Source organism: Eleutherodactylus coqui, chromosome 1, assembly GCF_035609145.1.
Source record: "Eleutherodactylus coqui strain aEleCoq1 chromosome 1, aEleCoq1.hap1, whole genome shotgun sequence".
Lineage (NCBI taxonomy): Eukaryota > Metazoa > Chordata > Amphibia > Anura > Eleutherodactylidae > Eleutherodactylus > Eleutherodactylus coqui.
In genome coordinates, this window is record NC_089837.1 from 60,301,010 (window position 1) to 60,363,251 (window position 62,242).

The 62,242-nt window shown below is 45.7% G+C and overlaps 1 protein-coding gene across 1 annotated transcript; it reads right to left on the minus strand.

The window, feature by feature from the left end:
• Positions 1-1,644: 1,644 nt before the first annotated feature.
• On the minus strand, positions 1,645-53,723 carry MFSD2B (MFSD2 lysolipid transporter B, sphingolipid). Its single transcript, XM_066596714.1, has 14 exons — positions 53,617-53,723; positions 45,402-45,524; positions 38,522-38,646; positions 32,461-32,584; positions 30,416-30,494; positions 27,884-28,071; positions 27,487-27,577; positions 26,514-26,635; positions 18,677-18,763; positions 16,467-16,547; positions 15,637-15,746; positions 8,274-8,417; positions 5,619-5,795; positions 1,645-2,713 (listed from the first exon to the last, which is right to left on the minus strand). Exons 1-14 carry the CDS (start codon positions 53,686-53,688, stop codon positions 2,677-2,679), a joined length of 1,560 nt encoding a protein of 519 aa, XP_066452811.1. The 5' UTR covers positions 53,689-53,723; the 3' UTR covers positions 1,645-2,676.
• Positions 53,724-62,242: the final 8,519 nt, after the last annotated feature.

Here is a 62,242-nt window from a genome sequence, read left to right on the forward strand (position 1 = left end):
TTTCGCGGCAGAATTTAACCCCTTCATAACGCGGCCCTTTTTTCCCCCCATTTTTGTTTTTTCTTCCCCCCCCTTTAAAAATTCATAACTCCTTTATTTATCCATCGCCGTCGCTGTATGAGGGCTTGTTTTTTGCGGGATGAGTTGTATTTTTCAATGGTGCTATATAATGTACCATATAATGTACTGAAAAACTTTAAAAAAATTCTAAGTGGAGTAAAATGAAAAAAAAAACGACATTCCGCCATCTTTCAGTGCGTCTTGTTTCTACGGCGAACAAACTGCAACAAAAAGGACATGATAACTTTATTCTATGGGTCGGTACGATTACTACGATATCAAACGTGTATAGTTTTTTTTTTTTACTATACTACTCTTTTTTTTTTTCAAAGACATTTAATTTTTTTCAATTATTTTCTGTGGTCATCTTGTGCGCGCAATAGCTTTTTTATTTTTCCGTCGACGTAGTTAAGCGATGGCTCATTTTTTGCGGGATGTCCTGTAGTTTCCGTTACTGCCAATTTGGAATGCATATGACTTTTTGATCGCTTTTTAGGGTGACTACCCACTACAGTTTTTTTTTACCGCGAAATTCGCAGCGTTTTTTTTTTCTGCATGGGTCTATGGGCTATGGGATAAATCGTGATTTTAACATTACAAGTCCCATAGACCCCTGCAGAAAAAAAAAAACGCTCCGAATTTCGCGGTAAAATAAAACTGTAGTGGGTAGTCACCCTTATTGCGTTTTTTCGGAGAGACAGGGTGACTGAAAAAGTGCATTTCTGGCGTTATTTTTTTTTTCAGACGACTTTCACTGTCTAGGGTAAATAATGTGCTACTTTGATAGATCAGACTTTTACGGACACGGCGATACCAAAATTGTATTTTTTTTTTTATATTTGCACTTTTTAATTACAAATATGGCAAAAGGAGGGGGGGGGTGATTTAAACTTTTATTACTTTTTTTTTTTTTACAATTAAAAAAACTTTATTGCTCTTTTTTTCACTTTACTTTTAAGTCCCCCTGGGGGACTACAATATGCGATACTTTGATCGCTCCTGCAGTATACGCTGTAGCATTACGTCATACTGCATTCTGACAGGCAGCCTATCAAACCACCCCACGGGGATGGCTTAAAGGGGTTGTCCCGCGGCAGCAAGTGGGTCTATACACTTCTGTATGGCCATATTAATGCACTTTGTAATGTACATTGTGCATTAATTATGAGCCATACAGAAGTTATAAAAAGTTTTATACTTACCTGCTCCGTTGCTAGCGTCCTCGTTCCCATGGAGCCGACTAATTTTCGCCCTCCGATGGCCAAATTAGCCGCGCTTGCGCAGTCCGGGTCTTCTCCTGTCTTCAATGGAGCCGCTTGTGCAGAATGCCGGCTCCGTGTAGCTCCGCCCCGTCACGTGCCGATTCCAGCCAATCAGGAGGCTGGAATCGGCAATGGACCGCACAGAAGAGCTGCGGTCCACGGAGGGAGCAGACCCCGGCGGCCATCTTCAGCAGGTAAGTATGAAGACGCCGGACCGCCGGGATTCAGGTAAGCGCTGAGCGGTTTGTTTTTTTAACCCCTGCATCGGGGTTGTCTCGCGCCGAACGGGGGGGGGGGGTTAAAAAAAAAAAAAAAACCGTTTCGGCGCGGGACAACCCCTTTAATAGGCAGTCTCCCAAGGCAGCCCTGAGGCCTTTCAGCCGGCAGCCATGACATCTGCACGGCTCCACCCATCTCACCACGGGGGGGGGGGGCTGTATGGGACACCCGAACAGTGTTCGGGGGCTTTAAATGCCGCTGTCAGAATTGACAGAGTCATTTAAAGGGTTAATAGCCGCGATCAGCTCTAGTAAACAGCTGATGCCCGCGCTGTATGCAGAGAGGTCGCCTCGTGACCTGTCTGCATACATTCCCTGACATTTACGTCCTGGAGCGGGAAGAGTTTAATCTTGCTATTCTGAAGTAAACATGCGTAGATTTTTAACACTTGCGCAATTCAAGCCCCAGAGGGATAACATTGTGACGCTGAAATGTCCACCCAAATTAATTCCATCCCGTGTATCAGCGATAAGCTGCCGCTACCCATGTCTTCACGGTATAAAAACGCTTGGATGCTGGTGGCGCCATTTTCAGCAGATGCTCAGGGCAACATACAAAGAACATTCTGATTAATTCTCATAGGGAACCAGACAGAACACGATATTGAGCAATGTTTGGGCTTCCTAGAGAGAGAATCGCCCCATATAACTCCTATTACATCTTAGAACAACGAAAGACCGCACAAGTAAAAATAAATCCTAGAAATCGAACAGCTTTGTGTCTTTGATAAAAATATATATTTGCGCTCATATTGTGGGAAGAACATAGCGATACGGAGCCACAGTGTTAGATACAATATATGGCTTCTCCAAAGCTTCTCTTCATGCTTCTTACGGCTGGACCAGAAGGGCAACGATAGCACGTGCCTGCTGCTGATGGTTTCCACACTCCATGGATGGCGATGAAGGTTTTACGTCTTCCTGTGTTGTAGACTCATCCCTCCAAAGTTGGACATTCGGCTTAGCTGACAATAGCACGCGGCTGCTGCTGACGGTTTCCATACTCCATAGATGGCGATGAAGATTTTACGTCTTTTTATGTTGTACATTCATCCCTCCAAAGTTGGACATTCAGCTTAGATAACAATAAGGGTCGAGCGTCGAGTCTGCAACCTGAGAAAATGCATTGTGTGAAATTACGGAAGTGACGTTACTTTACAAAACAGAGCAACAGGCCTCCTAACCGCGGTACAGTTCAAGGATCGGGAGGCTATGGAGATGGAGGCGGCCATATTGGCAATCCCACACAAGGAAGCAGCTGTCATTTGACAACTGCTCTATGGCTGTTATGCAACGGCGAGGCTGTGATATGACGAGACGCCTTGTTCTCTCTTTAGGGCTCATTCACACAGGCGTATTTTCTGTCCGTTTTTTTACTGACTAAATATGGAAAGCACACAGACCAAGTGAATTAATTTGGTGTATTCATACGTGTGTTTTTTATGCACACTGATGTAGCACGTTAAAAAATAAATCGCAACAAGTCCTCTTTTGGTTGTGTATTTATACACCAAAAACGCTCGTAAAAAAATAATACTGTGTTAACAGTTTTTTTTGCACACCCTGTTTTCTGTGGGTTGTGACAAAAGCAACATCACTGGGCGCTTTTTGTGGGTTTTTTGCGTGCGCGAAAAATGGTTGACACGCGGAAGCGACACGGATGTAAAAACCCACATATGCAGCAAATATACATGCAACACGCAGTGGAAATGGTGAGTTTTTTATGGACTAAAATTGCCCGTGTGAATGAGCCTTTACAGCAAGAGAGGAACAACAAGCTTCAGAAGAGAGATGTATAGGAACAAGCAGACAGAAAGGTGCGGCGATACCAAATAGTCCGCCCGTTCTAATTTTATAATGGGCGGTCTACTTAGCAGCGCTGTTCAGCAGGGGAATGATGGGAAAGGGAAGTACAACACAAACGTCCCGGGACTCCACGGGTCACCTACTTTCAGACCTTAAGCTTGGCTTATAGGGCTAAACGTGCAGATAGTAAAGTGCCGGAACTCAGCTATTAGAGATGAGCGATTATACTCGCTAAGGCACATTACTCGAGCGAGTAGTGCCTTAGCCGAGTATCTCCCCGCTCGTCTCTAAAGATTCGGGAGCCGGCGGGGGAGAGTGGGGAGGAATGGATGGGAGATCTCTCTCTCCCTCTCTCCTCTCCGCCGCTCCCCGGCCCCCGAATCTTTAAAGACGAACGGGGAGATACTCGGCTAAGGAACTACTGGCTCGAGTAATGTGCCTTAGCGAGTATACTCGCTCATCTCTATCAGCTATCTCTGGTGGTCCCAGGCTTGTATGAGGATCCTCCACTGCACACTGTGGAATATGATAGGGCTGAATTCTTGGGGTCAGTGGGGTCCCAGCAGTCAGACCCCCACTGATCAGCAAGTTATTCTCTACCTGGTGGTTCTGGTGGGATAACCTCTTTAAAGGGGTTCTGACATGAATAATGTTTTTATGCTTTAGCAGCCATTGTTCCCTGGTGTGCCTAATGGACCCAGGGAACCCACGATTTAATGGCTGCTAAAGCATAAAAAGATAACACTTACCTTGTCTTCTGTTGTTGTTGACATCGGGGGGTCAGCTCCCGGCAGGCAGTCTTCTTCCTCCAGCAGCCGCGCCGCTCTGGGATCGCGCGCATGCGCAGTGGAGAGGTGCCCTCTGACAGGAGTCAGGACGGGCTGCGTCTCCACTGCGCATGCGCAGCACTCCGGAGTTCAGCCGGACGGACGGGCCGCCCACAGCAAGCACTGCTTGTGACGTGCTTGCTGTGAGCGGTCCGTCCGTTGACCTCGGAAGTGCCTGACGGACGGACCAGAGCAGGAAGCGGTCATTTTGACCGCTCCTGCTCTGCTTTAAAGGCACAGAAGAAGATGCCGGCTGGAGGGGACATGCCTGACGATCGGGCCAGGCCAGGCAAGGTGAGTACAATTTTTTTTTTTTCATGTCAGAACCCCTTTAAGGGCCTTCTACAAGGCCCAGTTGTCAGGCACGAATGTTTCTACAGCTGATACCCGGGCTGCATTAAAGGTACAGCGATCAGCCTAAGAACGCTCGTTCATCATCCGATTGTTAACTTTCACTAAGCATAAAATGCTCACAAAATGTCCGTACATCTTCTGATGTGAACGGGGAAATGTACAGCTGGCCTATGGGGACAAATAGTTGTAGTTATGATTGTTCGTCCCCATAAACAATTCTCAGCCAGTGTAAAGAAAAAAGGAAACATGCTTGTTGATCAGCGCATATTACATTGGGCCAAGAATTTAGCCTTGTAAAAGCACCCTTACTTACAGGCAATGCTCTATGGATAAAAGGAAGAGACACCCATCTACCCTATCTATAGACAGTTGTTTTAGAGTTCTTGATAGTACAGTCAGGCCGGATGAAGGCCAATTTACATGCAAAGACAATCTTTCAAACAACAGTTTTAGCGATCATTTTGCATAAAGTGTTAATGGGCACTACTGTCCATTTACACTTTATCAGAATCATTTGCGTGTAAAAGGGCCCTGAGAGCTGTTCGCAGAGCACAGCATGTGGTCTGAGCTCTGCACACAGCTCCATTGTTCTCATAAGGCAGAATACAATGTAATCTCCGACTCAGAGCGCAGCTTGTGGTCCCTGTTATCTCTCTCCGGCTGAACGATGGATTTTAAGCTCACCTTAAAATCATTGTTCAGCTGAAGAGTGAATGATGGCACTGTTTACACGCAACGATTGTCGCTCATATGCCATCAGTGAACAAATTTTGAGCGACAATCGTTGCGTGTAAATGTTCCTTGAAGTAGACTTCCACAATCACCATGATGCTTGCTGAGTTATTACTTGGTCACTATGAAGGGAATTTATTTACACTAGTTTTCTAGTGTACAAAAGTCATACATTTTCATCAGTTTTCAACCTTTAACCCTTCTCAACACTTTTGAAAAGTGATGAGAAAGGGGACCGGACATGCATCTTACACCAATCTGGTGTATGAAATACAAGTTGGGTTGCTTTAGCCTATTACCTTATGTTATTGAGTGCAAGCTCTGTTTCCCTCCTTGAGTCTTCTGTGATTGGGTAGAAGATAAAGATGATCAGTCCTAGGATAATGAGGACTGCTGGGACTGCACCAATGAGTATCTTTAGTGTCAGCACCACGGGGTAGGATTGCCTGCATGCTCCACTGCTGTAACCTGCAAATCTGTCAACAGTTCGAGTCAGTATCTAAAGTATCCCAGGCAAAGAGTACATGGCATCACACAGCTTAACCCCTCCCCGCTCCAGGAAGTATATGTATGCCCCGGGTGGTTCACGAGAAATTGCGTATATTGAGCCCGCGCCATCCACAATGGGAGCTGCGATTAACAGTTGACCTTCCACTGCAAGAGCGTGGATCAATGAGAACACAGATTTCCACCATTAATCAACGTCCATCACGGTATGTACAAGATTATCAGAGAGAGGTCGCTCCTTCGTTATGTCCGTTCGCCATGAAATCGCGGTAAGACAATGGATTGCCATGGAACAAGACACCAGTCAATGGCAGCTGGGTTAGCCATGGCAGGTCATATACAGATATGGTAAAAAATACACTACTGGGAGATGTCTTATATGTATTTAATCTAAGCGATAAAAATACATAAAAGTCATTTATGAATATGGGGGAAAGAAAACCCTATTTTGTGCATTTTTGGGTTTGGGTTTGCCATGGCATGTTGTATACAAATATAGTGAAAATATACTGCAGTACTTCTGTACTGCAGTGTATTATCTGAGCGATAAAAAGACATAATATACATAAAAATAGTAAAACCCGTACAATAAATTGAACACACTTTTTACTCTGCATGGCAAACGCTATTTTAAAAAAAAGCAATAAAATAAAATTGAGCCAAAATACTTTTTTGTTCATTTCGCCTCCCCAAAAAGGCAATAAAACTGATTAAACAGTATCAATTAAAAAAGTTTAGGTCCAAAATAGGCTGTGTTATTAAAGGGTTAAAGAGGAACTCTATACTTACCCACAATAATCTCACTTTGTCCTGTTCATTGCTCTTAACAATATGTGGCATCACATCCCATGATCCCATCCTCCAACAGTATTAGACTACGGGTACATATTCAACTGTTGGAACATGCTGACTATGGCTGCTATTGGAAGAAGCTGCCATGTGACATGACATCACATGTACAAAGCATCAAGGTGGATGAAAGTGTACACAGGAGCCAAGGGTGCATCCATGAATTGGTACACTTATCCTTGTCATCAAGCTGGATCCTCTCTGAACTGTTATCTGTCAGCGCTAGGTGTTAATTTTGGGGTCTGAAGCCCAACTTAATTAATTCTAGGGTCTGTGTGTAGTAATATAGCTCGACCCCATTGACTACAATTGGAGCTGATCTGCAATAACGGGCATAGTCCATAGTCAGTGTGCTGCACTTTCTGAAAGGAAGCAACCATATTTTTCCAATCATGTACAACCCGCTAATCTTTAGGCCGCCTGCAGACAGGCGGAAATTCCGTGGCGGGATTTCCTGCGGAATTTGCGTCCTTAGAAGCTGCCATAGGATTGCGTTAGCAAACGCAATCATAGGCAGAAGGCTGCGGTTTGTCCGCGCGAAATCTTGCGCGGCAAACAAACCACAGCATGTTCTATTTCTGTGCGGGGCTAGAAACGTCACTCACCGGCCGCCGGCTCCCGTCTGTGCTGGCACATGAAAGATCCGGAGCTGCGGGGCGCGGGTGAGTACGCGCTGCTCTCTGCGGGCGCTCGGGTCGGGTCCCGCGGCGAGAATTCTCGCTGCCGGATCCGACCCGGCCGTCTGCAGGCGGCCTGAGAGTCTGATGTTAAGAGTCTGCCTTAATTTTGGGGTCTCAGATCTGCCTGAATTATTGGCTGATGGAGGGGTCTTCTGCACTGCAGTATTGGTGATTCACAGTAAATAGACTGATGGTTTCTCTGGGGTGTGGACTATATAAAGATGTGGGGCATGTATTTGTAAAGATTTTCGATTGTCCATGCCTTTTGCCTCAGTTGTCAAAAAAACAGAACAGGAAGTTGGCAATCCTGCCAAGAGCGCCAGAGCCGGGCGGTGAAAGATCCCACCAATTTCTTGGGAAGGGTGATGGGATAAGGGACTATTTTGTGTTCTCTTTGGGCCTCCTGCACACGGGCGGAAATTCCGTGGCAGGATTACCCGCAGAATTTCCGCCCGTGGAAGCTGCCATAGGATTGCGTTAGCAAACGCAATCCTAGGACGATGGCCGTGATTTGTCCACGCGAAATCTCGCGCAGCAAACAAATTGCGGCATGCTCTATTTCTGCCGGAGCCGCAGAAGCAGGTGAGTACGTGCTGGTCCCTGCAGGGGCACGGGACGGGTCCCGCTGCCAGAATTCTCGCAGCTGGATCTGACCCGGCCGTCGGCAGGCGGCCATAGGCTCCTCCTTTGCAGATGCTGCTCTGAAGACTTATAGTTGCCTCCATTATAATGTATTTCCAGATGGCAGATGCAGGCTCCTATATTCACTATGAAAGAAACATCAGTGGAGCAATGCATCATGGGACACACATGACCGTTAAGGGCATCATAAAAAGACCTTGAAAAAAGTAATACATTTCCATTGTGTGGGCCTAAATCACCCATTGGCAGTGGCTCCGTAAAACAGATATCACTTACTCCAGACTCATAGTAGAAATTCCGAGTGCGATGCCCGCTGACAGCTTGGTGAAGAAGACAAATGAGGAGTAGAAAATGGCCTCCAGTCCATTTACACGAGGATTCATTTGACGGAAATTATCCACAACGTCAGGAAGCATCGACCTGCAGGGATCAGACAAGACAAATCGTCCCGCGCACAACTGACAGTATTATTTGTACAATCAGATCTTGTGTGACACAGTAGAGCAGAGTATGTCATTTCGCACAGCACGTCAGGATAATAGTTTGCAGTATACAGGACTTTGGGTGCGTGTATTGTATTATCAGTCAGCTATTAAAATGTACCCAAGATCCAGCACTGCAGTTGGCACATTCAGCTCTGCAACCGCCTGATAATTTTAAACATCTAATGCGAAAAACATTTAGGCATTGCTATGGAAAGCGCCGGCCCCTGTCCACGAGCGGAGAATCATTGCAGTTCTCCGCTCGCGGCGGGCAATTCGCAGCATGCTGCGAATTGCCCCGATTCTCCGCGGCCAGCCTATCTATCAAATAGGGCTGACCGGCGGAGATTCGGTGGTGGCTCCTGCACCCGGGCGGCGGCTCCCGCGGTGGAGATCTGCCGAGGGACTTCGCAACACCCATGGACAGGGATCACTTTGAGCTCCGAGTGGGGTATACAGAAGATAAGCGGGGCTTCTTGTCTTCTGCATCCAGCTGTTCTCTTCTCGGAGCGCACAGCTATTATACAGCTGAGCGCTCTGAGCTGGGTATGCAGAACACAGCTGGACCGCTGTGTTCTTCATACCCCGGCTGTGTTAACGGAGCGGGATACCAGCTAAAACAATAGCATCAGCGGTACCCCGCTATGAACTCCTGATAAGGCTGATCGTTGTCTTTCAGCATGCTGAAAGGCAATGATCAGCGACTGGTTAACGAAAACTGCAGAATGTCAGTGCAGTTAGACCCAAAGATTCTTGCTCAAAAGACGGCTTTGAGAGATTTTTGAGCGAGAATCGTTGTGTCTAAACCAGTTTTTAGACATAATGGCACTCGAACTGGTCATCTGCTGCTATAGCCCATCCGTCCTACAGAATGATGAGTTGTATATTTGGACATGTTAGTTTGAGCACCAGCATTGTATTCAGTTGCAATTTGACTGTGCACTGCCTCTTCGTCAGAACGATTCTTGACATCCTCCTCTGACCACTTTTGTTAAGGAGTTGTTTCTGTCCACAGGATCTCTTTCCCCTGGATGTCCTTCCTCCATCAACCATTGGTATACTCTTCATACCGCTGCATGAGAAAACCCCACAAGTTTGCCAGTGAAATCTTAGCCATGGCTAGTCTAGCCCCGATGACCGGGCCTCGTTGGAAATCGCTCAGATCACTGGATTTTCCGATCTAATGTGGATTCACACTGAAACTGATCCGCGGAAAACTTTTCACATGCTTTTAAGCTGCACTCTGGGATCAATTTCCATATAGGCAAGGGCTGTCGTCTATAATACAGCAGCCATTCAGTGCAGACAAAGTGTTTACAAAGCTACTTTTCGTGACACGTAGACTACAGGGTACTTTACATGGGGCGATTATCACCCAAATTCTTGGTGGAAACAGCGAAGTTGATGATAATGGTCCAGTGTACACACGGAAATCACTCACTTGTTGGAGCCGCTTAGTGTTTAGTAGAGATGAGCGAGCACCAAAATACTCGGGTGCTCGTTACTCGAGTCGAACTTTTCGCGATGCTCGAGGGTTCGTTTCGAGTAACGAACCCCATTGAAGTCAATGGGCGACTCGAGCATTTTTGTATATCGCCGATGCTCGCTAAGGTTTTCATTTGTGAAAATCTGGGCAATTCAAGAACGTGATGGGAACGACACAGAAACGGATAGGGCAGGCGAGGGGCTACATGTTGGGCTGCATCTCAAGTTCACAGGTCCCACTATTAAGCCACAATAGCGGCAAGAGTGGGCCCCCCCCCCTCCCAACAATTTTTACTTCTGAAAAACCCTCATTAGCAAGGCATACCTTAGCTAAGCACCACACTACCTCCAACTAAGCACAATCACTGCCTGCATGACACTCCGCTGCCACTTCTCCTGGGTTACATGCTGCCCAACCCCCCCCTGCACGACCCAGTGTCCACAGCGCACACCAAAGTGTCCCTGCGCAGCCTTCAGCTGCCCTCATGCCACACCACCCTCATGTCTATTTATAAGTGCGTCTGCCATGAGGAGGAACCGCAGGCACACACTGCAGAGGGTTGGCACGGCTAGGCAGCGACCCTCTTTAAAAGGGGCGGGGCGATAGTCCACAATGCTGTACAGAAGCAATGAGAAATCCAATCCAGTGCCACCTCCGTCAGGAGCTGCAAACGTGGGCATAGCAATGGGGAATCCATGTGCCACACAGTATTCATTCTGTCAAGGTGTCGCATAGCTCAATCCACACTGCAAGAGGAAAGCTGTCTGCGCTCTGCCCCCTACCCAAGTCAGTCAGTGCCTTTGTGCCAGACAGGTCAAACACCGCGATGGGAGCTAAGTTTGCACCAACAGCATAGGGGGGTCCTAGGAAACCCAAGACATGAACCAAAAATTGATCTGACCGGCCAAACATGGCAGACTTGCACCGCGGCCACGACATAGGCCTCGGCCCCCAGCTTCAGCAATCCTAGGCAGGAAGCGGACTTTCACTGCACCCAGGACATAGGCCTCTGCACAAACCCTCAGCAATTGCGGGCCTACAGCGGACTCCAATGCTAGCGTAGCTGTGCACGTCTCATTAGCGCTGTATTGCTCCTGTAGTTTGTCCCAATGCAGTGCCCCAGATAGTAGAGCTAACGTCAGATGAAATGCAGGTGGGCTTCGGCCCACACTGCATGCCCCAGTCAGACTGGGGTTCTTTATAAGTAGACACATGCAGTTACAACTTCGTGTGGACCGACAGCATGGGTGGCTCCCAGGAAGCCACCGGCGGTACATAAATATATCCCATTGCAGTGCCCTGGACAGCAAAGCTAACGTCAGATTAAATGCAGGTGGGCTTCGGCCCACACTGCATGCCCCAGTCAGACTGGGGTTCTTTATAAGTAGACACAAGCAGGTACAACTCCCTATTGTGAAGTCCGTGTGGACCGACAGCATGGGTGGCTCCCTGGAACCCATCGGCGGTACATAAATGTATCCCATTGCAGTGCCCAGCACAGCTGAGGTAACGTCAGGTTTAATGCAGGTGGGCTTCGGCCCACACTGCATTCCCCAGTCAGACTGGGGTTTTTAATACATAGACACTGGCAGGTACAAATCCCTAATGTGAAGTCCCTGTGGACCCACAGCATGGGTGGCTCCCTGGAACCCATCGGCGGTACATAAATGTATCCCATTGCAGTGCCCTGCTCAGCAGAGCTAACGTCACATACAATACAGGTGGGCTTCGGCCCACAGTGCATGCCCCAGTCAAAGTGGTAATATGTACCTTAACAGTAATCGCGTTGGTGGGAATGTGGTGGCGACTGCGGACCTAGTAGCGCGGTTTTATTTAGTTGGTTTTCGGAATGTGGCCAGGATTAAGTGGGCCGTGGCGGGGGGAAGGTGGGTGGGCTGTCTTGTTGTGTCGGTAAAGGTGAAATTCTTGGACTGCCACCAGACGGACCAATGCAAAGGTATTTGCCAAGAATGTTTTCATTGTTGGAGGACGGGGGGGATGTTTTTGAGGCACTACGTGTCCTCTCCACGTGTCCGTGGTTATATGCACCTTAACAGTAACCGCGTTGGTGGGAAATGGCCTCGCCACCATCATGTCTTTGGGAAGCCTCCATTTCCACACCCCAGTGACATAGCATTAGCAGCGGTATAGGCAGAGCCCAGAATTAGTAACATTTCAGCGGTAGCATTAGGGACAGGCCCCAGTAACATATCACTAGCAGCATTATAGGGGGAGCACAGTATTAGTTCCATTTCAGTAGTAGTAGCACTCAAGACAGGCCCCAGTAACAATTCCGAAGCAGCAGTATAGGGGGAGCACAGTCTTAGTTCCATTTCAGTAATAGTAGCACTGAAGACAGGCCCCAGTAACAATTCTGAAGCAGCAGTATAGGGGGAGCACAGTATTAGTTCCATTTCAGTAGTAGTAGCAGTCAAGACAGGCCACAGTAACATTCCCGTTGCAGCAGTTTAGGGAGATAACAGTCTCTTTCACATTTCAGTAGTTGCAGTATAGACAAGGCCCCAGTTACATTTATGTAGCAAAAGTGTAGGCCAACCCCACACACCTTGCTGTAGCATGAGTGCAGGCGAAGCCCATAAAAATTACTAGGATTACACTGTAGGCGAGGGCCCAAACAAATTGGTGTACCAACAGTACTAATGTACCTCAGAAAAATTGCCCGTGCCCAACCAAGAGGGCAGGTGAAACCCATTAATCGCTTTGGTTAATGTGGCTTAATTTGTAACTAGGCCTGGAGGCAGCCCAGTTAAAATAAAAATTGGTGGATGGGGCCGAGGACAGCGGAGGTGAGGGTCTGGGTGCAGGCCGGGAGACAGTCGTGCCTGTGTCCTGAGAGGGGGGGTTGGATCTCAGTGGCAGGTTGGGGCACAGGGGGAGAGGCAGTGGTGCAAACCAGAGGCGGTGAATGGCCTTCGTCCCACCTTGTGGGGTGCTTGGCCATCATATGCCTGCGCATGCTGGTGGTGGTGGTGGTGGCTCCCTGGCTTATCTTGGCGCGACAAACCTTGCACACCACAGTTCGTCGGTCGTCTGCACTCAGTGAAAAACTGCCACACCTTTGAGCACCTCGGCCTCTGCAGGGTGGCATGGCGCGAGGGGGCGCTTTGGGAAACAGTTGGTGGATTATTCGGTCTGGCCCTGCCTCTACCCCTGGCAACCGCACTGCCTCTTCCAACCTGCCCTGCTGCTGCACTTGCCTCCCCCTCTGAAGACCTGTCCTCAGTAGGCTTAGCAAACCAGGTGGGGTCAGTCACCTCATCGTCCAGCTGCTCTTCCTCCGAATCCTCTGTGCGCTCCTCCCTCGGACTTACTGCCCTTACTACTACCTCACTGAGAGACAACTGTGTCTCATTGTCATCGTCCTCCTCACCCACTGAAAGCTCTTGAGACAGTTGCCGGAAGTCCCCAGCCTCATCCCCCGAACCCCGGGAACTTTCCAAAGGTTGGGCATCGGTCACGATAAACTCCTCCGGTGGGAGAGGAACCATTGCTGCCCAATCTCGGCAGGGGCCCGAGAACAGTTCCTGGGAGTCTGCCTGCTCCTCAGAATGTGTCATTTTAATGGCGTGAGGAGGCTGGGAGGAAGGAGGAGCAGCAGCCAGAGGATTCAGAGTTGCAGCAGTGGACGGCGCAGAGCTCTGGGTGGACGATAGATTGCTGGATGCACTTTCTGCCATCCACGACAGGACCTGCTCACACTGCTCATTTTCTAATAAAGGTCTACCGTGTGGACCCATTAATTGTGAGATGAATCTGGGGACACCAGAAACTTGCCTCTCTCCTAATCCCGCAGCAGTCGGCTGCGATACACCTGGATCAGGAGCTCGGCCTGTGCCCACACCCTGACTTGGGCCTCCGCGTCCTCGCCCCCGTCCACGTCCTCTAGGCCTACCCCTACCCCTCAGCATGGTGTATTACAAGATTAGCAGAAACAGAACACTGTAATTAAATGTGCCGCTTATTGGCCTGTGGTTGGAGGCTGACTTCGCGTACGTAACGCACTGCAGAGGCAGGAAACAATTATGTGCAAGGCTGGGTATTAATTCACCAACTACTACACCCAGCAGAGACGCTGTAAATGGAAGGCAGTGACAGGCAGGCCAAATCTTGTATATTTTTTAACTTTGTGGGAACAACCACACTGCCTATATAGCCAGTATACCACTGTCCCTGCCTCACCAGTACTGCCCCTATACTCTGTAAAATGACTGCAGACTGAGGACGCTATGGTCTGCAACCCCGATATACAAAAAAAAAAAATTGTGCAACACTGCTCCCAGTAGCCTCAACAGTACTGCACATGGTCAGATGTGGCCCTAAGAAGGACCGTTGGGGTTCTTGAAGACTAAAATAACACCTAACACTCTCCCTATAGCAGCTACAGCAAGACTGAACTTTCCCTGATCTCTGTCAGAATGCATCTGTGGTGAGCCGCGGGTGGGGCTGATTTATATACTCCGGTGACACCTGATCTCCCCAGCCACTCACTGCAGGGGGGTGATATAGGGCTGGAACGTCACAGGAGGACGTTGTAATACCTTCCCTGTCTTTCTATTGGCCAGAAAAGCGCACAAATTTCTCAGAGAAGAAAGTGAAAGTAACTCGAACATCGCGTGGTGCTCGCCTCTAGTAACGAGCATCTCGAACACGCTAATACTCGAACGAGCATCAAGCTCGGACGAGTACGCTCGCTCATCTCTAGTGTTTAGCGAAACTAAAAAGCAAGTGATTAACCGGCCGTGTAAACACGAGCCGCTGACTGATTAAGCGGCACCTGCTTACTGTGAATGGAGGTGGGTGGATTTGAATGATCCCAGCCTGCTCCGCCTCCATTCACTTGAATGACTATTGCCCCTGTGTAGGAGCAATAGTCGAGTGGCCGTCCATGGGACAGATGTAAGGAACTCATCCTGTGTAGAGGGACTTATGTCTATATAAAAAATGCAAAAACATATTCACGAGCTACAGTCTTAAAGGGAACCTGTCACATCCCCACAGGACTATAAACTTAGTTACTGTGCTGTTAGGGAATTTGACGGTGAACCAGGTGATATATTTTTTTATATTCACCTGCTCCTGCCATTCACGCTGTCACCCGATGAAGATTGCATGGCACAAGAAAATCGGACTCTTTTCAGGTTTTTATTTGCGTGCTCTCCCATAGACTTGTATGGGAGAGAGAGCACAAAGGACTCTGAAAAGAGTCCGATTTTCCTGCACCACGTGTGACAGCGTGAATGGCAGGAGCAGGTGAATATAAAAAAATATATCACCTGGTTCCCCGTCACCTTCCCTAACAGCACAGTACCTTAGTTTATACTGCTGGGAATTTATTACCTTCTGGAATTATCAAAACACAGCTCGGATTAGGTTAAACTTATTAATATCCCGAGACCTACTGGATCAATCTGAGAGGTGTCAAAACTTTTGCAAATGCTAAATAGTATGAAAGGTATATAGCAGGTAGGGGGAAGCAGTTCCAATCTGCGGCCTACAGTATGGAAGATCTCTGATAAACTAGAATATAAGGTTGAGATAATATAAGATGTCATCCAAAGACCTGAAGTTAAGTAAAGTCTCATTTTTTACACTACGATAAAATCACTAAATCCCAGCTGATCTATGACGTAGCAGGTCAGTCTATACACACCATGGCAGGAGCAGAGATGCCGCAATGCTGAATCCCGAGGACACTGCTACCGCGTATCCTACTATCAGGTTTGGTATGGTCACCAGCATGATGGCAAATGGGATCATCCACTGCAAGACAAAAACATCCCAGTAGTGAGAATAAAAAGTCTTCACACCCCTCTGAGATGTCACAGCAGCATACATTGAACCATCTTATTTAACAGCTCTACACTCTGGCTACTGGAGGAGGACCTTCACACTACTGGTCCATAGACCACCACTACCTGATGAAGGCCAAAACTGTGTGTCTCTTGCGACCGTCAGGCCGGTATGTATTGACATACAGTTTTTTTCAAGTGTATAGGAAAGCAAAGCAGATTAAGCTTTCCTATACAAAAGTATCTATTAAATGCATGTGTGTGTATACATATATATATATATATATATATATATTTTTTTTTTTAAATGGAACTGTAAGCCATCCATAACAGACCTCTGTCAGATGTAAATATCCTGAAAATAAACCTCAGAAAGAAGCCATGACCTCAGTGTATACAGAGCCTTATAAGGGTCGGCTCACATAAGTGTAATTTCATCACATATTACGCATGCAATTTACGCGCGCATAATATGTGCTGAATGACGTCAATGAAAGTACATTGATTTTCATTGATCCATTCACATTTGTGTATATACATTGCATATAATACGCACATAGAAAAAACCGTAGCATATTCTATTTTACCACGTATTACGTGCTATTGAACCCCACTTTTATCTATGGGCATGTAATAAACTCTGTACATATGCAATTACATTACAGGCTCTGTGTCCTGCAGTCATACTTACAGAAATACCAAAAGCTGCCATTTTCTTGCCAAACCTTTGTAAGAACCACTGCCAAAATGGGATGCTCAAGACAGCCGAAATCTGTAAATAATAAAAACACTTATTTCTATCAATCTCATATCTATCTATCTATCTATCTATCTATCTATCTATCTATCTATCTATCTATCTATCTGTCCATCTCATATCTATCTATCTCATATCTATCTATCTATCTATCTCATATCTATCTATCTATCTATCTATCTCATATCTATCTCATATCTATCTATCTATCTATCCATCTATCTATCTCATATCTATCCATCTCATATCTATCTATCTATCTATCTCATATCTATCTATCCATCTCATATCTATCTATCTATCTCATATCTATCTCATGTCTATCTATCTCATATCTATCTCATGTCTATCTATCTCATATCTATCTATCTATCTATCCATCTCATATCTACCTATCCATCTCATATCTATCTATCTATCTATCTCATATCTATCTATCTATCTCATATCTATCTATCTCATATCTACTTCTCTCATATCTATCTATCCATCTTATATCTGTCTATCTATCTCTCATATCTATCTATCTCTCATATCTATCTATCTCATATATATCTATTCATCTCATATCTGTCAATCTCTTATATTTATCTATCTCTATCTATCTATCACATATCTATCTATCTATCTATCTATCTCATATCTATCTATCTATCTCATATCTATCTATCCATCTCATATCTATCTATCTCATATCTATCTATCTATCCATCTCATATCTATCCATCTCATATCTATCTATCTATCTAATATCTATCTATCTCATATCTATCTATCTCATATCTATCTATCTATCTATCTCATATCTATCTATCTATCTATCTCATATCTATCCATCTCATATCTATCTATCTATCTCATATCTATCTATCCATCTCATATCTATCTATCTATCTATCTCATATCTATCTATCTATCTCATATCTATCTTATGTCTATCTATCTCATATCTATCTATCTATCTATCCATCTCATATCTACCTATCCATCTCATATCTATCTCATATCTATCTATCTATCTCATATCTATCTATCTCATATCTACTTCTCTCATATCTATCTATCCATCTTATATCTGTCTATCTATCTCTCATATCTATCTATCTCATATATATCTATTCATCTCATATCTGTCAATCTTATATTTATCTATCTCTATCTATCTATCACATATCTATCTATCTATCTATCTCATATCTATCTATCTATCTCATATCTATCTATCTATCTATCCATCTCATATCTATCTATCTATCTATCTCATATCTATCTATCCATCTCATATCTATCTATCTATCTATCTCATATCTATCTATCTATCTATCTCATATCTATCTATCTATCTATCTCATGTCTATCTATCTCATATCTATCTATCTATCTATCTATCTATCTATCCATCTCATCTATCTATCCATCTCATATCTATCTATCTATCTATCTATCTCATATCTATCTATCTATCTATCTCATATCTATCTATCTATTTCATATCTACTTCTCTCATATCTATCTATCCATCTTATATCTGTCTATCTATCTCTCATATCTATCTATCTCTCATATCTATCTATCTAATATCTATCTATCTATCCATCTCATATCTATCTATCCATCTCATATCTATCTATCTATCTCATATCTATCTATCTATCTATCTATTTCATATCTACTTCTCTCATATCTATCCATCTTATATCTGTCTATCTATCTCTCATATCTATCTATCTCATATATATCTATTCATCTCATATCTGTCAATCTCTTATATTTATCTATCTCTATCTATCTAATATCTATCTATCTATCCATCTCATATCTATCTATCTATCTATCTATCTATCTATTTCATATCTACTTCTCTCATATCTATCTATCTATCCATCTTATATCTGTCTATCTATCTATCTATCTCTCATATCTATCTATCTATATCTATTCATCTCATATCTGTCAATCTCTTATATTTATCTATTTCTCTCTATCTATCTATCTATCTATCGATCTCTCAAAATCAAAATGTTGGAAAAATGGAAGGACTATTGGGTATAAAGAATGGTGGTGATGGGATGATGAATGTAGGTTGTCAGAAGACAGAAGGTAAGAGTCATAAAGGGATAGAAGAAGATTGTAAGATAACTCACCAGGATGGTTAGCACCAAATTCTGGAAGTGATCCCGTAAGTCTCCTGCAGCATGTGTGCAAAAAAGGACAAAATTGCTCTGCTGAAGCTGATAGATTGAAGAGAAAAGCTTTAATGTGAATAAAATCAGTGTACCTGACACCATACACTATCCAACCATTGATATGTTGTTGATAATGCTGACTGTCGCTTCTAAGTGTTTAGAAAGAAGAAGGGGGTTCCCTCTGTTCCCCATCGGTGCACCCAAGTCTGCCATTAATAAGTACCACACATTTGCACTACCTCGACTTATAAAAAAGTTTAAAAAGTATCCATAAAAATTTTTTAAATCCCAGGAAACACTATTCCTAATCCCCCCCAAAAAATAATTTAGTCATTTAGTGCGGATTAGTCATACAGCTACAATGCCGCAAAAATAGAAATGTTGTTACCTCTGAAACACAAAGGAGAAAAGATTTACTGAGTCTAAGAGTACGTTTACACGTAGCTGATCTGCTGAGGATTTTGTCTTGGAATTTCGTACAGACTTGCATCAGATTTTTCCCCTTCGGTTTGAATTCAGTGGTAAGATCTGCAACACAATCCACAGCAAATCAGCTACATGTGAACACACCCTTAAAGTCCCATTTAGACACAACGATTATCGCTCAGAATTTGCTCAAAAGCCATCTTTTGAGCGATAATTGTTGCTTGTAAATGTGCCTATCTTTTAGTTTTCTGCTGAAAGATGGATTCCAGATCGGCATGAAATCCGTCGTTCAGCAGAACAGACCTTAAAGGCCCATTTAGACACAAAGCTGATCGCTCAAAAGCCATCTTTTGAGCGATCATTTTGCATAAAACTACTACTTGGTACTAATGCCTATTAGTACCAATTAGTAGCATGTGAGCTGATGGGAGCTGTATTCAGGGAACAGACCACCCGCTGTTTGCTGACTATATCCCCTTTGTTCTGCCAAGCTGATTACAGCTGAGACAATGTAATCAGCTGTTATCAGCGCTCCTGGGACAGAACACAGTGTGTGTTCCATCTCATCAGCTGTTTTGCTGAACAACGGATTTCATGCTGAAATGAAATCTATCGTTCGGCAGAAAACTGAAAAATAGGCACATTTACATGCAACAATTATCGAGCAAAAAGCCATCTTTTGAGCGAATTTTAAACCATAAGCGCTGTGTCTAAATGGGCCTTTAAGAGTTAAAATCAGTTATGTCACTAAGGTTCTGCACCATTTTTTCTCCACATAAGTTCAAAATCTACAATAAAAAATGTACATTTCCAGGAGTGTTTTCTTTAAATCAGGGAATGTGAACACTGAACGAGAAGTGAACGATTGTCGTTGAACAAGTCAACAATGAATCTGCTTGTGTAAACAGGCTGCATGAGAGTGAATGAGCTGATGACGTCACCAGCTCGCTCGCTCTTGCAAATGAGAATCGTGCAGTGTTAAAGGAGCATTCGTTTTTACAAGAAAGGGTTTGTTTTATTTCTCATCTCCTTTCAGATGTGTGATATCAATCTCCAGCAGGTTTGTTAATTAGACTGTCGGGTGATCTTGGGTAAAGGGAAAGTTACTCAAAGAAAATGTCCCGCACTAGTAAGCAAGTCACAGTTCTTGTGCAATAGAAGTAGGAAGAAAGAACTTTCTGAAGATAAAAAGTTTGAAACAGTCCAACGTCTTGGTAAATGCATGAAAACATGGGAACTGAAGAGAGATGATCAAACTGTGAAAAGCTATGTGAGTGATTTACAGCACAGGCAAATACGATCTGATAAAGGATTAACCCTTTCCAATCCAATTTGTATCCTGGTTTTCCTAGGGGGCTTACTCCTTTTCTGCTGTTATACAACGGCGCTATATGCTGGCTAAAGCCAGTACTGCATGAGGTGACACGTTTGATAGGCTCCGACAGCAGAGAGGCAGGCAATATACAGTAAGAGAACCCCGACGGACGTCTTCCGACATCGGAGCTGTACAGCCTTAAATCATAATGTCTTTAGACATCAGACAGTGGATTGGAAAGGGTTAATAAGGAAAGTCTCTGCCAGACAAATTAATCTTAGTAAATGGGCAGCTGTAAAAATGGCACTGATAAGCAGCAAACGGGTATTTGCAGGTGCTAGTGTTTCAGGACACGTGGCCATTTGAGTCTCCTCACTTAGTTTATAGTATATAGTTGCTCTCCCTAAGGAGAAAAGAGTGTTTCTGACCCCTGTCTCAGGAGTGACAGGAAGCTCTCCATGCAAGATCCTACAGAAGCTGGCAGTTGTGCATAAAACTATAATTCGGCCACCACTAGTTATGAGCGAGCATACTCGCTAAGGGCAATTGCTTGAGCGAGCATTGCCCTTAGCGAGTACCTGCCCGCCCAAGAGAAAAGGTTCGGCTGCCGGCGCCGGGCAGGGAGCGGCAGAGGAGAGCGGGGAGGGATGGAGGGGAGATCTCTCTCCCCCCTCGCTCCCTCCTGCTCACTGCCACAACTCACCTGTCAGCCGAACCTTCTCTGCCGAGCGGCGAGATACTCGCTAAGGACAATGCTCGATCGAGCAATTGTCCTTAGCGAGTATGCTCGCTCCTCTCTAGCCACCACCAACCATAGCTCACAAAGTGAATAAAGTGCTTATATTGGGCTTAGAAATACGCAAAGTCAAATTTTCAAACCGTTTTATTCACCAATGAATGCAATGCTACACTGGATGGTCCTGATGGATGGAGTTCTGGATGGCTGAAGAATGGCCACCCTGTTCCTACAAGACCAAGCCATCAGCATGGAGGTGGAGGAGTGATGTTTTGGGAAGTGAGATGGTGGGTCCCTTTAGGGGTGTCAAAATGAACTCTGAATGATATGTGGAGTTCCAAAATAAAATCATTTTCATGCAAGACAATGCATGGTCCCATGCTGCAAAAAGCCCAGTGACTCCTTGGCTGCTATTGGCATAAAAGGAGATGAAATCATGGTTTGGCCACCATGAGGACCCGTTCAAGCACTCAGCTATCTCTGGTAGTCCCATTTAAATGACTGGAGCAGTGGTGCGCATGTGTAACAACCACTGTTCTCGAGTACCTCCGTTTCCCTGATCGGTGTGGGTCCTGTGAATAGGGGTTAAACTCATTTAATGGGACAACCCCTATGAATTGCAGAAGCTCAGACTGCTACTCTGTCCCTCTATGTTTTAGGCCTCTTTCACATGAGCAATGTGCTTTCACGCTGGCAGCACTGCGGCTGAAAATCTCATGCATGAACAACAGTTGCGATCAAGTTGCAGCCAAAATTTGCATCTTCTCATCCATTTACACGAGCAGCTTCACACGGTCGCAATTTTTTATCGCGGCTAAATTAGCCATGTAAAAACGCTTGTGTGAATAAGGCCCAATACTGAAGCTCTGCTTGCTCAGATTGACTGCTGTATATAAGCACAAGCCCAGCACAATCTCATCGGGATGTCAGTGCATGGACAGCTGATTTTCAAGCATGACAGTGACAGAATGTGGAGATTCAAAAGAAGTAGAATATCAGGTAACCTCTACACATATACCGAGGGAAATAAGGCTCACTGAGGGCATCTTGGAATTCTGGTTTAGGAGTTGTTCAGGAGCAGTGCCACTCTTATCCACGTCGCAGTGTCTGGTATTGCTGCTCATCTTTATTAAAGAGGTGGCCAATAGACAAAAGTGGCACTGTTTCTGGGGGGAAAAAAACAACTTTTTTTGTAATCCTGAACTACCCCTTTACATAAAATGTAGACCTGTTTGAATAAATTCCCATCTACTAGCATGGCATAGAAGACGGTATCAGCCCAACCAATTGTTAGATCAAAAAAGACCTCTTCACTGCTGTTAGATCTATGTGGCTGTCAGGAGGGCGCTGTCAGTGTGCCTCCGGTGGCTTACTTCTTCAGGGACCTTTCACATGGGATGGAATATTTTGCAACAGTGTTTCGTACTAATTGCTCCTGCGGAATATTCAGCAGTACTATTGTACCTTGACACCACCGGAAGCTAGGGGTTTGACAAGGCTTGCATGGAAGAACGCCCCTGTCACGCCCCTAGCTCCCAATGGGCTGCTTGAAGGTGCTAGCAGTGTCTGTAGTGATCTTTGCCTGGGCTGGAGGGTTAGTTTTCCTGTTAGGCTTACATTATTAGCTGTAAATGCTTCAATGTTACAGCTGTAACCCTAACCGTCCAGGCCAGGCAAAAATCAATACAGTCCGATTGCCTTGCCTGTCCCCACTGCCCTCTCGGCTCTGAAGTGCCGTGCAGACAGAGATTGGCGCTCTACCACGGGCAACACTGTCGTCCTCCCCCCTTGCCATGCCGCTGCTGGCAACACTGTCCAGCTCTGTGCTGGGGATGTGGCCGCTGATGGCTACTCTGCTCCCCTGCCTCCTCTCCCTTCAGCAGCTGTCACCGGTGGTGTCGTTGCCGAGAAGTGCATGGGGAGCGGAGTAGGTCTCAGCGGCCGCATCTCGACACTACAGCAGAGGGGAAGACAGTGTGGCCGGCAGGGGGGTGATCTCGCTGCTACAGCAGGGGAGAGGACAGTGTTGCCGGCGCCGGGGTGGCCAGGGGGGAGGGAAGTGTGCACGACACATCACTCAGCAGAGAGCCCTGCGGGGACAGCTATTCACTAACTGGGGGCGTCAACCCAGCTGAATTATGTCGCCACCCCTAACTTCCGGTGGCGACATAATACAGCAGTACCATATTCAGCACCAAAATCCACATTGCTGATGAGCAAATTTTGGTGAAGATTTGAAAACAACAGAATCCTGCCGGCAATTTTGTATCAAAATCCACAGTTAGCCGTGTAAATTGTGGTGCAGAATTCAGGGACGTCGTATTCTGCAATGCTGTTGCGGAATATTCCGTCCCACCCCTTACAATGCCTTTTTTCCTTTGTTGTTGCTCTCCGTGAAAGAGAACATTTTCATATACAGTAAGAAGCAGAAACCCAGTCCTGACTAGCCTGATAACAGCGGACAATCCTGCAGCTTCTATCTACACTGATACATTGTAACTACAGCGTTGACAAAAGAGCTGGATAATTCCTTCAAATGATACTAAGTAAATAGTGGCTAGAACTCATCTCATATCTCATCCGCAGCACATTCTGTCACTGGAAGCTAAACGTCTGGCAATAATAACAGCATAATTCCCAGTCCACGGCCGTCTGTCACCGGCATTATTCTGGGAGGGAGAGTTTAGATTGTGATGGGAGAATCGCTGCTTCAACTGAAAGGAATGACGGCAGCACAGAGAGAGAAATGCGCAAATCTCATATTCTCATTATTCATGCTTCATTCCAGCCAAACGATGAAAAAAGAACAGATGAACCAGACTGCGGGGACTAAAAACTACAGGTATTGCCCATGACTAGAGGTAACAGGTGTCAGATAATAGACAGATGCGTTTCTATGATGCATCACTATTATTAAGGGTGGCTTTACATGGGTGAACTATGACTTGAATAGTCGCTCCATAGATCAAATGTAAGGGTGCTTTTACATGGGTTGGCCTGTTGGGCACAGATGCTCAACAGGTTGTCCCAGAAATGATAGTTCCTATGGAGGCAGAGCAGGCTGGAGATCATTCCGACTGCCCACCTCCATTCACCATAAACAGGCAGTTGTTCATAGATGAATAACTGCCTGTTCACACGGGCCGATCAGTCGCTCAGTTTTTGTGCCTGCAGGATCTGAATGACAAATGAATTTATTTTTCCCTGTTCAGTCGTGCTTGACGATGCAAGAATTTGTTCACTACTCTCTTCAGCCTGTCCTGAATTATTTAACGCACCTTCTTCCGATGGAAGTTTCTTGAACAATAATTTTCCTAGTGCTCCAAGTAAAGATGTTCTAGTATCTTGTATGTGTGCCAGTTTTGACCCTCAGCCTATATACTCAGCTTTCCCAACCTCTGCATGTTTTCTGAGTACATCTTGTCAGATTTCTGCCTATCCTGACCTCCAGCCTGATTTCTCATATTACATGAGCTCTGCCTGACCCGACCTTGGCCTGATTTGTAACTACATAGTTGCCTGTCCCTTTGGTATCAAACTCTTTGCCTTTTGACCCACCTGAGTCAGCTGTTACTGTAATGAGACAAGTCCTTGGGAAACCACATGGGGGGGGGGGGGTTCTAGAGCGAAGACCAAAACCCTCAAAGAGAGGTTAAGGAGCTGACCGTTCACCTTCAGCAAGCATAAAAATGCTCGTAGACTACCTATACAACTGCCCGTGTGAACAGGGAGCTATACAGCTAGTGTACCAGGACTAATGATTGCAACTCCAATAGCTTGTTCCCTTAAGTCAAGTCTCAGCCGATCGGCACTTGTCACATTGGGCTGAGAATTCGGCTGCTGTACAGATTCGGTTCTATGATTAAAGTGTGCACAATATCAGATAGGCGTGCAGACATGTATCTATGACTACAGTGTACTGTGTATCAAATAAGAATATTATCTAGTTTATGAGGGGAGTGTACATACCGTGTTTCCCCGAAAGTAAGACAGTGTCTTACTTTCTTTTTACCCCCAAAAGCCCCACTATGTCTTACTTTCGGGGTATGTCTTATATTGGAAAAACGCCGGTAAAAAAAAAAAAAGTGTAAAAAAAAAAAATCATTACTCACCTCCCCCGGCGTTCTGTCGCGCTCCGGCAGGATGTCGCTCGCTCCTCGTCCCCGGCGCAGCATTGCTTTCTGAATGCGGGGCTTGAAATCCCCGCCTCCAGAAAGCTAATACACACGCCGTCAGCCAGTTACAGCCATTCAATGACAGCATTGAATGGCTGTGATTGGCTGAAGGCGCACGTGTGTTAGCAATCACACCCATTCAATGATGTCATTGAATAGTGTGATTGGCTGAAGCCACGTGTGTTTTAGCCAATCACAGCCATTCAATGATGTCATTGAATGGCTGTAACTGGCTGACGGCGTGTGTATTAGCTTTCTGGAGGTGGGGATTTCAAGCCCCGCATTCAGAAAGCAATGCTGCGCCGGGGACGAGGAGCGAGCGACATCCTGCCGGAGCGCGACAGAACGCCGGGGGAGGTGAGTAATGATTTTTTTTTTCTCCACTGTATATACGGTATGTCTTACTTTCGGGGTACGGCTTACATTGGCCGACCCCCCGGAAACCCCCGATACGTCTTACAATCGGGGGTGTCTTACTATCGGGGAAACACGGTAGTATCACATAAGTGTATAACTGGCGTGTATGGGTAACAGGTAATCAGGCACGTTTCTATCACTAAAGTGTACATGGTATCAGATATGTAATAGACACTTTTCTATGCAAAAAGTATACATAACCTGTGTACAGACGCATTTTTATGAGTGGAGTGTATATATTATCAGAGGAGTTATTGACACGTTTCTATGATTGGAGTGTACATATTATCAGATGAGTATACATATTATCAGAGGAGTTATTGACACGTTTCTATGATTGGAGTGTACATATTATCAGATGAGTATACATATTATCAGGGGAATGTATATATCAGATGAGTGTTTAGACACGTTTCTCTGAGTGGAGTATACATATTATCAGATGAGTGTACAGATGTGTTTCCATGAGTGGAGTGTACATATTATCAGAGGAGTTACTGACACGTTTCTATGATTGGAGTGTACATATTATTGGATGAGTGTACATATTATCAAATGAGTGTAAAGATGTGTTTCCATGAGTAGAGTGTACATATTATCAGAGGAGTGTACATACTATAAAATTAGTGTACAGACGGGTGTATGGAGTGTACAGAATTATCACACCATAGACATGTGCATCTATCCCAGTTAAGTTTTTCTTTAGCACCTTAATGTCCCATTTACCTGAACAGCAGCGGAAATCAAGAGGAAGGAGGCCGTGAGATAGCAGTATGGGCTGTGCTTCATGGATTTTTTGAAACCGCTGCAAAATGGCACAACCCTCCCCGAGGACACGGTATACTGATCTGGAAAATACATACAATCATTAAGAGGTTACGTCATTGGATTACAACGAACGTGGGTGTACTAACAGAGGAAATTCTACACAGGGGGGTAGACAAAATTACTCGTCCCCACAGCAGATCAGGAATAGACCCGCCACCACCAAGTGGACAGCGAGCTCCATCAGATGGGTGATGTCTGACACGACAGTCCCTACCCCGTCAGATGGGTGATGTCAGACGCCATAATCCCCTTTGTCCGTAGGGTGTACTGACAGAGGAAATTCTACACAGGGGGGTGGACAGATCTAATCGTCCCCACAGCAGATCAGGAATAGACCCGCCACCACCAAGTGGACAGCGAGCTCCATCAGATGGATGATGTCTGACACGACAGTCCCTACCCCATCAGATGGGTGATGTCGAACGCCTCCGTCCCTACCCCGTCAGGTGGGTGATGTCAGGCGCCATAATCCCCTTTGTCTGTAGGGGTGGATGCCTGAACTATGTCTTGTTTGTTGTATTTAGTGTAGCATTGGTCTCTTGTCTGTCATGTGTCTATTGTTGTGCCCAACTGTCATGTAGGGATAGACTAGGCGCAGTCGGTACAAAATGTGGGGTCTACCTTGTCAGGACGATCACCCTGCTTTCAGGCAGGGACTGCCAAGCCCAATATTTGGTGAGGTAAAACACTCCCATTCCTGAGTTTGTTTCTCACATGTGGGTGATAAATACATGCTTAGGTTGGTTCTTAAAAAGGGAACCTGTCATGTTCGCGCAGCACCATAAACCAAGTTATAGTGCTATTCGGAAACCCTTTTAACTTAGTTCTAATTCAACTAATGAGTAAATGAAAGTTTTAGATCATGTCTCACCATTTCTCTCTCGGACTCCCAGAAATAAGACAGCTGTGCAGAACACATATATACAGCCGATCACGCCGGCAGCGATCATATACACGTTCCTCTAGACATAAAAGTTACACAACTTAAAACCATATATGTTTATTATTAATAAGTTCACACACTGCTAACAAGATAATAGCTTATGAGATGTTTCGGGCATTCAAAGGTCCTGAAAAGTGCTTTAAGAGGAGGCTGTCCTGATGAGAAGACCGCCGTAATATGACGTTTCATGGAATCTAGAAATCCTGGAGACCGAGATCCCAACCAGTGACTATAAAACCTTAGACAAGCCCAAGACAATGATTGTTGGTGTTTCAGATGACTATGCTCTTTATATATGTTACTGGTACATTATCTCCATACTTACAGCATGTAGCTTGTAATCTGCTGACCCTGGAATTAAGATGGTGCTGTTCATCAGGGAGGAAGTGGCATTCGTGGAAGTGTTCAATGTCCCATAATCCATATGACAGTGATGAGAAGTGTGAGCGCTCGCCACTATCTGCCCTTGTAGAGCGGCTCCAATGAGAGTCCCAAGCACCTCCATGGTCATTCCTGAAGAGCATGTGGCAGTGTTATGACTCAATGGGGACGTGATTTTCTTTCAGCACATGGTTATGACATTTCTTGGGGCATTTCCTGGCACTATATATACTATCATACAAAAAGTATTTGGAGCCCTCTATCAGAATGGAGTGGGTCTTATTAGCATATCATTGGCCTAAACCATGCTACATAAGATGCAGACTCTTGGAGGTGCCAGACATAGTTTGTGGCTGGATAGACAGGTTACGCTGCTGCACACAAGCCATCCATCACAAAAAGCAACGCATCAACCTGTCTACAATAGTGCAAGGAGCATTGTCATTGGATAGCTGAGCAATGGAAGAACGTTCTATGGACTGATGAATCACGTTACTCCATCTTCACATCAGATGGTAGGATAATGTAAGGGGCAACAGCAGGCCGGACTGTTCTGCCATGTCTCTGGATAGCATGTACCTTCATTGGTATCATCACCACCTACACCTCACTATGAGGCACCACTGATTAGTATCAAGTAAAGGCCCATTTACATTGAAAGATAATCGCTCAAACAACAGTTTGAGTGACAGTTTGGAGCGATCATCTTTGCATAGTCTATAGTAGCTAATTAGCTACTTAAGAGTTAATGCAGGCGGAGCGGGATACCGTACCGCCGTGATAGCTCCGAGAACAAAACAGCTGTTTTGTATATGCAAAAAGCTGCATTGTTCTTGGAGCTTTCAGCTGGTGTCCTGCTGAGAGCTACCAGCAGGATACCAGCTGAAAGAATACTATCAGCGCTATCCACTTAGAAGAGTCACCCACTTAGAATAGTGCATGATGGCCGCGCATTTAGATGCAACGGTTATTGCTCAAAATATGGCTTTTGAGCGAATTTTTGATAATCATTGTGTCTCAATGGGCCTTAAGAGATTCTTTAGCCTATGGTCATACAGTGGAATTCTCAGAGTAAATTCTGCTTCTAAAATCTGTCTTTTTGCAGCAGTTTTTGGTGTGGATCTGCTTATGGATGTAGCCCTGTCAATGGGAAAAATTGTGGTGCGTCTCTGCAAGTTTCTATGTCAAGAAGTGACATGTTTGACACCTTTCTGTTTTTTGGAAAACCCATTTAAATCAATGTGGAAAAAGATGGAAACATTTATTTCCATTTTGTTTCCAATTCTCTTCTCCAGAGAGACGGAAAGCCCTAATGCTACTGTGAACAGAGCCAAAATCCACACCTAAATCCTCAAGTCTAAATACGGATTTTGATGCAGAATTGCAGGCAGAATTTTTCCATTTTCAGTTCTGCATGAAAATCCTTACGTTATAAATGCGGATTTTGCTGCTGAATTTTCCAGGCTGTAGAGAAAAAAATGGAAACTTTTATTTCCATTTCTCTGCTTCAAAAACGGAACAGAGAGACAGAAAGCCCCAACACTATTGGGAACAGAGCCCTACTCTTCAATGTATGATCATAGCCTTACGGCGGCTTCGATAGGCACCCGGCGTCCCACATACAAAAATGCTCGAGTCTCCCATTGTAGTCAATGGGGTTCGTTACTCGAGTAGAGCTCTCGAATTTTACGAAAAGCTCGACTCGAATAACGCGGACCTGAGCATTTGGGTGCTCGCTCATCTCTAGTTATTTAGCCTTAAGAGCTCCAGCTGTGTTTTTTTTTCCCGTGGTTCAGCACTATTTTCCGCACATCCCCTTGTGTATTGCCTGCACATTTGCTCACCCCCATAGATTTCTATGGCACCTTTTTGTGCGCAAATGTTCACAAAATAGAGCGCAAAAGAAATATGTGCGCAAAAAAGGCAAATTAGAATGAACCCAAAAATATGTGTTCAAATACGTCCTCTAATAACAAGTATTACAAAATTTCATATATTCACATGCATGAACGGTTTTATGTATAAACATGTGAAAAACGTGTTTTTTAAATCTGTATTTAATCACTTCCACTAAACCATTAAAATCATTATACTTACTTGGCGCTTACTAGTTTAAGCATATTAAAAAATACAAAAAACTATGGCTGCCTTCTGACAGGAGGTCTAGAAACTGGAATGCCCCTAGTAATTCCCGTAACTAGATGTGAGAGATGCTGAAGATTCACCCCATATAAGACAATGGAGGCCAAGGCTGTATTCACACAGGGATTTTCATATATCACTGGCCAAAATCGGACTCCTCCGTGTGACTACAGCCTAAAACACCGATCCATATTATCTCCCTACTATCTTGTATGAGGGAGCGGATTCCTAGGTTGGCAATTTGCAGGTTTTACTGAAACCTTAGAAAATAGTCAGAGAAATCATCTCGGGTTATCCAGAGATTTTCTATCTAGCACACATATGTCGCACTTACGGTATGCCGTCGCGGAATCCCGTTCTGTCTGGTCCGTGCTGAGGAACATGGTCAGAGTTGCGTATGAGACGTGATAAATCTAAGGGGGACAAAAATTAACTGTTAGGAATCCAAAAGCCACATAATGGTATGGGTCACTCGTCCTGACATGGAAACACTGTGGTCACATGACGTGGGGTAATGCCGCCAATTGTAGGGCAACTCCCTGCTGCCTAAATGTCACAGTGAAGACCTTACGGTAATCCTGCACCTTACAGTTATTTCAGGTGAGAACAGGGCTGGCTTGATGTTGGATGATGATGAGTATGGTACCTTCCATTTGTGCCCCATATGGTTTTTTGCTCATTTTCCCCTATTCGTATAAAAAAATAAAAAATACCCCACATATTTGGTATCATCGCGCCTGTAATGACCTGTACTATAATTTGAGCACGCTATCCTACGTAGCAAAAAATGTAAAAGAAAACAGAGGCAAAATACTTATACTGCTCGTTTTACCTCTCAAAAAGAGCAATAAAAGCGATCAAAAAAGCCATATGTACTTCAAAATGGGTTATGGGACTTTGAATGCAGAGATGTAAATATAATTATAATTTTTAAAAAAGGGGGGTTTTATTGTGCAAACGTGGAAAAAACTAAAAAAATGCTATCATTTTTGGTATCGTTGTAATCATACTGACCTTCAGAAAAAATGTATTGTGTCATTTAAGGCTTATTCACACAGGCGTATATCGGCCGGGTTTTCACGCCTGGCCATTATACGCTGCCCCTCTGATGCATTGGCTTAAAATGCATCAGTGCACAGGGGCGTATTTCCGCGGCATAAAAGCTGGCAGCTGCATAGATTCCTATGGGAGCCTATGCTAGCTGCTGGAAAAGGGAGGTGGGAGCGTACTGGCTGCGGACAGGCGGCGGGAGCTTAGCTCCGCCCCAGCACTCATCCTCCTATTGCAAACGGCCAGAGGGGAGAAGAGAGGATGTGAGCTGGTGAGGGAAGACGGAATTTCTCCCCAGGCCCAATGGTGTATATGCGCCAGGCTCTTTGCCATTAAGGCGTTTTTACGGCGCCAGCGGGCGCATGTAAAATGCCTACGGCTGCGTAAATAGGCCCTTATGCTGCATGATTGACGCTGTAAAAAATGTTTAAAAACAATGGCAGAGTTTATCTGTTTTCTCTCACTGCTCTAAGAAAATAATAGTAAAAGTTTTACAATACATTATATGTACCCAAAAATGATACCAATGAAAACTAGTTTGCGACGCAAAAAACAAGCCCTCATACGGCCATGGCGATGGAAAAATAAAAATGTTATGGCTTTTGAAAAGTGGAGATGAAAATCTCCCTATAATCGTTGTGTCCTCATGGTCAAAATAGGCCATGTCCTCAAGGAGTTAACCATCTGATAAAAATCCTCCTCCTCCTCTTCCTAAAGACTGATGTCTTTACATCCTGCTGGGTCAACACCCTTTTTCTAAATCCTCACACTTGCTAGCCAGTAGTGTAAAGTTGGATGTCCCTGCAACCTAGCCCATTATCCCGCCAACACAAATGATGCCAGCTGCTTCCCATCAGCTCTACCTGTGCACTGTGTAGGCTAGGTTACTACGTTATGACCATATTCAGGACCCCTTCATCAGGAGCATAAATCATCCATGTACACTTGCATGATCTTTTTACTTCTGATGAATGCGTTGTGTGCCCAGCCCTTGGATGGTATTCTGGATGTGGTTTTGGAGCTTGATTGATACTACAGCTGAACATCTCTGACAGTGCACTTAGATCGGATGGCCATGGATTTATGGTGTATGGTTAGAATTCACACCAGCTTGGACAATTACTATACATGAGTAATGAAAGGTTAATGAGGATTAAAGTGTGATGTTATTGGACATGGTACCCTGATGGATGTCTATCCATAGGTTCACCGCTTATCCTATTATCGGGATCTGGCTCTTGGAAAGTGTCAGCATGCGGAGTCATGTGACAGGTCATGTGATAGGTCAGATATATGGATGTAATGGAAATGAAGCTGGATGATACTCACCGTGCTCAGCGCCTGGAAGGAGCAATAGAATAGCAAATACCACAGGACTCTTTCCGTCACAAAGTGAGGAACAAACCACAAGAAGAAGTAAGAGAGTACGAGAAACGGGGTGCACCCCAAAATCCTGCAACACAGACAGATAACGGATGACTTAAAAAGAATGACTTCTATAATGCATGTTAGATTATTATCTGCTACCTATAGCCTCATATTAACTCATCAGATTAATAGCTTTAGCGTCCCCTACTCAAATGCTATTATTAACAAGGGTCGATCCAGAGATACAATACCACCTCATGTCTACAAGGTTAGTCTTTCTTTATTTAGTATTTCTGAAGTTACCATACAGCCTTATTAATATATAACACCCCATTTAATAACATCCAGTCAGGACTTTCCAACAACGCTTTAGCCATTTCCCTGGCCTAGAGGTAGTGTCATGGCTGCCATAATGTGACTGCTATGAATGTTCCCAGAGCAGAAGGGAACAGCTATCAAACGACTACTTCTTCATCTCCGACAGGGAAAAAGCAGATGTAATTTTACAGCTGCTCTATTGTTTTCTTCCTGCATTACGCATCAAGTCACTGAACATCAAGGAGGGGCAACATAGATGGACACCAGAAAAAGAGGCAATAAAGATGGAAACTAAGGTCTGGGGCAATAGAGATGGACATCAGGGGCAGTGGCAACAAAGAAGAATATTGAGAGCAGGGGCAACAGAGGTGGACACCAGAAAAAGGTGCAACAGAGATGGACACCAGCAACAGGGGTAAAAGAGATGGACAACAAAGGCAGGAGCAATAGAGATGGACATTAGGGACAGGGGCAACAGAGATGGATCCCGGAGCAACAAAGATGGACATCAGGGGCAGTGGCAACAAAGAAGAATATCGAGAGCAGGGGCAACAGAGATGGACACCAGAAAAAGGTGCAACAGAGATGAACACCAGTGACAGGAGTAAAAGAGATGGACAACACAGGAGTCAGGGGTCTTAAACATAAATTCCATAGACAGGAGCAATAAGGATTGTCTCAAGGGACTTAGAAGTAAAAGGTCCCAACAGGGTATTAGAACAAAAAACACAAAGATTAGTAAGACATCAGGGGCAGTGGCAACAAAGAAGAATATCGAGAGCAAGGGCAAGAAAGATGGACACCAGAAAAATATGCAATAAAGATGGAAACCAAGGACCGGGGCAATAGAGATGGACATCAGGGACAGGGGCAACAGAGATGGATTCCAAGAACCGGCGCAAAATAGATGGACATCAGGAGCAGTGGCAACAAAGAAGAATATCGAGAACAGGGGCAACAGAGATGGACACCAGAAAAAGGTGCAACAGAGATGGACACCAGGGACAGGTGAAACAGAGCTAGACACCAGGAACAGGGGCAACAGAGCTAGACACCAGGAACAGGGGCAACAGAGCTAGACACCAGGAACAGGGGCAACAGAGATGGACACCAGGGACAGAGGCAACACAGATTGACACCAAGAATAGGGGCGACAGAGATGGACACGAGGAACAGGCACAACAGAGCTGGACACGAGGAACATGGGTAACAGAGCAGGACACGAGAAACAGGGACAAAAGAGCAGGACACGAGGAACAGGGGCAACAGAGATGGACACAAGGAACAGGGGCAACAGAGATGGACACAAGGAACAAGAGTAAAAAAGATGGACACCAGGCAGGAGCAATAGAGATGGACACGAGGAACAGGGGCAACAGAGATGGACACCAAGAACAGGGGCAACAGAGATGGACACAAGGAACAGGGGCAACAGAGATGGACACCAGGAACAGGGTTAAAAAAGATGGACACCAGGCAGGAGCAATAGAGATGGACACCAGGAACAGGGGCAACAGTTATGGACACCAGGAACAGGGGCAACAGAGATGGACACCAGGAACAGGGGCAACAGAGATGGACACCAGGAACAGGGGCAACAGAGATGGACACCAGGAACAGGGGCAACAGAGATGGACAGCAGGAACAGGGGCAACACAGATGGACACCAGGAACAGGGGCAACAGAGATGGACACGAGGAACAGGGGCAACAGAGATGGACACCAGGAACAGGGGCAACAGAGATGGACACCAAAGACAGTGGTAATAAAGACATGCAGGAGAGTCAGGGGTCTCAAACATAGATTCCATAGACAGGAGCAATAAGGATTGTCTCAAGAGACAGAAGTAAAAAGTCCCAACAAGGTATTAGAACAAAAAACACAAAGATTAGTAAGACATCAGGGGCAGTGGCAACAAAGAAGAATATCGAGAGCAAGGGCAAAAAAGATGGACACCAGAAAAAGAGGCAATAAAGATGGAAACCAAGGACCGGGACAATAGAGATGGACATCAGGGACAGGGGCAACAGAGATGGATTCCAAGAACTAGCGCTAAATAGGTGGACATCAGGAGCAGTGGCAACAAAGAAGAATATCGAGAACAGGGGCAACAGAGATGGACACCAGGAACAGGTGCAACAGAGATGGACACCAGGAACAGGGGCAACAGAGCTAGACACCAAGAACAGGGGCAACAGAGATGGACACCAGGAACAGGGGCAACAGAGCTAGACACCAAAAACAGGGGCAACAGAGATGGACACCAGGGACGGGCAACAGAGAAGGACACCAGGAACAGGGGTAAAAAAGATGGACACCAGGCAGGAGCAATAGAGATGGAAACCAGGAACAGGGGCAACAGTGGTAGACACCAGGAACAGGGAAAAAAGAGATGAACACCAAAGACAGTGGTAATAAAGACATGCAGCAGAGTCAGGGGTCTCAAACATAGATTCCATAGACAGGAGCAATAAGGATTGTCTCAAGGGACAGAAGTAAAAAGTCCCAACAGGGTATTAGAACAAAAAACACAAACATTAGTAAGACAGAATATTAAATTCTGAAATTCTCAAAATTAGACATAAAGTCATGAAGAAAATATCAGACAATGCACCTTCTTCTGTGACATCTTGCAAGTACAATTGTAATGTAATAGAGAAGTCAGTCATTACTTTGTGTCTGATCACTCTGGAGCTATTTCATGAATGAGAAACTGTAAAAAAAATCTAAACACAAAGAGACAATGCGGGTCACCAGTTCCATGTGACAATGAGTGAGGTTCTAGGAGCCTCTGCAGGATAATGGACTGAACTAGATAGACATTGTCTTCATTCGGCCTAACATACTATGTTACTATGTTACCTCGTTACCTCGGCTGATTGTGCAGTGATAATAACACAGGATGTTCTAGCAGTCTCTGCCTAGCTTCATCCGCTGCCCCGGCTGCTACCTAAATCCTTCTCTAACCCTCAGGCCGGACAACAGGAGCTGAGCACTTCAAAAAACTATACGAAGTCTAATACAACCTACCTAGGACTCTTATCCCCATGTCACTCCTTAAAGGGGTTGTCCAGTTCAGAAAACCCATTTTCGTATGACATATTAGGAATTCAGGGTTACAAAGACCAACTCTCGCTCTGGAGGTCCTGTCCTGCCCTGCACAGACAACCCTCCGATACAAATGAACACTGTGTTATACTTCATTTCCCATGAGGTGGCGCTGCAAGGAAATTGAACACTTACTAGCAGAGCTAATTGCTGGGGTCCAATGTTTAATATTTTAATTTGGTCAGCAATAGAGATAGATGTGCCTCCCTCCCCTTCAAAAAAAAAGAAATTAGACTGTTCCCATTTTTTCTGGCCAAAACTGGAAATGGTCATTTATGTTTTTATCCAGTTTTATACTTTCATAGTTGCTAATTGAATTTTTGGAAAATCACCATAAGTCATTCTTATCGACTACTATAGATCCCCCTAAAATGGTCCAAATTAACCATTTGTTCCCAAAACTACCACCCAATCCATGTGCCAAAAATCAGGGGAGAACCAAAATAACTGATACACCACCGCTTTAGGGTACATGGACATGGTTATGTTTTCCGTCCTATTTTCGGAAATGAAAATAGATCCAAAAATCAGATGGAAATAGGACCCATGCATCTGAATGGCTGTATGCACACAAGCTTTTTTTTAAACTTGGACCGATAGTCGCGACATCGGGCTGTGATTCATGGCCAGATATCGCACTCGCCCGTGTGAAGTTAGTCTCATTGGCAGAAGGACACAGCAGACCTGGTGGCCTTTGTTTTGTCCAGGGCTGCCATAGTAGCACACGAGGGAGCTTCTTCCATTCTGAAAGGATGTTTCAGTGCAGCACTGAAGGGGTTAATGGTCAGAATGTAGGGTTTTGATTTCTTCAGATCTGGTAATTGCAGCTCGGCACATTTTCGCCACGGGTCAGGAAAGGGTTAACCCATCCTTACACTTTTGCGGTTTGAAGGAAACCTACTCATAAAAGACCGCAGTGCTCCAAGACAACAGATGGGCCACCATATACCAGAACACAAACATGACGTTATTATATGTGTGGATTACTTAGGGGGCTATAAATTCTAAGTTTACATGGAAATGTGTGATATGTTTCTGCTTTATATTCACCTGGCGCTGTAACAGTTCGAGCCCCAAGGGCAGACTGCATCCAAGTAGATCTGGTGGAGAGTTGTATACGGCGCACATCCCTATAGTCCTAGAATTACTTCTGAAGCTGGCTATACACGTTGGATGGACATTGGCAAAACCTGCCGCCCATCTAATATGTGGGGGATGTACTAACTCTTCGCCAACAGCAGATATAAAGAGAAAAAAGGGTCAGACTTTTCAACTCGCCCAATCCTTTTGCTCCCAAGGGACATGAACCACCACCAGAGGTGTCAGGCAGTGTTTTATACCCCTCTGCCTATTAACATTGCGCATGGGCTGTGGGTACCCGTGTCATCGCTAAGGGATGCCGCAAGAGATACAAATAAACAGGGAAAAAAATGTACTGCGCATGACCGCCTGCAAGCCTCCGCGGTCATCCACAGTACACTTAATGGAGTTACACAGAATCACCGTCCGGGCTCATAGCTGGAACTCGCTGCAAGCCTCTTGCATGCGGAATCCGACCCACTCACGTGAACACCGCCTAAGAAGGTGGAGTAACAATCCTTAAAGCCTCCTTCACACGGGCGACACTGCATCGCTGCGAGAAAATCGCAGCGATATCGCATCGCTGCACCGTATTATATCGCTGCGATTTTCTCGCAGCAATACCGCGATTTTGTAGCGCTACAAAGTCGCATGTGACGCTACAAAATCACGCGACTTTGTAGCATCTGCTACTGTCAAAGTTGCATTGCATCGCATGCAAACCGCGTTTCCGTGCGATGCGACGCAACAGAGAGGAAGGCTCCATAGAGAAACATGGGCTACAAAACCTAGCGTGTCGCGGGCATATCGCCGGACCTGCGAGGTTTGTGTGTCATTTTGTAGCATGCTACAAAACATCTCATGTGTGAAGGAACCCATAGGAAAGCACGGGCTTCACATACATGTGATTTGTAGCATCGTAGCAATGCTACAAAATCGTGCGACTTTGTCGCCCGTGTGAAGGAGGTCTATAGGGTTATTTCCATCTCAGCTATTTATGGCATATATGAGAGGAGGTGGGATCTGCACCTAGAGTTGCAATCAAAATTATTTAAACCCCATTGCAAATTAGGCTTATTTGCCAAATTTACAAACTTTCAGCAATCTGCAAAAAAGCATTGAAACAAGAACAATTTAATTAGCTCAACACCAATAATATAACATAATATAAAATACAGCGCTGCGGAATAAGTTGGTGCTACACAAATAAAGATTATTATTGTAACAAGTTTCTCCAAATGCAACACAAAATGCCACTTTTAATGACTATTGCAGTTTCTGAATTATTCATCGCTCCGAATAGAATCCCTCATAAGGGCATGAACATTTGCAAATCAGGTGTTGTCTCAAGTACACTTTCTGCAACTAATCAAGGGCTTCAGTAGTTACATCAGGTGTGCTTGAGTGAGTGGTTGAATAATTGTGATTGCAACTATCTACTGAAAACTAATCCCCACCTTGTCCAGCACACAACAGCTGCCTGCAAAACCTAATGCGGAATGACAAAAGATCTCACCATGGCATTAGTCGTCCAATTACAGTCCATCTGCTTTTGGTAATGCAAAATCCAACTATAGGATCTGTGATTCCACCCCAGATTTTCCCGAAACACAGGACCAGAGAGGCCTCAAAAGGAGTTATCTAGAAGAATTGGGAGACAAGATAATTAAAAAGCTTCTTCAAAAAAAGATTCAGAGGCATACCTTGAAACTCCAGGGCCAGAATAAAAAAATTGTAACCGCCCCCTACTTGTGTCATTTGCATTCCTCAAAACTTTTATGGTTGAGGGATCCTTGGGCCTCTTCAGACACCTGGTATCACCCTTGTAATTCCTGCACTTTTAAGCCCATCGCCCTTACGTCTAACGCTGGTGAAAACTATACACTGCTGGGCAGCAAGATGTACCCCCACCTCGAGGTCATCAGGACCCCTATACACTGAGAGCAGGCACACATAATTCACATCAGAAGCACATGAGCGATCCACATCTTCCTTCTTATTTCTATGCAAAAAAAGAGAAAAATATGAAAAAAAAAGAAACTTGACTTCTGACAGTCTGAAAAAGTCATCACACACAAATATGGCCTAAGGGTTCTTTAACACGGGCCGCAATCGTGGTCTAATGTAACAAGTACCAATCAACAAGCATGTCAATCGGTGCTCCTTTACTTTTTTTTTCAGCAAGTTATACCCTATCCACAGGCAGGTGATAGATGGTTGACTGGTGGAAGTTGGACTGCTGGGACCCTCATCGCTTCCGAGATTTCACCCACAGCGTTTCCCAAAGTTCTGGCAGTGCTGACCACGCATGCATTCCTTCACTCCATTCACTTCAGTGGGATTTCAAGTGGAAGTTCAAGTGCTTGGCTACCTCCGGCGGTCTCATTGAAGTGAACGACGAGGCGGCCACCACTGCCATAACTTTGAGACCTGCCAAGGGTAACATCCTGAGATGAACAACCCCTTTAAATTCCCTAGTGGGACTAAAATAAAAAGTCTGAAAACAGGCTAAAAAATATTTTAAAAAATTAAAAAACTCTTTATTCCTTTATTATGCAAAAAAGAAAAAACAAAGTTGGTATCGCTGTGTCTGCAATGACCCAAACTATAGAGTTATTACATTCTTTAATCTGCATGGTGACCCCGTAAAAAAAACTAAAAAATAATTCTAAAATTGCAGTGTTTTGTTAAACAAAAAACAAGACCTCACACGGCGGTGTCAATGGAAAAATACAAATGTCACGGGTCTTTAAATACAGCAACACAAAAATTGTAATTTTTTTTCTTCATTTCTTTTAGTTTATTAATGTGCAGAAGTAAGAAAATACCTAAATTGGGTACTTCTGTAATCATACTGACCCCAAAAATAATGAAAGAGGCCAGAAATTCAATTTTCACTATTTGCACAATAAATACACTTACATTCTTTTTTTTTTTGCGTCACCATATTCTGTATTTTTTACCATACCTTTAGTATTTTTCAGTCTACAGAGCTGTGTGAGGGCTTGTTTTTTTGTAGCACAAGCTGCAGTTTACATAGGTACTATTTTGATGAATTTTTATTCCCTTTTTTGGGCTGTAGGAAGAACTAAAAACTGCAAATTTTTCCACTCCTTCCAAGAAAGAGTTAAAGGGAACCTGCTGTTAGGGCACATGACTGGGAGCCAGGTGATGTATTTTGTATACTCACCTGTCCCTTGCTTCCAGCGTTGTCACCTAAAGATGATAAATCTAACTTTTTTCAGATTGCCATGCGTGCGCTCTCCCATTCAAGTCATGTGAACTCTTCTATAGGAACCCCCTGGTTCCCATAGAAGGAGGTCCTGTGCACGCCTCTAATGCGCACGGACAGCGCTCGTCTGAACGAGCCCTAAAGAAAATGTTTTAACCCTTTCGAATCCACTGTCTGACGTCTGAAGACATTACGATTTAAGGCTGTACAGCTCCGATGTTGGAAGACGTCCGTCGGGGTTCTCTTACTGTATATTGCCAGCCTTTCTGCTGTCGGAGCCTATCCAACGTGTCACCTCATGCAGTACTGGCTTTAGCCAGCATATAGCGCTGTTGTATAATAGCAGAGAAAGAGTAAGCCCCCTAGAAAAACCAGGATACAAATTTGGATTGGAAAGTGTTAATACATTATATGAGGCCATAAAAAATACAACTAGTCTCGTTAAAAAAAAAACAAACGAGGCCTCAAAAGGGCTCGTTCAAACGAGCGCTGTCCGTGTGCATTAGAGGCACGCACAGGACGCACTTCTATAGGAACCAATGGGTTCTTATTGAAGCGTTCACATAAACAATTGTTAGACGTGCTGAATTTGCGCATCTAACAAAGATAGGACATGCGAGTGCAAACTCCGTGGTCCACGTAAAGATAGGACCTGACGTATCCTTGCTGCGTGCTTTCCATATACTCCTATGGGAGCTGGAAAGCGTGCAGCCTGTGCCTCGGAGCATGTAAACGGGTTACTTCAAGCAGCTGGAATTAGCCCGTTAACACGATCTTTAGAGCTGTATAGCCGCGAGCTTTGCCCGCGGCTATACTGCGCGCCGACAGTGCCTGGGTGAAAGAGCCCTTTGACTGCGTTGTTGGAAAAATACATATATAGCTCTTTGAAGGCAGGCATGAAAAAAAACTAAAAACGCAGCACATTATCAAGTCCAAAGCTGGCTGCGGTGGTAAGAGGTTAACAGCTGGACAGCGCTCTCCATTGTTGGGCGCACCGCACCACTACAGAGTGCCCTGCTGACTGCTCAAACTTACAGCTGTAGCAGAGCATTTTTTAGCTCCACTTTCAGTCCCCACTTGTGGTTCCAGTCCTTGGCCGCCCCTAGGAAACAGGGACCCGGGTAATTAGCTGAACCATCCCGGGGCCTAAAATATCAGTCCGAATTTTCTGCCGAGAGCAAATTGTAGAAATGTAGAAGAGTTGGTTCTGGACTTGGATGTGACTTCTCTGGTGTTTAGAGAATTGGCTGAGTTATATCCATAGCAAGTTTATCCAGATATTAACATTCTCCCCGTGACCCACGGCGGCCGCGTCACACAGACAAATGTTTCATAATATTTATCCCCACGTACTCAGTACTTCCAGTTCTGCATCACGGATAACTCTTTTTATTAATTTGTACTTAGTCTTCAACAGCTCACAAATAGAGATGAGCGAGCATACTCGCTAAGGACAATTACTCAAGCGAGCATTGCCCTTAGCGAGTACCTGCCGCTCGGGAAAAAAGGTTCGGCTGCCGGCGTGGGTGACAGGTGAGTTGCGGCAGTCAGCAGGGGTGAGTGGGGGGGAGAGAGGGAGAAAGAGATTTCCCCTCCGTTCCTCCCCGCTCTCCCCCGCAGTTCCCTGCCCGTTGCCGGCAGCCGAATCTTTTCTCCCGAGTGGGCAGGTACTCGCTAAGGGCAATGCTAGATTGAGTAATTGCCCTCAGCGAGTATGCTCGCTCATTACTACTCACAAACAAATCTTTTTGGTTTTTGCCCCACTGCACTCTCCCTTTTTTTCCGTTGTGGCCTCACTCCTCTCTATGGGGAAAGAAAGCCACAGCGGTAAGGCCGGCGGCCAAACCGCTCCAAAACCTGCGGCGAACTGTCACAGGTTTTTAAGCTGCGGCTCTCCCGAGGAAATCTTGCGGCTTTTCGGTGCTGCCAGGCCGCGAGATTTCCGTACCGTGGGAACCCAGCCTTATACAAGTTACCTCCTTCAGGACCAGAGATGTTTCATTTTAGTTTTTTCCTGCCTGCCTTCCAAGACCCATAATTTTTTTTATTTTTCCACTGAAAAACTTTTAAAAAATTTTAAGTGTGGAAAAGTTAGAGAAAATGCAATTGTGCATATGGGGGGGGGGGGGGGTCAGTACAGTAAAGAAAGCATAAACTTTGTTTTGCGGGTCAGTACAACTACGAAAACACCAAATTACTATAGTTTTTTAATGTTTTTCTGTTTTTAAAGGTAAATAAAATGTTTCCTGAAACGATAATTGCTTTCCGTAGCGATACTCTGAAGGCTTATTTACACAGGTGTATATCGGCTGGAATTTTCACAGTCGGCCGATATACGCTTTCATCTGAGCAGTTCCCCCCTTCCCTCCCCCTCATCGGCTCTCTGCCTCTCTCCTCCACTCCAGCGTTGGCAATGGGAGGGAACGGGGTGGAGCGGGGGCGGAGCTAAGCTTTGCTAGCTGCAGAAAAGTGGCAGCTAAGCTCCCACCCCCGTCCCACCCACTCCTGAGGGGGAGGGAACGGTGGGACTGCTCAGATGGAAGCGCATATCGGCCGGACATGAAAACGCCGGCTGATATACGCTCGTGTAAATAAGCCCTAAGACCCATAACTTTTTTATTTTTTTGCTGATTGGGCTGTGTGAGTGCTCGTTTGTTTGCGGGATGAGCTGTAGTTTTTATTGGTAGCATTTTGGGAAACGTACATCTGTTTGATCACTTTTTATTCTAATATTTGGGGAACTGGGAAAACATAAAAATCTATGGCCTTCACTGTGCAGGAAAAATACTGTAATATTTTAATAGTTTTGACTTTTAGGTACCCAGCGATACCAAATATGTGGTTTTTTTAACTGTTTAGATTTTCTATGGGAAAAATGGGAAAAGGATGAGGGGAGGGCTTGAACTTTTAATGTTTTTATTTAGATTTTTTTACCTTTAAAAAAACTTTATTAAATCTTGTTTCACATATTTATTTAGTCCTCATAGGGGACTTGAACTTGCGATCATATAATCGCATGTAGTATATACTGCAATACAGTATTGCAGTATATATAGTGATTTTCGACATTGAAAAACATCCATGCTAGCTTATCAGCACCCTCCGATCATGTTGCCGGTGGGTCCCGTTGACTGTTTAGATGCGCAGTCCGTTAGCTGCCGCGATCAAAGCTAACTCTGATCTTGGTAGGTACCAGCAGCTGAAGGTAAATAGTAAAAAATAAAAAGCCCTTCAAACTAATGTTTTTGTCTCACTTTTGGTGTGTTTTTTTGATCTACTGCATTTTTCAAAATTGCAGCGTGCTCTATGTCTGGTGGTTTTACAGGCATTGGTTAGTTCTTGATGCAGCTTCCCTCCAGAAACACGTGCATTTTGCCCCAAAGTCTGTGGCTAAATCTGTGTGAAGAGCTGCATGAAAATCCGTGGCATTACCCCGTGGCTCAGCTTGGGGCTTTTGGAGTGTCAGAGCCACGTTGGAAGAATCTGATGTAAATCTGACGATTATATTAGATAAGTCGGTAATACAAATCCTCATTACAGATGTGTTACAGATGACATTCCAATGATGTGTCATCAGTATTTGCCACCATATTGGTTTTGTTTTCTACTGGACAAATACTGATCCTTATTTTCCAAATAGAAATAATAGCAATATGGAGGCCAATATGGAAAAATTGGTCGTGTTGTGTTTTTTAAAAAACCTCTGTGAAAAATACGACCATGTGAATAAATACATACGGGTGGACACTCACTAGCGATATTTTCTGTTTTGTGCTGCAAGAGCACGAGATAGCTAAGGTCAATGTGTCATTGGCTGAGCGCTCAGCCAATAGCTAAGCTGTAGCTGCTATTGGCTGTGCCCTCAGCCAATCTGCACAGCCCTTTCAGGAGGTGGGGATTTTTAAATCCCCGACTGCTGAAAGAGCTTCATAGCAGTGCAGGGGAGCCACCAGGAGGCCGCATCTGAGCACCGGAGAGGTGACTAAATTTTTTTTAAAATTTTTTACACACTTTTTGCTGATTATCGGGGCTTATATTTCACGCCCTTCCCCGATAATCATTCCGCGGGGCTTGGCAGAAACCATTGCTTTCATCCCATTGAAAGCAATGGGATAGAATTCCGGGGACTTCTGCCACAGCTGTGACAGCCGTGACAGCTGTGGCAGAAGTCCCCGCCATTCTGCTTCTCTTTTCAATGGGGCTAGCGCTGCTACCGATGGCCCCATTGAAAGGACTGGCGATATCCCGGCGTGATGCTGGCTTTTTTCTCGCACTGCGCTGCGAGACTTTAATTTTACTCTTGCAGCGCAGTGGAGAAAAAACGCCAGCGGGTGTCCACCCTAAGACTTACATTAGCTGTGTATTATGGTCTGCAAATACAGAGCTAAAATATGCTGAAAGTGGCCATCCTACACACAGCTGAGCGCGATATCGTGCTTGTGTCCGTGCGATGTCTCTGCGGATCCCATCACTTCAAGAACGCCTCCCATCACTTTAGTACAGCTGAGCACCTCCAGCAAGTGTTTCCCATTTTTTCAATAGGAGACCTCGCATCGCACTTGCGTGCACATCTCACGCCGTGCAACGTGTTTTTCGGACCCATTGAGAACAATGGGCAATGCATTCCAAGAAAACGCCCAAAGAGAAGTCATGCCGAAAACTTATAGTAATGCCTTTTTTCTTGTTTATTTTTAACAGAGCTTATTCACACGTCTGTATATCGGCCTGGTTTTAACGCCCGGCCGATATACGACGTCCCTTTCTGCAGGGGGAGGAGGCAGGCCGGGCTGGGAGCAGTGCACTGAGCTCCTGACCCCTCTCCGCCCTTCACCATTATTTGCAATGGGAGGGGGCGGGGTGGAACTTAGCTATTTTATTTTTTACATAATATGTCTTTCAAGAAGTCATAAAAGACTTCAAACTTACTTCATTACTGGATCTTATGGAACAGCACAATCACTGATTGCTGTAAAGACTACAACACAGAAGACCGCTTTTCACTTCTCCTCAGGATCCCTGGCTGTCTCCGAAGGCTGAGGGCCCAACGTGCGCCTGCTAGATTCCAGTTGTAGGGGCTTTAAACCCCTGCTGTGCACTTACAATGGCACAGGTTCGTGTGCATTTCTACCTATGAAGCATGGTTCTTAATAGGTTAACAACTTACCTGAGCTACATCCAGGAGGTATATCTGCAGGAAAAAGGCTGCTGCACTCCCTGCGACCTGGTTAGGGGCCCCACCTATGGCATAGCACACCTTCTTGAAGACGGAGAGTTTGTAGCGCCTCACCTGGAAGTGCAAATTATGAAAAATGTATAAAGGTGAATATTACATGGACAGAACAGGTGCTTGTGTGTATATATATATATATATATATATATATATATATATATATATATATATATATATATATATAGTCTTCAGACCTTTTTGCTCTTTTACTATTTGTTACATTGTGGTCTTGTGCAAATGTTAAAAAAGTCAAGTGTTTCCCCATCATGCTTCCCCTAAATACTCCATAGTGAAAAATTGAAACAGAATGTTAGAAATCTTTGTAATTCTTTTTAAAAAACTAACATTTTGCATTGACATAAGTATTCACACCCTTGGTATGCCACTTGAAATTAAACTCTGAAGGCCTCCCATTTATCTTAATCATCTTTGAGATGTTTCTACACCCTGATTGGAGTCACTTGTGGTTAATTCAGTTGATTGAACATCATGTTAAGACACCCTCTGTCTACATAAGGCCTCACAGCTCACAATGCATATCAGAGCCGAAACCAAGCTATGAGGAGGAAAGAACTGCTGGATTGTGGAAGCTTCTAGACTCTTCCTATCGCGGGCCGACCTACCGAACTAAGTAATCAGAGGAGAAGGGCCTTGGTAACGGAGATGACCAAGAACCCAATGATCACTCTGGCTGAGCTCCAAAGATTCCATGTGCAGATGGGGGAAACGTTCAGAAGGTCAACCCTCACTGCAGCCTCCATCAATCTGGGCTTTATGACAGAGGGGCCAGAAAGAAGCCTCTCCTTGGTAAAAGACAAATGAAAACTCACCTAGAGTTTGCCAAAAAGCACCTACAGGATTCTCAGACTGTGAGAAACAAGATTATCCAATCTGATGAAACCAAGATGGATCCTTTTGGTCTCAGTTCTAAGCGTTATGTCTGGAGGAAACGAGGTGTTGCAGCGATTCTGTAATCTGTTCCTTTCTAGTTACTACTGTTGATATCTTGTTCTCTGTGTTTTTTTCCTTTTAACCCCCCCCCCCACCTCTTAACAGGGTCTGCTAGTGGCCCAAGTCAAGTTCGCCCTTGTTAGTGCGGGTTATCTGTGTAGGTACTGGTGCATCTTGTCTCCACCGGAACTAGGGGTGGACACATGGGTTGGGCTGGCTCAGTGACAGGGATGGGGTAGATGACGCCCCCAAGCAGTGGATTGGCTGATGCAGGTGTGTTCCCAGCCCGTGTTCAGGCTCCCCACCAGCGTTCATTGTCCCCCCAGCCGGCTGCTATCTCCACTGGGAACCCCGCAGTCAACGTTCCCAGCAGTGTAGCATAATCTCACCTCCTGGCTCCTGCAAGTGTTCACGTGGTGGCTATTGTAACCTTCCCAGCTGTAATACCATCATTTCCCCTCACGACTTCTGCCACTCCCCCACCACTCTCCCTTCTGCTGTTGTGGCTCCTGCGTTGTCTGGCTCCCCACTACTGTCCTCTGGTCCTCCTGTAGCGCCGCTTACGCCGGCCCGGCTCTCACCATGGCTGCATCGAGGGAGGCGCCACCACAGAAGGCGGCGCCGCTGTTCAGTGCTCGGTCCTCCATCCTGACAAGCAGTGACTCCGGCAACATGGAAGTGACAGGCAGTGCCTCCTGCAGCATGGAACATGCTCCTCCATCTGCCGCTGTCATAGCTCATGCTGTGTTCCGACCAGCTGCTGTGCTCCTGCGACCCTCGCTGTGCTCGCTCCTCCATCAGCCGCTGTCATGCCTCCTTGTTCTGTGTCCTCAACAGCTGTTTCACTGCCGAGGCCCCATGGCTGCTGACTCTCAACAGTTCTGAAGGTTGCATGTGTAGCGCACTGATCCCAGCCAACCCATGTCTCCACCCTTTAGTTCCAGTGGAGACAAGATGCACCAGTACTATCTGTGTATAGGGTAAAGGGTTTATAGGGACAGTGTTTCCATGGTGTCTGTTTTGCTTATTGTTTACCAATGTTTTGTGTGCCCTTGTGGTCTGTCAGTCTTTCAGGTTTTCGGATCCAGCGCATCCTGATTGGATGTGACACCAGGCACTGCTCATCACTTGCCCAATACCATCCCTACAGTGAAGCCTGGTGGTGGCAGCATCATGCTGTGGGGATGTCTTTCAGTGGCCGGGACAGGGGAACCGGTCAGGGTTATTGGAAAGCTTAATGAAGCAGAGTACAGAGATATTCTTAATGAAAACTGACCAAGAGTGCAAGGGACCCCAAATTGGGCAGAAGGTTCACCTTCCAACAAGACAATGACCCTAAGCCTACATCCAAGACAACACAGAGCACAGAGGTAGTTTACGGACAACTCTGTGAATGTCCTTGAGTCTCCTAGTCATAGCCATGACTTGAACCCAATTGAATATCTCTGAAGAGACCTGAAAATGGCTGTCCACATACGGCCCCCACTCAACTTGACAAAGTTGGGGCTTTGGGGAACGTTGTATTGTTTAAATGTCTAATATATGTTTAATAACACCAGTGACTGAGGAGGACTGGAGAGTGGTAGCTGGGACTGCTGTTTGGAGGGGTGCTCTGCCTTCGTTCCTGGGCCCTCTCTTGTTGGCTTATGGCCAAAGGGGTGTGGTTTTTGTGAAGACAGCATGCGAAGACAGAGACCTAGATCTTTTCTGTGCAGGCCCTACCTTCACGGGTCACCAGAACCACCTGCCCTGTGGGCGAACAGAGAATAGTACTCCGGAGTGGCCCCTTTTCACTGAGTCTCAGCTCCCTTTTCTTAACGGCCGGTTTACAGCTTCTGAGAAGTCCTATCCACACCTCTATGTTACCATACGTCTGCATTAAAAAGCTAACAGAGGGACTTATTTGGGGTCACTGCTGCATAGAGGTAAAAACAGCCATTCACAGAATCTGCGTCCGATACGGCCCAAAAAGCACCAGTTGGACTGCTAGCGCAGGAACGCTGTTCGCTTTGGTTATATGTTTCATTGACTATCGTCCAGTCAGTTACATGAAGTTTATAGGAAAAGTTAAAAGGCATCTCCAGATGGGTCGGGAGTTTCAACTTCATTTGTATGCATGGAGTTCTTGTCATGTCAATCTGTCATGGGCCCAGGTCACGCTACAGGTCTCCGGTAGACTTGACATGGCCAGAACCTGGCCACGAGGCCTTGATATTGTATTTCCCACTGCAGACTATGTCGCCAAAAAGAGCGGCTCCGGCAAGTCAAACTGAGGGTTAACCAGAGGTTCCTGCCTGAATGCAGCCTGTGGATTCGGCTCCTTTGCCCACCCCCTGGTGGCAAGGGACTTACCCCAACCATCACCCCAGTCCTGCCCTTCACAGCGTGAAGCCGGCCTTAGAAGGGCCGCTATCATTTACACAGGTGACTACCCAAAAAGTCCGTTGCTGCACTGTAAAAAGTTGCAAACAAAACAATGCCAATAATGCTGATAGTAACAACGTGCGCTGAGGCGTCATCTGTGTCTCCGTATGACAGTAACATGAGCGCGCTGATGGCGCTGTGTGGGTGACGCCGTTATCTGCCCGGCCCATGAAGCTCGGAGCAGTCAATTCACAGAAAGACACCGGAAGATTTCCTCTATGAGTCAGTCCCTGGGAAGGTGCAGCCGGCAGATAAGAGGAGGGTTCAGCATATCGGCTGCCACGCGCTTCCCGGAATCCCTAGTAAGCAAAGTCACTACAAAACCACATGGGCGGTCAGCAGCACCGGCCACAGTACTCACTAGTCCCATATAGACCACACATGGTCTATATGGGACCTTTTCCTCGGAAAGCAGCCACATGCGCAGGTCTAACTGCCGGCAGGTGACGTACGCAGGCGGCGCTCACTGAGGGCTCCTTCACACGGGTGAATTTGCTTGCATTTTTGCGTGCACAAAATTTGCGCACGTAGAGAATACATCCCTTTGATTTCAATGGGTTTGCACACAGTTCCTTTTTTTTTTTTGGCGTGCACAAAAAGTCCCCATAGTAGTCTATGGGAGGCGCGCAAATGTACGTGCAATACGCAAGGAGACGCACAATACGCTCCGCTATTCCAGTGGAAAAAGAGCACATTTGTAAGTCATTAGGCTAAGGAACCATTTAAATCAGGGCATGGGGGTGTCCCAGGCGCAAAAAAACATGGCCACCGAACGCATAAAATACGCCAATATGCGGGAAAAAAAACAGTGTTTATAGAGCAAATAACTTGTGCGCAATTGTGCGATGGAGCCCTAAGGCTTTGGCCAGATGCTGACCTGACGCGTATTGCTAAGGATATAGGTGCAGCCAACTGAAGAGGATGATGGGGATATTGTGGGACAATGAATTAAAATTTAGCAACCAGTGTCAGGCAGCTGCTGCTAAAGCAAAAAAAAAACAACTGAAAAACAGGATTCATCCAAAGAGGCACAAATGCATATACCAAGGACATATCACTAGTCAGGCCACATCTGGTCACGTATCATTAGCAGCAGATACACACCGCTCTGGTGTCAGTGGGTGACCATGAAATATACAATGGCCCTACAGTGAAACGCTCCTTACAGCATACCTGCCCCCTATGTTGTCTACAAACCATCGGATGGATTCATTGAGTAATAAAAGGTTCTGCAACTCTGACAGTTTCTCAACCTTTGTAGTACCACTGCTTGCTGTCAGTGAATAGGATCATTCCTGTTCTGATGCCCCTCACAGCTCAGAGATGGATATAGACAATCCTGTGGATGTGAAAGTCACCAACAGCATAAACCCCTCTTCAGTCCTCTTAGGCCCCCTCACACCATCGTATGTGCATTTGCACGCGCCACGGCACAACTTTTTCGCGCACTGAATGAGGCTTTTTTGCATACGTATCGGTGTATTTTACTGTACTTTTTCCACCTGCAGGGCAAGTTCATCTGCGTGCGGCGAACAGACATACAGATTGAAATGGTTAATTTGTCTAAATTGTCTTATTACGCAACATATTACGCATCTCTTTGCATATTGTGCGCGCATTTGCCCCCCCCCCCCCCCCCACTGACTTCTATAGGGACCTTTGGTGCGCAAATGGGTAAAAAAGGTAGAACATGCTGCATTTTTTGTATGTGACCGAAATGCGTGTGCGAGATACGGCAATGTGAACGAAGCCTTTGAAATTAATTGCTTCTATTCTTTGCATATTGTGCGTGTGAATCTTGCGCACACAAATACGTCCACGCGAATCTGGCCTGAGGATACAATCGCACCTGCGCTTTGCCTTTCCGTCACAATTTCCTCTCTCTGTTCCGTTTTCTGAAATGGTATTAAAACTGAAATAAACGGATCGCCTTTTTCCCCATTGATTTCAATGGGTCACCGAAAAAAACGGAAAGCAAATGGAAAGCTTTCATTTTGCTTCTGTTGCGTTCGATTCCGTTTTGTTAACTCAACAAATAGCGCTACAGACAGACGGAATTCTGATTGGAAGGACAAGGCAGGTGTGAATGTAGCCTTCATTTCGCTACTATGTATCGGTGCAGGAAGGCAGCTGTTACACTGCGCTTTGCGGTGTCTGTTTGCCGTATATGCTGGGAAAGCTTTGGGCGCATTCGACAAACAAAGGCTCCGCCCCTATTCACACAGCGGGAAACAAAAGTGTCATTTTGCCATGAGGCAGATTGCTGCACTATTCCATACAGAAGCATCCAGTATACAGCATATCCACGGGGTGGCAGGGGTATCTCACAGAGCATGGTCTGGGCTGGAGAGAACTGCAACAAACCCTCAGCTGAGAGAAGTATCAGGGGTGATGATCAGGGAATGCTCCTCTGTAGAATAGAACTGATACTGTATACGGAGCTGTACTTGAGAGTGATATATAACAAGGTCCCCTATATAATAGAACTGATACTGTATACAGCGCTGTACTAGAGAGTGATATATAACAAGGTCCCCTATATAATAGAACTGATACTGTATACAGCGCTGTACTAGAGAGTGATATATAACAAGGTCCCCTATATAATAGAACTGATACTGTATGCAGCGCTGTACTAGAGAGTGATATATAACAAGGTCCCCCATATAATATAACTGGTAATGTATATAGTGTTGTACTAGAGAGTGATATATAACAAGGTCCCCTATATAATATAACTGGTAATGTATATAGTGTTGTACTAGAGAGTGATATATAATGAGGTCCCCTATATAATAGAACTGATACTGTATACAGCGCTGTACTTGAGAGTGATATATAACAAGGTCCCCTATATAATAGAACTGATACTGTATGCAGCGCTGTACTAGAGAGTGATATATAACAAGGTCCCCCATATAATATAACTGGTAATGTATATAGTGTTGTACTAGAGAGTGATATATAATGAGGTCCCCTATATAATAGAACTGATACTGTATACAGCGCTGTACTAGAGAGTGATATATAACAAGGTCCCCCATATAATATAACTGGTAATGTATATAGTGTTGTACTAGAGTGATATATAATGAGGTCCCCTATATAACAGAACTGATACTGTATACAGCGCTGTACTAGAGAGTGATATATAACAAGGTCCCCCATATAATATAACTGGTAATGTATATAGTGTTGTACTAGAGAGTGATATATAACAAGGTCCCTATATAATATAACTGGTAATGTATATAGTGTTGTACTAGAGAGTGATATATAATGAGGTCTCCTATATAATAGAACTGATACTGTATACAGCGCTGTACTAGAGAGTGATATATAACAAGGTCCCCCATATAATATAACTGGTAATGTATATAGTGTTGTACTAGAGTGATATATAATGAGGTCCCCTATATAACAGAACTGATACTGTATACAGCGCTGTACTAGAGAGTGATATATAACAAGGTCCCCCATATAATATAACTGGTAATGTATATAGTGTTGTACTAGAGAGTGATATATAACAAGGTCCCCCATATAATATAACTGGTAATGTATATAGTGTTGTACTAGAGAGTGATATATAACAAGGTCCCTATATAATATAACTGGTAATGTATATAGTGTTGTACTAGAGAGTGATATATAACAAGGTCCCCTATATAATATAACTGGTAATGTATATAGTGTTGTACTAGAGAGTGATATATAACAAGGTCCCCTATATAATATAACTGGTAATGTATATAGTGTTGTACTAGAGAGTGATATATAACAAGGTCCCCTATATAATATAACTGGTAATGTATATAGTGTTGTACTAGAGAGTGATATATAACAAGGTCCCCTATATAATAAAACTGGTAGTGTATATAATGCTATACTAGAGAGTGATATATAATGAGGTCCCCTATGTAATAGAACTGGTAGTATATACACTGTACTAAAAAGCGATATATAATGAGGTTTCCCTATATAACAGAACTGGCAGTGTATACTGCACTTAACTACAAACTGATATATAATGAGGTCCCCTATATAATAGAACTGGCAGTATATACAGCATTATACTAGAGAGTGATATATAATGAGGTCCCCTATATAATAGAACTGGTAGTGTATACAGCGCTGTACTAGAGAGTGATATATAATTAGGTCCCCTATATAATAGAATTGGTAGTATATACAGCACTGTAGTAGAGAGTGATATATAAAGTGGTCCCCTATATAACGGAACTGGTAGTATATACATTGCTGGACTAGAGAGTGATATATAACTATGCCCCCTATATAATAGAACTGTTAGTGTATACAAGGCTGTACTAGAGAGTAACATATAATGAGGTTCCCTATATAATAGAACTGGTAGTATATACAGCACTGTAGTAGAGAGTGATATATAATGAGGTCCCTATATAATAGAATTTACAATCCTACAATCCATAGTAATCTGCACATGAAGATGAGGGGAGGCCCCACAGCAGGTGTATATATATATATATATATATATATATATATATATATATATATATATATATATATATATATATATATATATATATACATACATATATACTCACAGCTGCAGCATTAACAGTTAGGGATCTTCTCTATATGAATAACCACTGTGTATAGTAGAGATGTGAAGCTCATGCAGGACTACAAGTGTCAGCATGCACAGTTGGGATACAATAAGTCACCTCCTTCCATTGCCCCGGCGTGTGTGTGGCACAGCTGCCCTAGTAGAAGCCCCCAGGCAGCCGCTCACCTGTCGGACGGAGTACAGACGGGGCGGCCTCCTGGTGCTGGCGCTCAGCAGCTCCGGCGGCTTCCCTTCCATGGCAGGAGTGGAGTGCGCGGGACAGTGCAGAGCGCCCGGCAGCCACCAGAGGGCGAGCGGGAGACGGCGCTGACAACGGTGCGGCGGGTGGACGCTTCCTATAGAATGTACTCCAGAAGACTCGGATCTGCCAGGAACAGCACAGATAATATACCGGGTGTAAACTGTGGCCACGGGGATACAAACTATTACCATGGAGATATAGAGATAGAGATTTTTTACACTGGGTGCACACACGGTCCATACAATCCCTCCCCTAGGGGTGTTTTTTAGAATTCTCTCTCGTGCTCTCGCTCATCTCTAGTCACAACTCAATTATCCAATTGTAATTGCAAAAGTAAGTGCACCCCTATGTAATGTAACTTCCCGGTGTTGTTTTATTCCCCACTACATTTTTCTTTCACTGCGAAATTCGCAGCGTTTTTTTTTCCTGCAGGGGTCTATGGGACTTGTAATGTTAAAATCACAATTTCGCGGTAAATTGCAATATTACGTGATCGCGATTTTAACATTACAAGTCCCATAGACCCCTGCAGAAAAAAAACCACTGCGAATTTCGCAGTGAAAAAAAACTGTAGTGGGTAGTCACCCTAAAACTAAAGAAACCTGGACTAATAAAATTTTCTGTGCGAACCACACGTAAACACCTGTATCAAATTAACTCGGGCGAAGCTGGGTATATCAGCTAGTAATTAATATAATTAGGTGATTACAATATCAGAGCTAAAGGAGAATTCGTTGTCGGAAACTGACCTCTTGTATGGAGGCTCTAGTACCCTGTTGTACCGCCTCTAGCTTGGATACAAGATGTGATACAGGCAGGCATGGAGGCTCTAGTACCCTGTTGTACCGCCTCTAGCTTGGATACAAGATGTGATACGGGCTGGCAGGGAGGCTCTAGTACCCTGTTGTACCACCTCTAGCTTGGATACAAGATGTGATACGGGGGGCATGGAGGCTCTAGTACCCTGTTCTACCGCCTCTAGCTTGGATACAAGATGTGATACAGGCGGGCATGGAGGCTCTAGTACCCTGTTGTACTGCCTCTAGCTTGGACACAAGATGTGATACGAGCAGGCATGGAGGCTCTAGTACCCTGTTGTACCGCCTCCAGCTTGGATACAAGATGTGATACGGGTGGGCATGGAGGCTCTAGTACCCTGTTCTACCGCCTCTAGCTTGGATACAAGATGTGATACAGGTGGGCATGGAGGCTCTAGTACCCTGTTGTACCGCCTCTAGCTTGGATACAAGATGTGATACGGGCAGGCATGGAGGCTCTAGTACTCTGTTGTACCGCCTCTAGCTTGGATACAAGATGTGATACGGGTGGGCATGGAGGCTCTAGTACCCTGTTCTACCGCCTCTAGCTTGGATACAAGATGTGATACGGGGGGCATGGAGGCTCTAGTACCCTGTTCTACCGCCTCTAGCTTGGATACAAGATGTGATACAGGCAGGCATGGAGGCTCTAGTACCCTGTTGTACCGCCTCTAGCTTGGACACAAGATGTGATACGAGCAGGCATGGAGGCTCTAGTACCCTGTTGTACCGCCTCTAGCTTGGACACAAGATGTGATACGAGCGGGCATGGAGGCTCTAGTACCATGTTGTCCCACCTCCAGCTTGGATACAAGATGTGATACAGGCAGGCATGGAGGCTCTAGTACCATGTTGTACCACCTCTAGCTTGGATACAAGATGTGATACGGGCAGGCATGGAGGCTCTAGTACTCTGTTGTACCGCCTCTAGCTTGGATACAAGATGTGATACGGGCGGGAATGGAGGCTCTAGTACCACATTGTACCGCCTCTAGCTTGGATACAAGATGTGATACGAGCCGGCATGGTGGCTCTAGTACCCTGTTGTACCGCCTCTAGCTTGGATACAAGATGTGATACGGGGGGCATGGAGGCTCTAGTACCCTGTTGTACCGCCTCTAGCTTGGATACAAGATGTGATACGGGCAGGCATGGAGGCTCTAGTACTCTGTTGTACCGCCTCTAGCTTGGATACAAGATGTGATACGGGTGGGCATGGAGGCTCTAGTACCCTGTTCTACCGCCTCTAGCTTGGATACAAGATGTGATACGGGGGGCATGGAGGCTCTAGTACCCTGTTCTACCGCCTCTAGCTTGGATACAAGATGTGATACAGGCAGGCATGGAGGCTCTAGTACCCTGTTGTACTGCCTCTAGCTTGGACACAAGATGTGATACAAGCAGGCATGGAGGCTCTAGTACCCTGTTGTACCGCCTCTAGCTTGGATACAAGATGTGATACAGGCGGGCATGGAGGCTCTAGTACCCTGTTGTACTGCCTCTAGCTTGGACACAAGATGTGATACGAGCAGGCATGGAGGCTCTAGTACCCTGTTGTACCGCCTCCAGCTTGGATACAAGATGTGATACGGGTGGGCATGGAGGCTCTAGTACCCTGTTCTACCGCCTCTAGCTTGGATACAAGATGTGATACAGGTGGGCATGGAGGCTCTAGTACCCTGTTGTACCGCCTCTAGCTTGGATACAAGATGTGATACGGGCAGGCATGGAGGCTCTAGTACTCTGTTGTACCGCCTCTAGCTTGGATACAAGATGTGATACGGGTGGGCATGGAGGCTCTAGTACCCTGTTCTACCGCCTCTAGCTTGGATACAAGATGTGATACGGGGGGCATGGAGGCTCTAGTACCCTGTTCTACCGCCTCTAGCTTGGATACAAGATGTGATACAGGCAGGCATGGAGGCTCTAGTACCCTGTTGTACTGCCTCTAGCTTGGACACAAGATGTGATACGAGCAGGCATGGAGGCTCTAGTACCCTGTTGTACCGCCTCTAGCTTGGACACAAGATGTGATACGAGCGGGCATGGAGGCTCTAGTACCATGTTGTCCCACCTCCAGCTTGGATACAAGATGTGATACAGGCAGGCATGGAGGCTCTAGTACCATGTTGTACCACCTCTAGCTTGGATACAAGATGTGATACGGGCAGGCATGGAGGCTCTAGTACTCTGTTGTACCGCCTCTAGCTTGGATAAAAGATGTGATACGGGCGGGAATGGAGGCTCTAGTACCCTGTTGTACCGCCTCTAGCTTGGATACAAGATGTGATACGAGCCGGCATGGTGGCTCTAGTACCCTGTTGTACCGCCTCTAGCTTGGATACAAGATGTGATACGGGGGGCATGGAGGCTCTAGTACCCTGTTGTACCGCCTCTAGCTTGGATACAAGATGTGATACGGGAAGGCATGGAGGCTCTAGTACTCTGTTGTACCGCCTCTAGCTTGGATACAAGATGTGATACGGGTGGGCATGGAGGCTCTAGTACCCTGTTCTACCGCCTCTAGCTTGGATACAAGATGTGATACGGGGGGCATGGAGGCTCTAGTACCCTGTTCTACCGCCTCTAGCTTGGATACAAGATGTGATACAGGCAGGCATGGAGGCTCTAGTACCCTGTTGTACTGCCTCTAGCTTGGACACAAGATGTGATACAAGCAGGCATGGAGGCTCTAGTACCCTGTTGTACCGCCTCTAGCTTGGATACAAGATGTGATACAGGCGGGCATGGAGGCTCTAGTACCCTGTTGTACTGCCTCTAGCTTGGACACAAGATGTGATACGAGCAGGCATGGAGGCTCTAGTACCCTGTTGTACCGCCTCCAGCTTGGATACAAGATGTGATACGGGTGGGCATGGAGGCTCTAGTACCCTCTTCTACCGCCTCTAGCTTGGATACAAGATGTGATACAGGTGGGCATGGAGGCTCTAGTACCCTGTTGTACCGCCTCTAGCTTGGATACAAGATGTGATACGGGCAGGCATGGAGGCTCTAGTACTCTGTTGTACCGCCTCTAGCTTGGATACAAGATGTGATACGGGTGGGCATGGAGGCTCTAGTACCCTGTTCTACCGCCTCTAGCTTGGATACAAGATGTGATACGGGGGGGCATGGAGGCTCTAGTACCCTGTTCTACCGCCTCTAGCTTGGATACAAGATGTGATACAGGCAGGCATGGAGGCTCTAGTACCCTGTTGTACTGCCTCTAGCTTGGACACAAGATGTGATACGAGCAGGCATAGAGGCTCTAGTACCCTGTTGTACCGCCTCTAGCTTGGACACAAGATGTGATACGAGCGGGCATGGAGGCTCTAGTACCATGTTGTCCCACCTCCAGCTTGGATACAAGATGTGATACAGGCAGGCATGGAGGCTCTAGTACCATGTTGTACCACCTCTAGCTTGGATACAAGATGTGATACGGGCAGGCATGGAGGCTCTAGTACTCTGTTGTACCGCCTCTACCTTGGATACAAGATGTGATACGGGCGGGAATGGAGGCTCTAGTACCCTGTTGTACCGCCTCTAGCTTGGATACAAGATGTGATACGAGCCGGCATGGTGGCTCTAGTACCCTGTTGTACCGCCTCTAGCTTGGATACAAGATGTGATACGGGGGGCATGGAGGCTCTAGTACCATGTTGTCCCACCTCCAGCTTGGATACAAGATGTGATACAGGCAGGCATGGAGGCTCTAGTACCATGTTGTACCGCCTCTAGCTTGGATACAAGATGTGATACGAGCCGGCATGGTGGCTCTAGTACCCTGTTGTACCGCCTCTAGCTTGGATACAAGATGTGATACGGGGGGCATGGAGGCTCTAGTACCCTGTTGTACCGCCTCTAGCTTGGATACAAGATGTGATACGGGCAGGCATGGAGGCTCTAGTACTCTGTTGTACCGCCTCTAGCTTGGATACAAGATGTGATACGGGTGGGCATGGAGGCTCTAGTACCCTGTTCTACCGCCTCTAGCTTGGATACAAGATGTGATACGGGGGGCATGGAGGCTCTAGTACCCTGTTCTACCGCCTCTAGCTTGGATACAAGATGTGATACAGGCAGGCATGGAGGCTCTAGTACCCTGTTGTACTGCCTCTAGCTTGGACACAAGATGTGATACAAGCAGGCATGGAGGCTCTAGTACCCTGTTGTACCGCCTCTAGCTTGGATACAAGATGTGATACAGGCGGGCATGGAGGCTCTAGTACCCTGTTGTACTGCCTCTAGCTTGGACACAAGATGTGATACGAGCAGGCATGGAGGCTCTAGTACCCTGTTGTACCGCCTCCAGCTTGGATACAAGATGTGATACGGGTGGGCATGGAGGCTCTAGTACCCTGTTCTACCGCCTCTAGCTTGGATACAAGATGTGATACAGGTGGGCATGGAGGCTCTAGTACCCTGTTGTACCGCCTCTAGCTTGGATACAAGATGTGATACGGGCAGGCATGGAGGCTCTAGTACTCTGTTGTACCGCCTCTAGCTTGGATACAAGATGTGATACGGGTGGGCATGGAGGCTCTAGTACCCTGTTCTACCGCCTCTAGCTTGGATACAAGATGTGATACGGGGGGCATGGAGGCTCTAGTACCCTGTTCTACCGCCTCTAGCTTGGATACAAGATGTGATACAGGCAGGCATGGAGGCTCTAGTACCCTGTTGTACTGCCTCTAGCTTGGACACAAGATGTGATACGAGCAGGCATGGAGGCTCTAGTACCCTGTTGTACCGCCTCTAGCTTGGACACAAGATGTGATACGAGCGGGCATGGAGGCTCTAGTACCATGTTGTCCCACCTCCAGCTTGGATACAAGATGTGATACAGGCAGGCATGGAGGCTCTAGTACCATGTTGTACCACCTCTAGCTTGGATACAAGATGTGATACGGGCAGGCATGGAGGCTCTAGTACTCTGTTGTACCGCCTCTAGCTTGGATAAAAGATGTGATACGGGCGGGAATGGAGGCTCTAGTACCCTGTTGTACCGCCTCTAGCTTGGATACAAGATGTGATACGAGCCGGCATGGTGGCTCTAGTACCCTGTTGTACCGCCTCTAGCTTGGATACAAGATGTGATACGGGGGGCATGGAGGCTCTAGTACCCTGTTGTACCGCCTCTAGCTTGGATACAAGATGTGATACGGGAAGGCATGGAGGCTCTAGTACTCTGTTGTACCGCCTCTAGCTTGGATACAAGATGTGATACGGGTGGGCATGGAGGCTCTAGTACCCTGTTCTACCGCCTCTAGCTTGGATACAAGATGTGATACGGGGGGCATGGAGGCTCTAGTACCCTGTTCTACCGCCTCTAGCTTGGATACAAGATGTGATACAGGCAGGCATGGAGGCTCTAGTACCCTGTTGTACTGCCTCTAGCTTGGACACAAGATGTGATACAAGCAGGCATGGAGGCTCTAGTACCCTGTTGTACCGCCTCTAGCTTGGATACAAGATGTGATACAGGCGGGCATGGAGGCTCTAGTACCCTGTTGTACTGCCTCTAGCTTGGACACAAGATGTGATACGAGCAGGCATGGAGGCTCTAGTACCCTGTTGTACCGCCTCCAGCTTGGATACAAGATGTGATACGGGTGGGCATGGAGGCTCTAGTACCCTCTTCTACCGCCTCTAGCTTGGATACAAGATGTGATACAGGTGGGCATGGAGGCTCTAGTACCCTGTTGTACCGCCTCTAGCTTGGATACAAGATGTGATACGGGCAGGCATGGAGGCTCTAGTACTCTGTTGTACCGCCTCTAGCTTGGATACAAGATGTGATACGGGTGGGCATGGAGGCTCTAGTACCCTGTTCTACCGCCTCTAGCTTGGATACAAGATGTGATACGGGGGGGCATGGAGGCTCTAGTACCCTGTTCTACCGCCTCTAGCTTGGATACAAGATGTGATACAGGCAGGCATGGAGGCTCTAGTACCCTGTTGTACTGCCTCTAGCTTGGACACAAGATGTGATACGAGCAGGCATAGAGGCTCTAGTACCCTGTTGTACCGCCTCTAGCTTGGACACAAGATGTGATACGAGCGGGCATGGAGGCTCTAGTACCATGTTGTCCCACCTCCAGCTTGGATACAAGATGTGATACAGGCAGGCATGGAGGCTCTAGTACCATGTTGTACCACCTCTAGCTTGGATACAAGATGTGATACGGGCAGGCATGGAGGCTCTAGTACTCTGTTGTACCGCCTCTACCTTGGATACAAGATGTGATACGGGCGGGAATGGAGGCTCTAGTACCCTGTTGTACCGCCTCTAGCTTGGATACAAGATGTGATACGAGCCGGCATGGTGGCTCTAGTACCCTGTTGTACCGCCTCTAGCTTGGATACAAGATGTGATACGGGGGGCATGGAGGCTCTAGTACCCTGTTCTACCGCCTCTAGCTTGGATACAAGATGTGATACGGGCAGGCATGGAGGCTCTAGTACCCTGTTCTACCGCCTCTAGCTTGGATACAAGATGTGATACAGGCAGGCATGGAGGCTCTAGTACCCTGTTGTACTGCCTCTAGCTTGGACACAAGATGTGATACGAGCAGGCATGGAGGCTCTAGTACCCTGTTGTACCGCCTCTAGCTTGGATACAAGATGTGATACAGGCGGGCATGGAGGCTCTAGTACCCTGTTGTACTGCCTCTAGCTTGGACACAAGATGTGATACGAGCAGGCATGGAGGCTCTAGTACCCTGTTGTACCGCCTCTAGCTTGGATACAAGATGTGATACGGGTGCGCATGGAGGCTCTAGTACCCTGTTCTACCGCCTCTAGCTTGGATACAAGATGTGATACAGGTGGGCATGGAGGCTCTAGTACCCTGTTGTACCGCCTCTAGCTTGGATACAAGATGTGATACGGGCAGGCATGGAGGCTCTAGTACTCTGTTGTACCGCCTCTAGCTTGGATACAAGATGTGATACGGGTGGGCATGGAGGCTCTAGTACCCTGTTCTACCGCCTCTAGCTTGGATACAAGATGTGATACGGGGGGCATGGAGGCTCTAGTACCCTGTTCTACCGCCTCTAGCTTGGATACAAGATGTGATACAGGCAGGCATGGAGGCTCTAGTACCCTGTTGTACTGCCTCTAGCTTGGACACAAGATGTGATACGAGCAGGCATGGAGGCTCTAGTACCCTGTTGTACCGCCTCTAGCTTGGACACAAGATGTGATACGAGCGGGCATGGAGGCTCTAGTACCATGTTGTCCCACCTCCAGCTTGGATACAAGATGTGATACAGGCAGGCATGGAGGCTCTAGTACCATGTTGTACCACCTCTAGCTTGGATACAAGATGTGATACGGGCAGGCATGGAGGCTCTAGTACTCTGTTGTACCGCCTCTAGCTTGGATACAAGATGTGATACGGGCGGGAATGGAGGCTCTAGTACCCTGGTTTACCGCCTCTAGCTTGGATACAAGATGTGATACGAGCCGGCATGGTGGCTCTAGTACCCTGTTGTACCGCCTCTAGCTTGGATACAAGATGTGATACATAGGACATGGAGGCTCTAGTACTATGTTGTACCGCCTCTAGCTTGGGTACAAGATGTGATAAGGGCAGACATGGAGGCTCAAGTACCCTGTTGTACCACCTCTAGCTTGGATACAAGATGTGATATGGGCAAGCATGGAGGCTCTAGTACCCCGTTGTACCGCCTCTAGCTTGGATACAAGATGTGATACATAGGGCATG

Coding starts and splice junctions, on each gene's coding strand:
- MFSD2B (XM_066596714.1), bottom strand. CDS start 53,688: ATGGAAGGGAAGCCGCCGGAGCTGCTGAGCGCCAGCACCAGGAGGCCG. Junction 38,647..45,401: donor ACCTCCTGGATGTAGCTCAG/GTAAGTTGTTAA, acceptor CAATTCTTCTAG/ATAACTCCTTTTGAGGCCTC. Junction 8,418..15,636: donor GCATCTCTGCTCCTGCCATG/GTGTGTATAGAC, acceptor TGATCCCTGCAG/GTCGATGCTTCCTGACGTTG.